We start from the raw sequence: 60948 nt of genomic DNA on the forward strand, positions 1-60948 counted from the left end.
GGAGAAAACAAAATGGAAAACATATTTTTCAGGCATCATTGACTTGCCTGCACATGCACTTTGAATACATCTCTAAAAACAAATGAAAGATACATGTTATTAAAGTATCCTTCAAGGATTGCGATAACTGTTTTTTAGTTCAGCATTCTTAAGTGAAGATAATGCTAGAAAGAATGAAACAATTGTTAAACTGCAATTGAACATGCAGATTGGGAAACAAATAGTATTGTGCAAGATGGTTCAGTCTGCAAATAAATTATCTATTTTAAAAAAAAAGACACACACCAAAGTTTGAAGAGAACTTGTTCTGGGGCTTTTGAGTGTCTAATGTGGAATGCAGATTTCCCATAGCTTAAACTCTAAAAGCATTCCTGAAACATCATAGTTCAGGTTTGAAGCCTCAAGTACATTAACCATTTTAATATTTCATCAGTTTATTTAAATTAAATAGGAAGTGTAAGATATTTTACCGGTTAGATTGGGCTGGCGATTCAAATAACTTGTAATGATGTAATGCAAACTTGTAAATCATTTTCACTGGGGGCCTCATAGTTCAGCACAACTTTTGTGTAATACACTAAATTGCTGGCATAACTCTAAAATTTGTAATGCTTAGAGATCATGACAATTAGAACGGAATCCATATGTATATGGAAGAAGTAGCTGAAAATATGGATTCAGGCTTAAAGTTTTTATAGATACGCTGTAGTCTTTAAAGAAAAAAATGCATCTAATAAGTGTTAAACCATGGAACATGTAAATGTTAAAAAAAGGTAAATGGAAGTATACCACAGAAATGCAATTTTAAAGTTATGTGGTACGCATTGCGATAGTGTAATTCCTCACAAAAAATGTTTTTATGGCGAAGTATAGTGAAGATACTGGTTCACTGTAGGTTTATGAATGGTGAATGTTATTATCGCCATTCTTAACTAGTCAGGGATTCAGTATTTCTTACAAGTCAGTCAACAAATTATTCATTTTCTGGGCAAAGGTTTTCAGCTAAGGCACTCAAGCATCTCTGAAATGATGCATAATCCTCAGGCTTTATTATTGCTTATATCTGTAGGTTTCCATTGCAGCACAGGTATCAAGAGAAATGAATTATATTGCTTCTGTGGGAGTTAAACAGGCAAAATTTAGGGAAAAAAAAGAAAAGACTGAAAATAAACATACATCTGTTGTGAATCTGGATTGACTCTAAGGTTAAATAATGATGCCTGCCTTCACCAAATTGCCATGGAAAAATATGAACTGATCATAATTACAGCACAATAAAACCTCGTCTTCTTGCTTTGGTAGGCTCTTGAGTACAATAAAATCTTTGGCTAAAATAAACTGAATTCATATTTGTAAGCTTTCTCTTGGACAGCAAGGAGAATATTCTTAAATGGCATAAAATGCCATCTTTTTGCTGATTTCAACAGAGTTATGACGATTTATACTACTCAAACGGTGGTCCCCAAGCATGACTATCTGTCTGATTTTACTGTAATATGCATACTGCAAATATGTGAACTGCATACTAGAAAGAACTGTTCAAGAATCCTACTAACATTCTGATAAATAGTCAGGAAGATGGTGCTTTCAACCTTCAACGTAAAAAACTGAACAAGACTACAAAAGTCCTGAAGAGGAGGAATTGTACACTGGTGCATTGGGATCAATTTTATATGAGCTCTTTTGCCATAAAACGTAAGCTTAAAAAAAACCCCAAAGCCAAAAAAAAAAACTCCACCAAACCAAAAAAACACCACCAAACCCGAAAAATACAAAGCAAATGCACATACTAGCCCATACATTAAAATATAAATGATGTTCCAAACTGTGTTGGCTCCAGATGTTTTTATGAGTTAAATGTTTTACTATTTTCATATATTTAAAACATTCTATTTTTTCACTTGATGTTATAAGCTTTGGGCAAACTTGCTGGCATTGATTTAAGTTATGCTTTTGTACCACATGTAGGTCAAACGCACATTCTGAAAAGATACACTATGAACAAGAATTCAGTCATTAATATTGAGAGGTAGTAACTGCTTACGCTTTCTTCAACAATTATTTTGCTGAGAAGCTTTGCACTGAAGCCTTCTTTGACTGAAAAGTCATACATTTTTACAAAGGATGGTATGGTATAGCCATAGTCATCTGATAACTCCACACAGAAACTTTTTGAATAATGGCAGTGAACGTTTGAAGCTGGTTTTCTGCTTCAACATAAGATGCCTTTATTTGTATTCTCCTTATACACTTTAAAATGAAAGCGTAACGCTCTATAGAGATTTGTATTTCTGGCTCTTGCATGCTTAAGACCTCTAATTAAAGAACTAATAAGATCACTTGATATAGGACTCGAGTACTTATTAGGTGACTCAGGAGCCCAAGAAAGCACAATCCCGAATATTCAGATTTGATTATGAAGCTCATGGCAAACACTTTGCCGTGCCATTACAACTTTGCTACTGCGTTCTTTTATTTTTTTTTTCTTCTTCTTCACATTTTGGAGCTTCTCCTACCTCTCCCCCCAAAAAGTGCTATTTGACTCCGTCTCTTACTTCTCTTGGAAACTCAATCTTTTCTCCCTCCCCCTCGCACCCTCTCACTTTCTTCATTGTGCTTCACTTATTTCACTTTTTTTTTTTTTTTTTTTTTTAATCCTGTGCGAGAAATCCTGTGCGGCCATCCCCTAGAATTAAAAAAACAAAAACAAAAACAAAAACAACAACATTTTGCAACGGCTTTGGTTTGGGACTGCCCCGGCCCCTTCGCAGCTGTGGCGGTGTCAGAGCTCCGGCGACGGCGGCCCTTGCCAGACGGCTCCTGCCATTCCTGCCCCCGCCCGGCCCCGGCCCTATCACCCCCGACGACGTCCCGGCCCCGCGGCAGCGGCGGGCGGGGTGACAGCGGCAGGTTGGAGATGCGCAGAGGGGAGAGGTGCCGTGCGGGGCGCAGCGGCCGCCGGGGGAGCCGCCCCGCCGCTCCCAGCGCTCCCACCTGGGGCCGCCCGCGCCCGGCCCCGCCGCCCGCCCCCGCAACCCACGTCGGGGAGACGGGACAGGGCCGGCGGGGACGCGACGCACCGCGCCGGTCACTCTGTGGCTTCGTGGCACTCGCTGTTTCTCGGGGACACCACCAGCCCTGTTGCTCGTAGCCCGGCGAGTTAGCAAAGCCAAGAGGGGTTCAGCCATTGAGTTTTCTTTGTACTCCTCTCTTTTAATATTAGAGCACATATTGAAACGATAAACACAATGAAAAGCACAAAATATTTCATCAGTGTTGTAACTATATATTTCCTTTATTCTGAAGAAATATCAAGTTTTGAACAGTGCACAGAGGCAGCAACTTCTGCTTTGGACGACACTCTGTTTTTAAAGACCGCATCGTTACAGTTAAATCTAAAGACAATTTTTAAAAAGCATTAGATGTCAAAAAAGGGGGGGAAATCTTACCGTCGAAAGACTGCTGCAGGTTCCAGCTCAGTCTGAAACTGCAGGGAAAAGTGGAGCAGCTGCTGAACAAAAGTTTTAGATTTTTTTTTTTTTTTTAGAAAGTCTGCAAAACTAATTTCCCACAAAATAGGACTCAATTTCCGTTTAAGAAACTAGCTCTTGCAAATCTCATACAATTCCTGATTTTTTCCAATACCAGTTGAAATTCATTTTATCTTTCGCACATGGACCCAAGAATTTAGACTTAAATTGCAGGAGCACAATGGTTTTCCCTTTTTTTTTTTTCTAGATTTTGATTTGGGGGAGGAAGGTAGAGCGAGGAGGAAGGGCTAAGAAACAAAACGTTCCCGCAGTGGGCACCTCTTTGGTTGGTGGTCAATAAATGGGTTATGCTAATTTAAACCAGTTAACAGTCACCTTCGTGGCTACTGTTAATTCCACACATGTTAAAAAAAAAAAACAAACCAAAACAAAAACCCAAAAAAAAAACCCCAAAAAGCCAAAAAAGACAAGTCCAGACTCTCTAGGTTGTCTATCCAGAGCCACTAAAGACGTCAACGAAGAAAATGAAGATACGGGGAATAAAAATTATGCGAATTCTTGTTTGAAAGGGGCAGGAGGCAGGAAGGGAAACTTGACTTTCTCCCACCAGATTTGATTGCCCGGCCAGCGCCGCTGCTTTCGTTACAGAACCAACCCCTGATGCTGGGGCATGGCGTGAGGTGCGTGTGGGCAGCCGGGGCAGCGCGGCGGCTCATCCGGGAGCCGGGGCGCTGGGTGCGGGCGAAGCGGCTGAACGCTCCGCACCCGCGGCCGCCCTGCGCTCCTGGGCACGGGGGATGGCGGCGGCCGGCCCTGGCCAGCGCAGCCCCTCACGCCGCCACGGACGCCTGCGCGCTGGGCCGCGCTGCGCCCTCCCACCTGGGCGCTCAGGTGAGGCGCTGCCAAGTGCCCGCCACCCTCCGGGGGAAAAGGGCCCTGGTAGCCCCCGCACCCCCTCTTGACACCCCAGACTCAATCCCAGGGTTTCGTTTCACGTCTTTATTGCTCTCCCTTGCCCGCGCTCCGGGGGGCGGTGGCACCCGGAGCGGCCCCGCAAGCCCCGACGGCGCGGTGATGGCCCTGCGGGGCCGCGCCACTGCGGGGGCATCGCCGCCTCTCGCCCTCTGCCCCCCGTCGATTTCCCCGACGGGGCGCGGGCGGCCTTGCCGGCCCCGGGGCAGCCCCACCGGACGCCGCGGTGGGGGGGCGTGCTCCCCGCGGCCCGCCCGGGGACTGTGAGAGGCGGGCTGCGCCCCCGCGGAGCCGACCCCCCCGCCGCTACCGCGGGCGCCCGGGGCGCGCAGCGCTGCCGCCCGCTGACGGAGCGGCTCAGAGCGGGGACGGCGCTGGCGTTTTGGAGGGAGTTCGCATGTGGTCAGTGCTGTGTTGCTAAGCCAGCCCCCAGCTCACATTACACACTACTGTATTTATAACCTCTCGGAGCTGTTTCCCCCTTCAAGCAGTTCTCTGGGACCACCTTCTATTGGCTTCAACCTCTCCCACTTCTTGACATCTGAGCAGCTCTGAGAAAGGCTCATCTAGGTCCGAGTGTTTATGCAGCGGAGACTGGCCACTAGGGCTAAAGACCTGGATTATCTGAGCTCAGCTGCCTGCTGCAAAGTCTGTCGTTGCCTTTTTGGAAAAAAAAATCCCAACCCCGACCTGTTTACAGTGAAAGTTGACAAAGGGTGGTGAAGTTGGATCCTTCCTAAACTCTCCTGCCTGGAACCTGAGACTTGCATGCCATGGATCACACACTCTTTGGCTGCCTGCGCAGCCCCCATGCCACTGCGCAGAGCTTGCACCCTTTCTCCCAGTCTTCTCTTGCCCTGCATGGAAGATCTGACCACATGTCCTACCCTGATCTGTCTTCTTCTTCTTCCTCTTGCATAATAGCGGGATACCCCAATGAGGAGGGCATGTTTGCCAGCCAGCATCATAGGGGGCACCACCACCATCACCATCACCACCACCACCACCACCAGCAACAGCAGCACCAAGCTTTGCAGACGAACTGGCACATTCCTCAGATGTCGTCTCCTCCCGCCGCGGCCAGGCACAGCCTCTGTCTTCAGCCCGACTCAGGAGGACCCCCGGAGCTGGGCAGCAGCCCCCCCGTCCTGTGTTCAAACTCTTCCAGCTTGGGCACTAACACCCCCACGGGGGCAGCATGCGCGCCAGGGGAATATGGCAGGCAGGCTCTGTCCCCGGTGGAAACAGAGAAGAGGTCCGGCAAAAGGAAAAGCGACAGCTCAGGTAACGGCTCACGCTTGCTCTTGCGGGGCGGGACCCCCGGGCGGAGGGTGTTGGGGGGAGCTGCGCTGCCGGGTCCCGGGTTCCCCGCCGCGGCCGGGCTTGGCTGGGCTGCCCCGGCCCGGCCCCGGCTGCAGATCCGGCCGCCACGCTGCTCTCTCCGCCCGCTGACAGCGGGCTGCCGGGTCGCTCCTTCCCTCAAAACGCACTCTGGGAATCTCCATCATCAAAGCAAGCTTTATTAGAGCTACGGGGGGGGAAATAAAAAGGAAAAATCCAGTACGTGATAGAGCATGAAATCAAGGTGCTGGTGGTGGGGGGGAGAGTTTCCTACCGTCAAGGAGGGAAAAGTTTGTAGTTTTGGTCGAGGATTTTAGCATCTGGTTTGCGCCCCCTCCCCCCTTGCCCGATACGCCACCTCTGCTTCAAAATTCAGAATATAGCGCGCTCCTTTCCCTCCCGCCCCTTCGCCGCGGAGCTGACTGCGGTTCCGAGGCGATTGCACAACGCTTGGAAACGCTGCCTTGGAAGTGGGGATTCGAGAGAGGAGCTGATGCCCTGCTGCCCTGTAGGATAGGGGTGCGCCTGTATCCAGTCCTCAGCGTGGAAGGGGCAAAATTTGGTGTCTGTAAAGCAAACGGGTGAATGGGAGTTTTAGAAAGCTGCTTCACTTCAGTTTGCTGGTGGCAGGGTGGAGGGAAGGAAGCAGCTGTCTGACTTTTAAAATCACTGCAGTTCTTACTTAAAGAAGACCAAAAGCGCATGCAGACCCACAGTCATTCCGGGATGGTGATTTGGCACCGAGTGTGCAAAAACACTTGACATAATTTCTGCTTTTTAAACCGGCAAAGCCTGTCAGAGTCCAACTCTGACAAAAGCCACTCGGCAAAGGCAGCGCAACTGATGGCACTTCCATAAGAACGCACATAAACCAGGGGGTCATCAAAAATATACTGAGACAGGCAGGAGGCACTTGGAAAAGAGAAGTCTCAACAGTTTCAAAACTCAAGAGCAGGCGTAGTGAATTGTTTGTTATCGAGGAAAAGAAAGTGAAAGGCTTTTCCAGATACGAAGTTCACAACTGAAACTGTGATGTCTTTCACTCGAAAAGTTGTGAGCTTGGTGATTAAAACATAACTCTCAAGGATACCATCATTTTCTTAATTGTCCGTTACATTAAGAAGTGTTTAGAGTAATTCAGGAGATGGGTTTAACTGAATTTCATCTTCCATACCTAGTATACAGGCTGAAAATTCTTCCATGATTAAAAGTCGTGTTTACTTGAAACACTGGTAGCAAAATCTAATGTTTCATCTTCATTATATTTTATGAGATAAAAGGAATTCTCTGTTTTCATGAGGTGTATAAGCAGCACTAAAATTTGAGTCCCCATTACTACTGGGAAAATAACAGGATTCCGGTTGGTGTAAGGATTTGTTGCATTTATCAGTCTATTTAGAGCTGAAGGAAAAAAGGAAATCAGTCCCTTTCACTGTCAGGGAAGTATCTGTATCGCTTTCTGTTTATTTCATTTTGCAAAGCATACCAACAAAAAAACAGTGGAGAATATCCCAAATCTTACCCTGCAGTGACTGGAGCCTTCCACTGGATTTAGTGGAAGAGGGTTTGAGCCTTTAGCCGTGGTTACGTTTATCTTGCACTGTACTCCGGACCTCGCTTTCTAAGACTTTCTGAAGAACAAGGCAGGTAACTATTTCCTTCTCCCTTCTCCCAAGAAAAAATAATATGATGTCTGTTCACACAATTGTGAATCTCTCAAACTGAATACAGGCATCTTTTAACAACAACTGGGTAGCTGCTGTACATTTGTTTTTTCTTCTGGTTTTGGTTGTTCTTCAGTTTTGAACTGCACATTTAACCCCACCCCTTTATTAATCCTTAATGCTGGTGCTAGGTATTTAATGCCCTTCTAATGTATGGCAGCAAGAACTATTTTTAAGTTGCTGCATTTCTATGTTTGTCATCCATAATTGTCCCTCATTTGATTAAAAATAATCCCCTTTATTTCTCATTAATGTTTCTTTTTTTTTAAAATGAATTACTGCACTTGAAAGAATTTCATCGATGCCTTTCCCACTTTTTGAAGACATATTCATCACACTTAGAACCACTTCAATAGGCATTTGTGTAAAATCCTAATAGTAAATAACTAAGAAGCAAAGGGAGACTGTTTAAGTTTCAGTGCCAGCATTCTGAGACAATTATTAATGCTCTTGCTTATTTACAGATATATTTTCTCTTCTTAAGCATATCACTTAAAGCCACAGAATGTTCAGCGTTTTCTTGAGCACTGAATCTGTTCCGCACTTCAGAGCTGAATTAACCTTAGGCTACCCCTTTCTTGCACTACTTTGCTTTCGTTTCTGAATGTGTAAGATCAGCAACATTAATTCGTGAAGCTGAATTTATAGATAAAGTAAAACATGAACATTCCTTGTGTCGTTTATCTCCCAAACTAGCAACTGTTACATAGCCATATAGATACTCTGAAAATGTAGCAGCAGAGATAGCCCCATTTTCCTTATTTGTTGTGATGACGGGAGTGTAATTTTTAAAAATTATAAACAAAAATTCAAAGGGCAAGCAAAATCTTGGGCAATGGACTGTGAGTTTGTCCTTGTGCTTGCTTGTGGAATTCACATATTGCAGGGGAAGGGGAGGATAGAAATATTTTGCGCTATGCTCTGTTATACTTTTGTTGGAGATCGAGAAAGCAAGGTGAAATGTGTTTTGTGGTAGTTTTACATATGCTGTTTTCTTTTACCCTAACCCAGGTTTTAAGCAGTTTGTGAAGTTTCCTTTAAAGATACTGAATAAGCTGCTACAGAATAGGGTGAAACTGTCAACTGTTCTTGTTGCAAAGGACTAGGAAATGCTGCTTACTTAGTCATTGGCCCCTGCATGCTACAGCTGCCAGTGTCTCCAGGTTTTGTAGTCGCTCTCTCGTTATCTTCAGAACATTCCTTTCAACCTGCATAGGCCCAGAATTGAGTCAGTGAACTAGCCAGTGAGTTGAGGAGTGATGCACACAAATCTTTAGATGTGACCGTTTTGCGGTGAATCATGGCATCTGCATCCTTGCCTTTATAACTGAGCTCTGCGTATGTCAAGGATGTGGGAGGAAAAAGACGATACTAAATTTGAGGATAGGTTACAAAGAAATGCGCTTACTTTAAAGTGCACTAATGGTCAGAATTATCTATGTGCTAATGAGGTGCGGATGAAAACCATGCTGAGTCTATAAAAAACATATTCCTGGAGCATTTTGTTGCTTTGTGGTATGAGTTATTCTATATGGAATATTTTGGATTTCTCTAATGCCTCCCCTTCTCATTACTTGCCTGTGATTTTTGAGGCCATTTTATTTCTGGTCTTTATAGAGTAGGTTTTGATTCTCAGACGATGCAGAACACGTCAAATGCAAAATTACTACTGCAATTGTTTAGGTTGGCTTACTTAAGCCCAAGTTTTCTTAAAACTTTAGTCAGGAGAAACGCATGTTAATGCTTATATGGAAAGCATAATCTAGGCTTACTGAGACACACAAAAAGAAAGTGAGTTTGGTATCCTTTAGGAAACCTAAAATGCTATGTCAAAAAAAAAAATCAGTACTATGTTGAAAAGGTTGGGGGGACGCTGAGTACTGTTGCGGGAGTTCTTCTAAGCACAAAAACTATTCAAACATTTAATTGTGATAGATAAATATATGTTATAAGTAAATTTTATTCCAGTTTAAGTCTAATGTAATTAAACACATATTAAACACATGCCCCCAAGCATGAGAACTTTTTTTTTTTTTTTTGAAGTTTGACATGGAAAAATGTTTTTGTATGGTGTAGATTTCCTAGGAAAGGCTCGCAGGTAATAACAACTATTCTTATTTTTGGCCATATTTACAATAGTGTCATATAGAAACACTGCTGCTAAACCTACAAAAACATTTCAGGAATCCAGTGTTTCAATAGGTGTCCTGCTGGTTTTTGTTCATTGACAAATCACATGAAAAGAAAACAATACTCTTTTTTTCTAGTGTTTTAACATCTTTTGTAACCTACCTATTCTCAACATGCATGCAGTAAAAATTTATGTCTCCAGGGTATTTATTTTAAGCACATCTAAATATCATAAATCACATGTACTTGTTTGAAATGGTTTCTAAAAAGCAGGTCATTTTGATAAATGATTGTAAATACTGCGAAATCATGGGTTTTGAGGACTTCTGATTGGTTTCTGAAACACATCAGTAAGAAAAATGAGCTGCACACTTGTAGTCAAAAAGAACTGTGTAACGGATTCATCAATATGTCTGTGCTTTTCAGCGTGGTTGTAAACGGAAGCAAGAAAAAAATACATAATAATGCATAGTTTTTCTGGAAAGAGTTAATTTGTTTGGTATGCAGTATTAAAGCATCACTTACCATTAAAAAGACCCCACTGCCAACAAAAAAACAAAACAGAACAAAGCACTCTGTAGATTTCAGAAAAGAAACATGTTCCAAATCCTGTGAATAATAATAATAGTTTTAGGAGAAAACTTCTAATGCTGATTGTTTAGCAAACGTTGGGCTACATAGTGGGCCACTTGCTGGATTGTGTAATAGATGAAAATTTGCTATGCATTCACTTTTGCTTTCAGGAACTTTTCTAGGACTGTAAGTTTTTTAAACACAATTTTACTGATAAATTCTTGGAATTCTTTGCCCATAGCCAAAGAGCAATTTTGTGTGGACAAAAATAACTATGACTTCTAATTATCTATTTCTGTCTGTTGATATATATATAATTCAGTAGGTTTTAAACTTCTTTCCCCTCAACCTGCACTTTTAGAAATGTCGGGGTCTCAATCCAGATTTTCGCTGGAGCAGAAATGGTTTTGTGAGAAGGTCTATTGACTCTAGTGGAAGTAGTGAAGTGCTCAAGGTTTTGTAAGCCGTTAGAGCTGAATTTTGTTATTCTGTTTTAAATCTTTGGCAAAGAAATGTAATTGCATGTTATTCTTTTATTATTTGGTATTAAGCATTATCAAGGATCCCCATCTTGAAAGAAAAGTCACTGAGGGGTCTGCATGAGGAAGGAGTATGGCACTAGAACCAAATGCAGAAGGAGATATGGATACATGGGGATTAAAGATGCAAACATTCTGGCAATATCTGGAGAAAGTTTCACTAAAACTTGAAAAAAAAAAACATGGTTGTAGTTACCTTTCAGGATTTTTAAATCGCTGCTGTGTGGTAGGGAAAGAAAAATGCTATAAAATTCCTGCAGATACTTATTGATAAAACTTTAGGGTTCCCTGATTGTTTGAGCATTGCCGGTTCAGCATCACATGTATAAATTTAATTTTAGTTTCATTGGTTTTAACATCCTATGATAAAATTTCTCCTTAACATATCTAGCATAACTTCTCTGGTATTTTGTATAAGTAATCAGATTTTGGATTTTTTTTTTTTTTTTGGTCAGACTTGTTGCCCTTTTTAGACATGCTCTTTATTTAATAAGTGCTTTTTAGTTAAGCCTGTTAATCTGCATGTAGTTTTCTGTTCAGAAATACTCATTCTTTAGTGAAGTGATGACGCAACGTGCTCTATCTTTGAGGTCCTCAAGAGTAGGATTGAGTTCTGTGTCTTGAAATTCAAGGAAAGGTGACAACATTATCTTTGCTGCTGTCTGCTGATAATCTGATATTGCTCACTGCATTATTACTTTCAGCAAACACAAGTTACACGGCAGTATGAATGGTCACTGTAGCATGTTTCTTTCAATATCAAAATGTATTCTACCAAGCAGTTTTGCTAGTCTCCAGAAAGGAAGCAAAATAAATTGGTTTCATGAGCTAGAAAGAGCAAAGTTTAAACCCATCAGAAAAATGTAGTTATGGTGGGGTTGAGTTCAATCCTTATTTTTGCTGTTATCCCGTGTCCTTGTTCTAATACACTTAAGAATGCAACTTGAAAGGAAAGTCATATTTTTAAAATATAAATACTCGCATATGCCGCTAATAACGTTACTAACAAAGTGTGGTGTTAAAGAAGTTTGATGAAGAGTGCTTGAGGCTACTTTGTTACATCAGTGCACAGCTGGGCACTGAAACCAGCCTGCTCATCTGTGTCGAGCCTGTGCCCAATCCCATTGTGTCTGTTTCCCCAACCTATACAATGGCAATACCAGTGCTTTCCTTCAATTTGTGAAGTCCTACAAGCTTTTATTTAATGAAAAGCTTTGCATGTGTGTGTGCATGCATGCTTTTTTTAGTAGGCTTTAAAGACTTTCAGATCTGCATCACCATTTCTCGAGTGTTGCTGGTGGTGGGGTAGGAGTGAGATGATGCACAGCTACCCTGCAGAAAAAGCCTTCCTCCCGTTTCTCGGTGGGGCAATACCATCACCTTCACCAGCATCGGCTTGTGTGGCTGTATAGGTGTGAAGAGCAAGAAGTCGTTTGACTTCTGGGGTGAGTGTCTGGAGTCACTGATGGCTGTTGTATTTCTATTGTGTGTTATTAGAGTTTGAATTCAGAAATAGCCTGATGTGTTGACTGCACATGGTCTAGTCTTGTATGTGTTTTAATCACTAAAAAAAAATATTAAAATAAATGGCTTATAAACATACATGCTAATGACGTTTCACCTGAAAGGTATTGACAACAGAACTCACAGTGATTTTTTGTAGTACCAGATCTTAAAGTGTGCGCTCTTACTATGAATGTGGCTTAGCCTGAGACGGGGAAACAGACCATTTAGCCGTGCTAGTGCTTATGCGTTTTGCGATACACTGTCACACATGCTTCTAGGGGCAAACAGAGCAAAGGAATGCTTGTTTAAAAAGTCACTGCTGCCATTGTTCTCAGATTTCTATCATTTGTTGTCCTTATTATTTATTAATATATATTACAAAATATATGTCCTTTGATGAATTTACCTAAACCATATCCATCTAAAATAACCTTTTAATAGACAATAATTCAAATCACATTGGTGTTATTTAATCTCTGCTGATTTTATATATATATCTGTAATATCACTACTGCAGAGTTGCATCACTATATCCTAGCATTCGCTGAGTGATGCAAAGTGGAAAAAAAAATCATTAATATAATGGGATATAGTAGTAGACAGTTCACTGTCATAAATGAAAAGTGGCTTCTGACGTCTTTTACTAAATATTATAAATAGACAACTTAGACTGTCAAAATTCTACTTATTTACATCAATGATATAAAAGGTGTAATAATCATTGTAGATTGGGGAGGATGTCCTTCATTTTGAGATCTTGGACCTACAGAAGATAGTAACATACCTCCTATTTGGAATGTGAGTTTATTTTCTGTATGGAATTGTGAATTTTACAAATAATTTTGGGGCTAGGTTACTTGACTGGAAGTTATGCATGTTACTAAATAGGCATGTGATTACACCTCAAAAGAAAAATCAGAAATCACATTTGGAAATTAACTACTGAATATTTTGTTGTTTAATGATGAATGTAATCATTCAATACAATGCAGTCTGAAATCACTGGAGCTTCTTGCTCAATATAAAAGAAAAAAGCAGCCTGAACTGTGCATTGAAAATTATCTGGGCTGAATAAACTTTGCGGTAGTGGGAAAAGGGGCCCTTAAAATACTTAAACAGAAGAAAACATACATGAAAACTTAACAGTCATTTGAAAGAAAAATTATTTTGTGCTTGGACCTGTGTTTCCTTTTATCTTTTTTTTTTTTCAATAAATGAAACAAAATAATTGACCAAACAGCAGAAGAAACAAGTCTCAAAGGAATGAGTCAAATCTTTCATTTATGATGGAAGAGCATAGTTTTACTAAACCAATAAAATCTAGTGGATTATGAAACCCTAACTGGAAGCCAAGTAATCTTTTTTTCTTTTTTTTTTATGAAGCGGCTTCTTGGACTAGAGAAAATTGGTTGATTGAACATTATTTTATAGCAAATAGGATATGAAAAACTAAAACTGAAACAGATTACCACAGGCTTTTAAAAGTCCTTCTTCCTTCTGCATTCTCTCAGATCTCTAATAGCTATTTTTTATTTTTAGCAAGTGTTCCTGAACAAAAACTGCCTTACATGAACTCTGTTAGCTGCACTTCAGTAGCCTCTGCCACCATTCTGAGTTTTAATTCTTAGACTGTGATCCTACGATGATGCCAGTATGCATTTACTTTTGTATGTTGGGAGATGAATAAAATCTCGGATATGCTAAGTCGAAACTATTGAGTGGGGCCAGGACTTCACAGCAGAAGTAGTCGTATTACTTTGATATAAACACACCTGAAGTTAAGTGTATGTTTACACATTTTGGTGAATTGGGGGCATTAGTCATTTGTATTTACCAAGAAGAAAAAACTGTTTCCCAATTTGGTCGTTCTAAAAATAGATACTAAAAAATCTGTTGGACATATGTGGACTGACAGTATAGCTCCGAAGAGAACTGAATGAACCGTGGGCTTTTCTACCTGCCAAGCAAAAAATGGCATATTGTAGAAGTGTGCAATGTACCCTAACTGTACACGGGGGCTTCTTTGGATGGGAGTGTTTTCACAGGGCGAGTGAGGCTCCTCAGGCACACGGGTTTCAGCAGCTTTTCAAGCCTTTCATTTTCTTCCAGCTGGTGCAGAATACCAGAACGCTGTAGGTCCCATCCTTGTAGGATATGTGGACAAGCAAAACCTACTTGATAAAATGTGCATATTACTGTAAGAAAGAACAGTAGGAACAGTGACTAGATGTCTCCTAAATTAATGAAAATATCATTTGGTCTAGTGAAGGAAAGAGAACTGACATCAGATGCTTTGATAAACTGTACAATGGCATATTTTGCGAGGCTTTGGTACACTGAGCTGGTAAAAACAGTGAGAATGGAAGCCCAGGCAGCTACGGCAATGCCGACCACTTGAAGATGCCTTGTAAAGCTTTGCGTTTAGAATGCCAGACAGTATTTTCTGCCAGAAGAAAACAGTGGTCTAATGGGGGCTGAGGCATGTTTACTCCTTTCAAATCGATAGTTTCTGAACTAGACTTTAAAACCTAGTAAAAGTCAGCTAGTCCTACTCGCCTTTTACAGGGCACGGGGAGATCGGGGAACATTGCAAGTCCTTTGTGCTTTGGAATTACTGATTTGATTGACTCAGAAGTGACGTAGCAGTATTAAGCTAATCTTCTTTTTTTTTGTTTGTTTTTTTTTTTTTTCTTTTTTTCTTTCTATATTCATATTTTGGAAGTACCACAATGACCTCAAGCCACAGCTGTGTGTTAAATTTTTGCGTTCCTGAGGACATTAGAACAATACATATTAATGGTCTCACTCCCGTCTCCCTCTCACTCCCTTCCTTTCTTTTTTTTTACACAAGTTACACAAATCCATTTCTGAAGGAGTGTATGCCTGTATATCCTTTCAATTTCCATTTATCCTTGAAGAATGAGCATGTTCTTTATTGTAAAACAAAAAATAACAGCCTTTACCTTGATCAGATTTGAATCAGATACTAATGTACAAAAATATAAGAACTGCAGTGTTCCGCTAAGTAGAAGAGCGCTGTTAGATAATGTTAGTGTGTTAAGCACTGCAAGATGAAACAGTTATGGATCAGTGGAGCAGAGACAGGTAAAAACAGGAGGTTTCATTAGCAGTTGTCCATAAGTTGTCTTGAATCCACAGCATTATCTTTTCTTGTACTATTACCACTCTAATTTACATGATTATCTAATAGATTATATTATTGGGCCAATCGAAAGAGTGACTGTTCTGTCTGAATTATTTGTTTTTACAAAACAATATGTTATTATTAAAAGTAGTAAATAGAACAAATTATACAAATTTTAAAAAATGACGTGACTGTGCACAGGAGAAAAAGCTGGAGACAAGGGTACAAATATTTTGGATTGGTTTGTATTATGAAGAAATATGCCAAACTTTCCTGTAACTTTGGTTTAGCTTTGCATTTAAATTTATTTTCTCCACTCATTCTGACTCCTTTGCCTTTTATACTTCGATACATTGGTCCAACTTTATAAGGCAAACTTCTGTATTGCTTTAGTATGAAGATATGCACAGAAATCTAACAGTATTCAAACCCTGTAAAGCTATCTTTATTTCACTGGTTCCAAACTGAATTTTAGGCATGCAGGGAAGGTGCCAATCGAGTTTGCAGTCTGCTGGCATAAGAAATATTAGAGATTTAATGCTTTTGTACTTGTAAACATATCATGAGGGCTTTGCCTGATATGACATCCGAACAAGCACTTTTTTTGGATAGAGATTGTGTGTTTCAGGTACAGTGGCTAAATGCATCCAGCCATTTTGAAGTATGTTTGGTGAAATATAATTGACAGAATGACCGAATCCTTCAAAGGTATTGGGAAGGTCATTTCCCTCCCTCTTGCAAAAGTCACTCCGTGTTTTTCCAGCCTGTGTACTGGTGCTCTAATCCTGTTGAAGCTTGTGTTATTGTGTATAATTCTCTTAGAATTAACAGTATAATGTTGAAAAAGTTAAGCATAGGCTTGTCGGTTGCTATTCTGTCATTGATTCCTCCAGCTTGGTGGTGTGTGGCTAAGAAATGTTTGTAGTTCCACAACATATGGGTAGATACCATAAAAATATTATTTATGGAGGCTCTGGCTTGCTTTGTGTTTTTCAAGCATGTTTCCAAAGCTAATTGATACTCTTAACTCACACACACACAAACTAAAAGCTGCATCCATGTTAACCTTGGAACATATGGATGACTTGACTATGTAGATAAGCAGAAAGCTTGATGCTGCCCATATAGTGGAGTCTGGCTACATATTTTTGCTGGCCTATTAGTTAAAATGACCTTGTTAACATATTAGAAAAGGCAGAGGTGAAATCCACAGAGCTAGAAATGCAAGAAGTACTGCCCTAATCTGAGGTGTTCATGTGAACCTACATGCAGCCTCACTAGTTCAGAAGCTATTTGGGATGGGGTATGTGTTCTCTAAATACTTCCAGAGAGTATTTCTGCAAGTTTGGGGACTAAATCAAGTCTGGGGAATGTGTGTAGCATGTTGCACAACAAGCATAAAAAGAAGGTCTCACTACTCAGCCTTTGCACCTTTCCTGCCATATCATCTAATGTCTTGTATACTTCTGCTCTCCATAAAGCCTAAGAGCTAGCTTTACGCAGTTAAGGTTGGTTTCTTTATAAGAACAGGCAGCATTTCCTTTCCTTCCAAGGCAAGAGTGCACAGACTAGGAAAAAAAATGCTCACAAAAGAGACCTGGGGTAAGCACAAAGTATCTTTTTACGAAGGCAAAGTAACTTTGTCCGTGGTTTCCCCAGTACAAAGCCATGGGCTGCTGCTTGTCCTGAAGAGGGTGAGAACCATGCTTTAGAAGATCTTACTTTGCCGTAAGAGTTTGCAAGTTGGCGTTATCAACCTTCTCTCTCTCCAGCATGTTTTCAGGCTGTTTTGCAAATTACTTTTAAACTACTTAGCAGAAATCAAACCCTGTTTTCCTGGCCTGGCTCTCTCTTGGCTGCTATTTTAACCCTGTCAAAATCAAAGCTGATTAAATGACCCTACCTGTCAACCATACCTGTTTGAAATTACCTTCCTGAAATCCTTCTGGTTCCAGCTTAACCTCTCAGAGTTAAACTTACATCCCTGCAAGGCGTTGCCCAACTGCTGCTCAGCCAATCTTTGGATCTTTCGTATCCTGTTTCTTATCTACCTCAATATTTTCTCTGTGCTATCATAAGTGTGTCCTTCCTTTTTCCATTCACATTCTTCTCTGTCTTCAGTGTGGCTCATGTACATGCAAGAAACATCCAGAAGCAATATTCTGTCATTATCCCATCAGTCCCAAGCCAGAAATTGTTTTACTCTGAACTTACTTTTGGTAACAGTAGATCAATCATGGCTCTGCTATGCATTTATGGTGTGCAAGAAAAGTGTGCAAGGATGAGAGTAAACAGGGAAAAAAAGAGAGAAAAAAAGATGTTTAGTGCCCTCTCTCTTATCTTCTTGAGGTTTTAACTTCCTAAGGGTGTGCACCACAGAGCAGGTTCCGTAAACAGCTACGCAGATATCAAGCATGACCAAGACATGACAATGCTGAGGGTTAATATTTAATACCACTGACATACCCAGTGTTGAGAAGAGCCTTGTGTAAAATGGGAGTATTTGAAACTAAGCCAAATAGGTGAAAAAAAAATGAATCTAACTTTCTTAAAATGCATTCTCTTAATTCCAAGACTTTAGGTAATAATTACTTGTGCCAGAAGGAATGTGCTTCAATGAAAGTAGTCTTATTTTGAAGGGGCCTGTAAAATCCTTTAAATAGCATTGGCAATTTGTCCTCTCACTCTAGTTTTCCATAAGAAGAATTTTGAAACCACTAAAATATTTTTCTGTGATTCCATTTCATTGATACAATAGACAAGAACATACATTTATTGTGTGTGTGTGTGTATGTGCATTCATGTGTGTATCAAATGTAAAATAACAGCAGATAGGGACGTGGATAGTCCGCTTGATTTGACTGGACCAGTACTTGGTTATACTGTGCTACTTTCTTCCTAAATGTATTTCAAAAACAGTTTGGGAATGATGAGGAAGCTTCAGGCAAGGAGAGAAAAGAAAAGGTGTAGGAGTCTTGCTTGTACCTTTTGAATGCTTGAATTTGGCAGTTTTGCAGTTATTTTCAATATCTAGAGTTTTTCAGTGTAATATCAGCAAATAGAGGGCATGGTAAAATTACAGAAGATATTAAATCTGAACTCTGGAGACATAAATTCACATGATGATCAGATCACAAGATTGGCTGCTTTCCAGCTAGTCTCCAGTGGGCTTTTTTCCATATCACAAAAATCACCATACAGTTTGGCACAACCTTCAGGCTCAGTGAAGAGAGTCTTGTTCCAGGACTGAAATAGCCAAAAGCTCTAGATACCAGAGCTGAGGTACATTTGCAGTGTAGGACAGAGACAATTTTACAGCTTTTGTCTGAAGTCTTTTTTTCCCCTTGCTAGGAATAAATCTCTTCAGGTTTTGCTAAGAGTTCTATCAACTTTATAGAAGAAGGAGGGAGGAATGAGATGCTAACCTTAGTATTTGTGAGTTTACAACTAACAAAAGCCTAGAAGTGCATTGTGTCAGTAACCCATATTTCTGTAGCACATATCATAATCTGATAGATAGTATCTGAGAAGATTTTAAAAAATGGGCAAACAGATATTTTTCTGGGCAAAATTAAAAAACAAAAAACAAAAAAACAAAAAACAAACAAACAAAAACCAAAACCAAAACAAGGAAGTTGCAGACTTCTGAAAGTGATGGAGTCCTGTTCCCTTCCCCCACCTCGCATCAGCAAGCTGGTGTTTCTAGCAACTTCAAAAACAGAAGACTTCTCTGTAATCCTAAATGTACATAAGGAACAGATTAAAGTCCTGATTTGCGAAAAAATTTGAGCATATGCTTAAGAACCATTGACTTCAATAGGAGTTAAACATGTCCTCACACACACTTCTTGAACTGGAGACTAATAAGGATATTAAAAGGGATCAAGGGGCTGCCCCCCTTCAGGAAATGCTGCAAAACTGTCATAGCTGAAAGCTTTTTCTTGTCATAATCATACTGACTTCCATCACTACCCTCCTCACCTCACTTCCAACCGTCACAAAGAGGAGAAAACAACCCTTCTCTCCCTCTCTTCTCCGTGCTACTCTATGCCAGGCTGAACTTTCTCTAGCTCCAAAAAGGAGAGGAGCTACAGAAGCTGTAGTGTCCATTAGGGATGCTGTTATTTCCAGTGTGATAAATGTGGATGATGGTCAGATGGTACAGTGGATGGTGGCTGAACAACCCCCCTGAAAGAATTAATTACAAGATAATTAATTACATTGCTGTCTAGCTATGCTGACCTAGGAATAATTGAAAGGACATAAAACACAGTACGAGTTAAAGAAAGAAAAAAAAAGAAAGAAACAGAAAAACAAGGAAACCTTCCTAGAAAGTCAAAAGTAATTTACCTAGAGGAATCCTATTTACAGGGAAATAGCTACCCCCCACCAAACAGCAATCCATATTAATATTCTTTTATTAGAGGAGTGACAGATGAGGTGAAGTAGTGATGACTAAAAGGTTTGAGTGTGGGTTGATTTCTTTCAATTCAATATGACAAAATGGGTTATGTATATGGTTTCTGAGTGTGGTACTCATTTATTAAATGCTCATTTGCACTTTAAAAAATAGCTTGCATTCATTACCAGTCTCAGGAAACAGACTCCATGGTGTAATAAATCTCACTTGCAGGAATTTTGGCCTGATACTCATCTTAAAATACCCCAAACTTTCTTTTTCTGAACCTTGTCTCATGCTCTACTACAGTCCTAAGTAATTTATCCCTTCTCTTCATCAGCCAGCTTTAGAAGACAACTCTCATGCATTCTTATACACAGGATTAGTTAGTTTAGGGATGAGTCTTTGTTCTTATCATCAAGTTGTTCATTCCAAGTTTTTTTGCTTTATTTTCTTAATGAAAGCTCTTTTTTCAACTGGAAGTCAGAAGTAACTTTGGCATAGTGGCTGTTTAGCACTGTATCACTTACAGGGAATAATTTATGTAAGAATCATAAAGCAGCAGAAACATTAAAACTGAATATAGTTTGGAAATGGAAAACTGATGAGAAGAATGCTCATTGGGTATAGGAAAAGCTGAAAATGAACTGTATGTTTCTTTCCATCTCCCACATTTTATTAAATTAGCTCATGTAAATTAGTAAAGATATTTCCTGCCAATTCTTTTTACGTGCTTCTTGAAGCAGTTTTCTTTCATTCAAGTCAGAAAAAACCACAGATTTCCATTCATGGTTTTGTGTCTTCACTAGTCACTGTTTCCTTTGCTGCTGTGTGCGTTGTAAACAAAAATGAGATATCTCGTCTTTCTTTACTTTTGTCCAGTGGAGTCTGCTTACTCATGAACCTGCTTGAAAAGTCTTGAATATTTCAGTATTCCATGTGATAAGCCTGCAAATTTTCTGTGTTCTTAAGCAGAGACTTTCTTAAGATGTTGTAATTTGTACATTTCTGCAAAATGGTTTTTCCCATAGTGGGAAGAGGAATGGCAATGGAACTTTACTCTCCCAGGGTTAGTATCAGGTAACACTGTGCATTTCCTATGTCATCTATTTTAGTTGCAGAAGTATGGCACTTCCATGTAGCTACCTTTGCCCGTCTGTCTCTATAGATGCCCTCTAACATTTAAATAAAAAGTCTTATGAATACTTAGCACAACTTTCAACCATCTTAGGATGTATCAGGGTCCAGACACAATGATGTATCCGGGCTCAAGCAGAGCCTTGCAGCTCCCATTGTCAGGCTCCACACCACTGTAGGATGGACATAATTGTCCTGAGCAACAGGAATTGGCTTAGCATAGTGTGGCACAAGAGAGGTCGACTTATATTTGACTTCCAAATCATGATGTGATCTCTTTTTTGTTTTCTAATAGAATTTACTTGGTAATTTTCTGGCTGTTTCTCCTACTGTGTTTTGTTTTATGCAGATTTTCAGTCTTTTCTGTGCTCATATCTGTGAGTTAATCTGTGATTGACTTTTTGTTAGTCAAGTAAGATGCATTCATATTTTTTAAATGTATTACACAAAAAAATCTTGTTCCATAAGACATTATTTTGAAAGATATATTTTTGCAATGACTTTATGTCTCCTGCTAATAAAAAAGAAAATATTGCAAATAGGCCCTAACTGGGCATTTTGCTAAGTTAGTGTTTCAGTCATCTTATTATATTAAGGAATTTAAAAGCTAGAAAAACTGGCATTAAACTGAAAGGGCAATGGAAAGTTGGTAGCCTAAACATTTGTTTTGATTCATATGGAAGGAAAAAATTTGGACCAGATGCTTGAAAGAGCTCAGAACCCAGCAACCCCCATTGTTCTTCATTTAGGTGCCTAAATGGTAACAGTCGGGTGTGCAGCTTTCTTGAAAGCTGATCCTTTTGTGTTGAGGCAGCTTTTAGGTTTTAGTCTATCTCTTCCTGTCTGTAGAACTTTAACTGTAAACATTTTATTCCAGAATTGTCCCTCATCTATATCCTTCAAGCATTTGCTTATAGTTAAGAGATCTATTGTTAATATTGCAAGGCTGCAACCCCTTCCGCGTGTCCTGAGTTTTAAAACTATGTGTCCCTCATGTTGCTTTCATACTGGGGACCTACTTCTCTGCATCTAATGCTTTGGCAATACTTTTTCAAGGAGTTCAACCAGCACGTGGGCTCTCTGGAAATGTGGTATAGTCATACGCTTTTGTTTTCTTTGGGCTGGCAATCCTGTAAAATACTATATATTTTAAAGAAACTAGAGCTGTGTACTTTCTTCTGTAAAGTAAGCTCTCAGTCCTAGAAAATTTCTTGGGTCAGGCTAGTGTATAGGGTGCTTGCAAATCATTGTGCTTATACTTTAAGGTTCATAATGCACAGATCATTGTAGTATATGTAATTGCAAGACTGAGTTAAATCAAGATCACATAAGGCATCTAGTGTGTCTTCTTATAGATAAAACAAAAACAAAACCAAAACAAACAACAAAAACACCCAGTAAAAATTGACTTAATTTTACACAAGTTCTGTAGAAAACACATACATGCTCTCACACACAAATGCAGACACCTTTCAGCTTCTTTTGGACTTCATTATGGGTTATGAGTTTTTAAAATTTAGATACAATTAATAAAAGGAAGAGACTATTAGTAGGCTCACAAGACTATTTTTAATAAATAAGCCACCATACTACTTTGCACCCCTAAAACAGGGATGAATGGCTTTGAAATAAGACATTGGAAAGAAATAAAGGAGAAAAAAGTTGAGTTTCCAACTCTGCCATAGACTTCTTTCATTAATTTGTGTGCTAGAACATTGTGCAGAAGCATCCAACCAATCTCCAGAGCTGGAAGTTGGCACAGGCAGGTCATCATTGTGATTTTGCCAGGCAAACTGCCCCTGCTGAGAAGCAAGTATGTTATTTTGGGCAAATCACCCTGAATATATTCCCTACAGGAGTCCTTGTGTAGACCCGCTGGTTTCATTTCCTTGTGAGTAATTTCAATAATCTTTACACAGTGCTGTAGCTATTCCATACTGCAGATCTTCAATCTGTAAAATGGGCACAACTAGCTTACAATTCCTTATGTATAAACAGAGGTAAGCCATTCAGGATGTCAAGCAAGACTGGGGAGTAGGAGGAGCCAAAATGCAATGATAGTGCTGGGTGAATTCCCTATCAAGGTATTTTTGAGCAGGTATGTGGCTCCAAAGAATAAATAACACTTTTTATTTTATCATCTTAAATACAGGCATTTTTATCATTTTGGTGAGTTTTTGAGCCAATTATTGGCAGATGTGCTTTAGCCAACCAGATGTACAGAGGTGATGTACAGATATATTTCTCTGCCTCAACAAATATTCCAGCTTCTTTCCAAATGGTGTGTTTGTTTGGCTGATGCATGACCTCAGCCAGACATTTGTCTGAAATTGAATCCAGATCAAATGGAATGCCCTGCTGACTGGCTGGATCTCTGTGCTTGCCTTGATCAATGTTCCTCACCCTTATGGAAAACAGGTAGTTGCCAGGTTATCTGGGATTTTTAACATAGGTTCCTATACATTATCCATAAATCTATTTTACCTTCTTTGACAGAGGCAAATATCACATCCGATTAGCATTTGAAGATGATAGCAACATGAATTTGGTAGCATCTTGCTCTAGAACGTTTTCATTTATTTATATCTCACACTGAGACTATGCAGTTCTCTGAGCAAGCTTTCATGGATTGCAGACCAAACAACTACTGAAAACCCTGTGCCTCTTCATCTCGTTGGACTGAGGTTGATCAGCCACATTGTACAGTTTATATTGGGTCCCACTAAAGTTTAATATAAATTTTGATGTTTTATTGCTCTGATGTAAAGTTCTCCACTAGGAGCTGTTGTGAATTGCCATATTGTGAATTGTCTCTCTAGAACTAAGAACTTCTTTTCTATCCTGAGATTTGGAAGAGATTGAACATCCACTTTTTTCTTGCCTGTCACTGACTGACTCATTGCCAGGAGATATTCAACAGTCTGGCTCCTTTTGCTGTATTTTCAAGTCTAAATGTAGACCATCAATATATCTGGATATTTTTCCATACAGTGGTTATTACATTTCTGTACAGAGCTCTCGGAAATTGTGTGAAGTGTGCTATATAAATGTACAGATTAGTGCAGAGTGGATTAAATAAGACTGGATTTCTGGAATGCACATCACCTCTTACTATGAGTTCTCATAGTGTGACTAGAGCCAGCCTGTACTGCATGAAAATTTTTTTGTGATGTCCATTTAACCAATAAATCTGTCATCACTGACTGGTCTCCATTTCCTCTGAAATAAACAAATCACTATTAGGTTCTTTGAAGCAGCAGACTGCCAGGAAACACAAAAGTCACTTTTGCTTCATACACGGAGATAAAGTAGTTAGTAAGTGGAAATGAGCTGCAACTGAAGGAACCTCAGTGTTCTCACACCTGCTAGAAAGTACAGTAGATTTCCACACAGCAGGAATTCAAACAAACCTCACATCACTGTGTTCAGTGAAAGTGAGTTTGCCTAGCCAAGAAATGAAATGCAGGCCCTTGGAAACTACTTAAAGAGAGCCAGTTTCACAGGGACAGAGGAAATTTGAAAGAGTCCAGGAAGTTCTTCCAGGTCGGTGATGTCCGTTGTGTCAGCTGTTGTTTGTCTGGTGCCATATTTCTGACCTACACACTTCTCTGGCTCCCTTTTTGAACTAGATGGGTCTCTGCTTGCTGTACTTGGTGTTTCATTCCACAGGGTACCTCGCTGTGCCTTGACTGCCTTCAGCATTGAGTGTATTCATGTGTAAGTTTGTATCTGCTTTTTCCTTTGAGCTGGGATTTATTTCATCGCAGTCTCTGTTTCCCAACAATCTGCAGCTTAAGTCTTATCATTTACCTTTTTTCAATGTGAAAAATTAGTCTTGAAAAGCTAGTAAAGTCCCTAATTCATTCTGGTTGTTCACTGCTGAACTACTTCCACTGCTGAAAAAGGTTGTGGAAGTTAAGCCTCTGACAGATGAGTGTAGTTGTGAAGGGAGGAAAATCTTGGTTTCAGGTTCTGTAACTCATTTTTAGGTTAAGTTAACTAGTACAGTTTACTTCTTCATAAAAGCGAAGGAAAATGTTCCTGTTAAAAATTTGCAGTTATTTTCAGGAAGCTAGCTTTAAGCTTCCTTCCTAATAAAAAGTGACTTTTGACTTGTACAAATGTCTGTGAATATAAAAACTACAAGGAGCTGCTAATGGAAGCTGAACTCATAATGGGAACAATCAATAATAGAAGAAAGATTACTTTTTTTGGGAAAATCTAATGAATCTTTGTTAGGGGTAGATGCCTGGCCCAGCAAAAACCAGTGAGCGTTTTTAAATGGGACAGTTTACAACATAGTTTATAAATAGTGTTTAAAACCTTTCATATTCCTTCATCCTTTCAATTTGTTATACTTGTTTCTAAATCATTGGATGCTTGCTAAGAGTTTTAGCGTCAGTATTTCCATTGACATTTTTTCTTTGTTGGAGAACAGTGTTATTACAGTTTCAGTAAAAGTTCTATCTTGGATTTGGATCCACAGCCAGTAATTTTTTTTGCCTTTAGTCCTATAAATAAAATATTTAATTTGTTCTTATCCAAATCCTTTTAAGTGACTTATTTTCAGACTCGTGCTGACATTCCACTCCATTTTTTTATTGCTAGCAAATATAATACTTCACATTTTGAACTCACAATAAGGTAGAAAGTATTCTTTTAATTACTACAAGCATAAACACAGGCTTAAGTTGTATCCTGTCCAAACGCTTATTCTAATCCCTGTATTCAGATTGCCTTTTGATGCTTTCTGTATATACTGTGTTTTATAAGTTAATAGGACTTTTAAAAATATCACAGAATCACAGAATGTCAGGGATTGGAAGGGACCTCAAAAGATCATCTGGTCCAATCCCCCTGCTAGAGCAGGAACACCTAGATGAGGTTACACAGGAAGGTGTCCAGGCGGGTTTTGAATGTCTCCAGAGTAGGAGACTCCACAACCTCCCTGAGCTGCCTGTAATATGTACATGTTTTTACCAGTAGTGACCTAAGGGGACGTTCCTGTATCTGTCCCTTTCCTGCCATGCACTGGGTGTTTGCATACTGCCAGCTGAAGTGTCCCTGTGTTCCTTGGTGGGAAGCTACTGAAGGGTTGAAGGGAACTGAAGAGAAAGACAATGCTGTGCAGAGCCCGGGAGATGTGCTTCTCCACACCCTGTCCTCAGGCTGTCAGCTTGCCCCATCATATGTCCTTACATGAGGATGGGATGGGGATGCCCTTCTTCCTTTCTTTCTTATTTTCAGATTTACAATTGATTGCATTAGTGACAGGGAGATGTAAAAACAGACCCATGGTAAGATGATATAAAGTTAAACCAAAAGGAGTATGGCACTTGCTGTGGTGCCAGATGTCAGATCTAATTTGGAAAACTTCTGGAAATAACTTGGGGCTCCAGCAGACAATATATATTTCCTGGCTTGCATCTAATCCCACTTAAGTGGTGTTTTTGTCAATAACAGAACAAAAGTGAGGAAAAGAAAGGCACGTATCTGTCTGCCATACGTGTGACAGTTCAATTCCTACAAAATACATTGCTTGTTTATAAAACTGGGATTAGTTTCCAAATAACATTTGCCAAAATATGCTGAAATGAATCCACACATACTTTAAAAAAGTGCTTAGAGATAATTTTTCAATTGTAATTTTGGTAGCTTCAAGTCCTGAAAAGGCACATTTGTTGAAACTACACAACTGTTTAGATCCTGATGTATCACAGATCTAATCTGTGATCATTAGGAATAAGTGATGAAATGGTGGGAAGAATTGGAGAGAACAGGATAGGTTATAAAAGCTGAATTTGCTGAAAATGCTATATTCCAAATATAGGTGGTAGGAATGTAGGAAATATGAAATGGAACGAACTCTGTTCATGCCTTTTTTTTTTTTTTTCTTTTTTAACCTGCAGTTATCATTTGTGGTTTTGCTTTGGTTTGGTTTGGTTGCTTCTCAGAGACTTATGGCCCATCATTAACAGAGGCTGATGATTGTTCTCACAAAGAAACATCTGCACACCTGTATCTTTGTATCAGTCAGGTAGTATGTAGCCTTCTGCATAGATGGGAATTCTGGTTTTGTCATTTTTAAGATGATCTATTAAAAAAATAGAGGAGACAAAACCCCATAAGATTAAATATGTGAAAGTATACCTTAAAGGATGTGTGAATAAAAATTGCATAAGGGTTTTTGGATTATGCCCTTAGATGGTTTATTTATGTAACTGCTAAAGCACCTTGTTACAGGAAGAAGGAAAACTTTAGGGCTACTAAACACTTAGCTTTGCATTACATGAACTTCAAGGAATTTTAGTTATATGACAACTGTAAAGAATGTTTTTACATTTTGCAGAGCAAATAAGCTATCACTTTCCCTGTTGATTCATTTAATATCTCTGAAGTTGTAAAGAATACAGTGAAGAAGTGTATTTTTTCCAGATCAAAAATAGGAGGAGGAGGCAGTGCCGAAATGGGATCTTCAAGCCATTTTTAAATAATCCTGGAACTCAAAACTTTGAAACTTCTGTCTTTTGTTTGATAGCTAGATTTTGTAACAGCTAAATATTTGGGAGTTTCCTGTTTACAATGCCTTCCAACAAAATATTGACCCCCCCAAAAGCACCATGCAGACAGTATAAATCCAACCAGAAAGATACTTATTTTTTAATAATTAATCCATTCACATAAACCTAAGTTTGGAATTATTGGGCAAGCTCCAGATAAGCATCAAAAAATTGCAGGGTCTGTTCAGAGCAAAGGCTACAGCCATTTTTTTGAGGCTGCTTCACTATTTTTATTTAGGCTCCTTAAATACTTTTAATGTAGGATAAATTGAAATAATAAACAACAATATCTGATATAATTTTTATGCTACTTTATGAGAACCCAAAGATGGCATGTTCATGAATTTGTATATTAACATGGCATAAAATAATTAACTTCTTCCTGTGTGTACTACACAGCTTTTTCTTGTATTGTGTGCATGTGCATAACTTGTTAAATCAGAGTTAAGAGTGCTTTGTTTCTGCTTTTTAAAGCTGTGAATTCTAGAGCCACACTTTTCTTATGGGAATGGAGATTCAGTCTTGGTGGGAAAAAAGACCTGGCTCTGTGTTTGTGAGCCTCTCACACTCCTAAGTTTTATAATTGTTTCACTGGAACACAGTTGTCTTTAAAAAGTTTCAGGTTGTAGGGAAAAAGCTGCTAGATTTCTAAAGCTATTTTTGTGGGTGGCTTTAAACAGCTAGAGAGAGACCTTAAGGTGGACTCTTTACTTCAAGGGGGAGCCAGCGCACAGAGCAGGAAAGAAATGTGGTGTGTCATGTGAATCTTCATGCTAAGTAGACTATTTTCGTGTTTATGTGTCAGCTCAAACTATTTTTTTTTTTCCCAGAATGCATGAATTAGTACCTGCACATGCATTACATCAGTTAGCAAATTCTGCTCATTGGTGCCTGATTTGCTTTGGGTAGGATGAGGCCTAATCTTCATCATCTGGAGTGGGAGTACGAATCAGTCCAAGCAAATACACAGAGGCCAGGCAGTGACAAGGGCATCTGCCTGCACGTCTTAACATCAGGTGGAGCGGGGGTGGAGGGGAAGGCATTCAGAGAGAAGGAAGCATTCCAGACAAGTACTTTGGTCCTGTCTAAAGTCAGATATGCTTGGTCCAGGTGATGATTTGTACCGGATATAACATTGCCCTCTCCTACATTATTCTTAATATTGATTTAGGGTAAATGAGAAGCTGGACATCGGTTTTGGCATCTCAACATTATTGCCTTATTGGTTCTTAACTGCTTGTGTAGTAATATTGAATGCTTTGACAAAGGAATGGTATAGGCATTCCAGGATGTTGTATTCATAGTGATTCACAGGGTTCTGGGTCTGAGAAGGAAGTCTGTGTGTAATGACCAGTTAAAATGGGATAGATTATCACTAACAGGAGAAGGTGTAGATAAATTACTAATCCAGAACAGCCTTGTGGGTCATTGAAAGTCATTTTCCTTAGAAAAATGGGTACAAAAGGAAGTGCATTTTCTTGAGCACTTTCTACCACTTTTTTCTTTTCACACTCAGCTTGCTGAGAGTTGTGAAACAACTTATTGTTCATATCCTGTATGAGCTCTCCATGGGATTGTGATTTGTAAACAGGTTTTCAGAACTGGATTTGAGCTAATGACTTTCATACACTACGTGTGTACTTTCACCGAGTTTTAAAAATTATCTTGATTCCCCTTAACATCTCCTGTATGCAGAGGGAGTTTCAAAACGGCTGGTTTTAAAATATCCTTAGGAAGATGAGTGTCTAAATACTGGTAAGTGATTTTACCCCTGGGCAACTTGACATATGAGTTGCCTAAAAATAAACATCTGATTTTCATACCTCTCTTACTGATAAATTGTTATCTTGCATTTGCAATGACATGTCTATAATTTCAGAAATTGCTTCCACCCTGAAACCATTTTTGGTTGATTGTGGCTTGTATTCATGCATCCTAAATATATTTCTGGAGTTTTAGGTCAGACTTCTATGTATAAGGATTTCTTAATCTGAATTATTCGTTTGTTAAAGGGATAGATCATACCCACATCGCGTATTACCAGTTTGTCATGTAGAAGATTTGTTGATTTATATCCACAAACACTAGTCTTTTCAGATGTAAAGTATTTGAATTATTACGTAACTCAGTGGACCTGAGTATTTATTGACATCACTCTCATGAAAGGTTCACTCAGTTTCTCATGAAAGTTTACAAAGGTTTGCTGAGAACTAGATATACATTTTCATGTTGCTTTTGTCCTTTCATCCTTGGTTTAGATGCCAACAAGTTTTTTTTGCTTAGCCTTTTGCTGAACACAAGTTTGAGGACATTGCATATTTTGACCTTTTCCTAAAATTCTTTCAATTCTTTCATTTCCCACAACCTTTGAGATAAACTTTTTTTGTGTGTGTGTCATAAGCCTACTGTAAGGAGTTTCAGAATTGCACCACTTGAGAAGACCAGTTTGACACAGAGAAACAGACTGTGTTGCTGTTGCTTCTGCAGTTGTACCTCTGCAAGACATTACCTGAACGTCAGCCTATGCCCTGTCTGTACACCTTTGACTAAATCATACACAGTCTGACTCCTCCTTGCGCTTCTTTTCACCTGGGTCTCCTGTTTAAAATGTGGATTTCATGTGATACTATTTATATGCAAAACAGTATGTAAATATACAAATGTAGGCAGTTATTGACTCACCTTACTTGAATAAGGATCAAAGTCTGTTGTTTTCAGTTAAATGAATTGGGAGACTAAGCTGAATGACATTGCAATTGTAATGTTTTCCCCCAGTCTTTCCTTGAAACCCAGTCAGGTATAATACCCAGGATGATGATAGCTGGGATGCAGTGATCAACATTTTCTCTTTTTTCTTAAGGCCATGAAGAAGTGAGGTGCAGCACACAATAAATGCGTCATCGTCTCTTGGGAACATAGACTTTCATTTGTTAGTATGCGGTACCCAGCACAGTGAGAACACCCTTTAAGCAACACTGCTACACTAAAACTGAAGAATAATATATTTGGAAGTTTCTCTGTCTCATCCTTTTTTGTGCATACATGTCTTCATTCGAAGGAAGAGCTTCTGGGCTCTTTCCACAGTTTTTGAACCAAACAAATGCCCTCCTAGCTAGGGAACTAGCCTTTCTAGCATGGCAGATATTCTTCAGTCTCTGATTGAATTGTAGTCTTTTCCAAGTAGTATTATAAAAATGTGTTTGTTTATTTATTTTCCCTTACGGCTTAGTTGAGTCATGCTTTAATGTCCTGATAGTGTCTCTTCTCTGAGAATTAATGATGAATAATTTCAAGTAAGAGCAAACTGTCTGAAATAGGCTCCTATTATTTCTCAGTGCAAGTTAAATCAAATAAAAACCAAGTCAGAATTAGCTTTTAACTGATTAAAAGGCATTTTTAATGTCTTAAGGTACACAAAAGCAAATGTGGATCTATTCAGTAGGTTTGGGGGCAGGTCCTATTGACAAATAGGGCACTATCCACACAAATAATCCTATTTGACTTGAATGTTAGTATATGGGTGAATTAATGCTCATTAATACATTGAGGGAGCGTGGTTAACCTGAACTTCTTCTCTGGTCACCATTGTTGCAATCCAAGAAGGAATGACCGGTGATATTTTGATATTCTCAGCCTTGTCTTACCAACATCTTCTCATTTTGTCCACAAAACTGAAGGTTAACTTGCATGACAGCTACTGCAAGACAACTTTTATTATGTGAAGCTGTTGAAGGGCTTAAATCATGGAAGTGAATGAAGAGAGAAAGGAGTCAGTATTGAGATTTTTAATAGGGAATAGATCAGCTTGAAAGAGATGAAATTTGTGGAACCAGGAATGGAAGCCATCACTGAAAAAAAAGTGGTTTATGTACACATTTTAACTGATGTGGCTTAAAAGCTAAGGGAAATAAAATGCGAACATTCCATTGTAATTGCATGACTATGAGGTTTTTTGCTTCAGCTTTAGGTCTGGATAAGCCACCAAATGACAGAACCCAAATAAACAAGCGGTCTATATCCCAAAATAGAAAAAGTATATGATGTAACCAATGAGGTCTTTTATGGTGATGGTAGACCAAAATCTTCCTTGAAAATAAGGTAAAAAAATATATAGCAAAAGAAGAAACAGACTTTAAAGGGAAACTGCATCTCTAGGAGCATTGTACTGGAATTTTCTAGTGGCTTAGGTAAAACACATGGTACCAAAATTATTAATTTTTTTTTTTGGTTTGTTTACATTTTGAGGCATGAGAAGACACAGATTTCCTGCTTTCAAAAAGAAAGTGAAAATATATGGGAGTAGGAAGGCACCAAATTGTGTTTAGAAAAAGCTTAGTGTTCAGCTAAATGCACAGATGCATAAACTAAACACTTTTTATGCCTAAACCACTGTTTATATAGTAATGAGGATTTTCCACCAGTTTCTTCAGTTGAACAGTAGCTGTCTTTTCACTGTTTAATGGAAACATGGCAGCCTTGCATAAAAACATCAGATATATCAGCATGTTATGCTCTTTTATCATTTATATGAGTTCAGCATAGTTGTAAGCCTAACAAACCAACATTTTAACCTCCTTTCCTTTTGAATTTTGTCTCGGATTTGTGAAATGAACTGGGTCCAATTTTGCTTAAGAAGCAAGCTGAAGTTTTGGATGATAGAGAAAGTCAATATCCAGTTTTTGTTTTTGTTTTGAAAGATGGAGAAAACTTGTTTATGACTAGGAACATCTGCCAAATGCTCTAACACCAGCAAAAATTAACTGTTTACTCAAGCCCATGTTTAAATCTGCAAAAGAAGCTATTGCTCCATGTTTTCAGTTCTCCAGAGGCCTATAAATCCCCTGGAAAACATTGCAACAATGTAAAACAGCCCAGTGCAGTTATTGAAGAAGTACCATTTTTACAGGGCTGTGCTGTACTGGAGCATGCTCAATCCAGTATTCACAATAAATCTAAGCCCTAGTGACATATGCTCTACTGACTGGAGTCACTGGGGGCTGCAGAAAGGAAGGGAGGTGCAAGTCATGCTTGTTGGACATTTTAAATAACCAGGCAGCAAGCAGATGAATCCCAAAAGTGCTGTGTTGCTAAAGAGCTCTCAGCAGAAGAGCGGGTAAGAGAGGGAGTGAGGTTGTTCAATACTTACCTTGACATCTGCCTCATGACATTTTGTTTCACCACAGAAAATTGAGATCGGATGCTCCGGTTTTTGTTCTATATCAATAGAAACCAACAGGCAGTATATCACAGGGATGGCTGTGCTAAGCGAATGGTCCCTCATTCGTAGGCGTCCCTTTTGCTTCAAGATCCTGAGGAGGGATGCAACTGGCCCATATTCAGGGTAGTTATCAATGGGTAAAAAAAGAATGGAATAGCTCCTTTCTTGGTGTTAAGCTTTTTCAGAGCTGTGCAATTTAAAATAAGATACCCTAGATAAAAATGGTGTAATGACCAATCAGCTTATTTAATTGTGTGGAAACACAGTGACCGAGTAGTTTAAAATTAAATGGAATAAAGTTTTATGTTGAAAAGAGTAACGCCCCAGAGCTTGTGTCTACCTGCTATAACTCATTTTGTTGGAAAGCTACAGACTTTTATTCCACTTCTTAATATATCCCTTGAATTTGTGCCGTTTTGGAGCTGCTGCATGTTCTTTTTCAGAGCTGCCAGACTAGAGTTCAGGAGGCATTTTTTGAGGTTCAGAGGGTATTTTTCTATCTCCCTCTCCTCACCTCATTAGCACTGGCAAAGACAGTATTCATTGTTGTTACATGAAGTCCAGCCCTGGAATTTCTGATTACTAGTGTATCTATATACTGGGATTTCATTGTTGCTTCATGTGTCTGCTACTTAGATTATGCTCTTAGATCCTTCAGTAGGTGTGCTAATAATTTTGTTGCTCTTTTTTCCTTTATTTCTGTGATCTAATGATCTCAAATATTGTATCTACTCTTACTGCAGAGCATCTAACCCTAGATTATGTGTATGGGAAGAAGCACAAAGAAATAGAACAATGATTTTCATTTCTTGGAAGGCTGGAGTTCAGCATTTTCAGAGTCAAAAGGGGAGATGATGTCTCATCTCCAGCCAGCCAACCATTACTGAAGGTGACAACAGATCACAACAAACAATGTGGTGGCTGATGTGGATTGTTTTACAGAAAAATTAAATAACCTTTGTATTTGTTTTCAGTGTTACAACTTTTAGGATGGAGAAAAGTTATACCTGTTCAACTTGTATCTTCAGTTGTAGTGAGTGTTTCTTAATTTTGTTATCCCAGGAGAGGTAGGTATTTAAAATGAGTTTTGTTTAAAAGAGTAAAACAAATACTTGTAAAACATATATAGGATTTACTATGCTTTGACATACACTTTCAGACTATTTCACTAGCACGTTACTTTACCAGGAAGGCCTTTCTTTTCCAGCTTACATGCAGCAAGTTGTATGAGGTGAATTATGGAAGAGTCAGGCCATATTATTTAACATTTGTGTGCCAAATGGCCTCTCTTATTTGGGAAAACAAAACTTTCTACTTTCGTATTAGAGTAGTGATCACAGAAAGACTTTCCATTACTGAAAAGGAGTTGGAAATGAAGCTGGGTACAAAATGTCCTTTTGATTTGACTGTGGACTTGTGATTTAATTACTTGGTTTGGAGGATTCTTTGTTTCCCCTACTCCCCCTTCCCCTTTTTTTCCTTTCTTTCCCCCCCCCCCCCCCCCCCCCCCCCAGTTCTGAAAGTGCTCATTTGAGACCTCAGGTCTTTATATACATACTGACAAGTTTTCAAAATCAGGCCCTTATTACTGAACTTTCTAAATTAAAAATTAAGACCATGTAAGGAATACCAACTACTTTGGAAGCAGCAGTCCATTTTAGACATTAAAGAAGGCTTAGACCTCTTAGTTACTTTAACTATAGTCTATCACAGACATATAAAAGGGGACTGTACGAGTATGGGATAAATGTTTGCCACCTGAAAAACTATTGCTGAACCATAGTTGAAGTGACCTCTCCTCTTAGATATAAAGTGAATAATTTCTTGGAGTCTAATTTTAAAATAATAGGAAGTACTCCAAACAATTATGTTGATGCTTTTTGCTCACATCAAAGTTGAAGGTGGTTTTTTTTTTTTATTACACCCTGCCAAAGCTTTCCATATGAGTCACAAACTATAACTGTACAAGTATGATTGCTACCAATCAAGAAAAATTCATCAAAAGATCTCCTAAACTGTAAAATTGATAGTAAAATAGATTTATCAGAAAACTTATACCGGCACAGTTGATTAGATTTTATTTCTTTTACAGATTTATTTCCTTTACACAATATACTATTCAGAGAACCATTTTGTGTTTTCTGTTTAATTATGTGAGCATTTTTCCATCCCTTAACAATGGTGCTATAATTTGAAAAAGGAAATTGTGTTAGCTTTAAATATGACAAATCCTTTGGGTGTTTTTAATGGATTCTGCCCTTTATGATAATCGTTTGAGAAAACAAGAAGAAAGGAAAACGTGGCATGCTGCTAAATAGGAGAACTTGTAAGTCAAAACCAGCTGATAGTTAGGACTTCTAAAGTAGTCATTAGGAGGTTTTCTATCTAGTATTAACAGATAGTAATAGTTTTAAGTGAAAAGTGAAACTTTCATGGTTGGTCTGAAAGCCAATTATATAAACAGTTTAAACATCTGAAAAAGTTAATTTTATAATCCTTTTTATTTTGGTTTCCCCTGAAAGACAGGTAATTCCATTTAATTGCAGGTGGGAAAGTAATTTCCACTGTTTTCCCATTTTTATAGTTAGCGTAATACTTCAGCACAATGTTGTAAAGTAAACTGTGAATGAAATAGTAGAATACACCCGGAACAGCAACCCTGTTTGGTAGGAGAGTGTGCATGTGTTTTTCTGTCCTTAAAAAAGTCTGGATATCTACTAAGGTATGTTATGAGCACAGCTGGGCTCTTTGCTTCATTTTAATGCTTTCTGAGGGATAATAAGATTTACAAAACACGTTACTAAAACATATGCAGTCATATACATTTGCAAAGAAATCTATGGTAGTTCTCAAAGACCCAGACAGGGATTATGTTTGTGCCTTGTGCTGAAAGCTGTGATGCCAGACTAGCTGAGCCACATCTAACACGGGCAGCCACCAAGGAAGGGAATGACCACGTGAAATTGCTTGTGAGGGAGAAAGGGCACATTAACATAGGATAAAGCAGAAATATTGGATGTTAGATTTGCTCCAGACGCTGTTTTTTTCTGTCACATGTTCAACATATATAAAATTTTCACTACATCATTAATAAGTTCAAATAAATCTGTTCCATCATGAATGGAAAAAAAAAAGTCAGCCAGTGTAATACACATGGAAGAATTACACTGAAAAACAGCATTGTGAAATGGCTTCCTGTTTCCTGTAGCAGCAAAATAGTTCTTAGAAAGAGTTAAACTAGAATTGTTGGTACCCATTTATATTTTCCTTTGTGTAACTCTATCCTGAAGACATGCTTTGGAAAGATGGGTGAGTAAGGCAATACCGAGCCCTAAAGAAACTCCAAGTGTATTAAACTTCTGTAAGTGTTTCAACTTTTATTGCTGAGTATGGAAAACTAAAAGCCTGGATTCTTTGACTTATGTGCAAACTATTTTTTTTGTTCGGACAGGAGCTCATGCAATTGCAATAAATTTTTTTTTTTAAAAAGCAAACTTAGAAGTCAGCAAGATTTTGACTGTAAGTTCTGCATGTATATTTTGAGAAAATATATATGTAGGAGCCTAAGAAAATACTTTTCTTTAACCAACTCAAGACTTCTCCTGATCATACACAAAGTAAGCTGGGACTTACAATGGGATCAAAATCAGCTCTGACATCCTGGTGACTGAGAAGCGATTCCACTGAAATTCTTGAGCTTGCCCACTGTAATCTGGGGGAGAACTTGGCCTGACCTAAGAAAGTAGCCCAAACGGCACACTATTTTCTAAGACATTTGCTCTAGTAAAGATACATATTTTGGGACAGTGATGTGGTCTGTTACAAGATCCACAAGAATTACTATAGATTCTGGTTTTTTACTTTTTTTCTTTAAATGTAATGCCTTGTGTGTGAGGAGTGGGGACAATGGCACTGTCTATATATAGCACATCAACTAAGGAAGAAAGAGCATAAGGCTATGCACTTGATGAAGTCTGGAAATTACACCTTAATTTCCGCAGTCTTTGGATAAGGTGACTATAGTGACTATGTGTAAAAAAATTGAAGTCTATTTGCATATAGATAAAACACAGTGATTGGCTATTAGAAGGATATTTGGAAATTCACAATGGAGATTTATTGTACTGATATCTGAAAAGCAAATAATTGAGGTGTTTACATGGAGTAACCAAGTTTGTAACACCTCATTAAAAGCATTTTACTCACAGATTTGACGAATAATATCCACAAGGTCCGAGCTTTCTAAGCAACAGAATTATTAGCAAGAGCTGACTGCCATTTGGGAAGCAGACATCACTAGTCCTGTGGTAGAATGTACTGCTGCTTTAAATGCAGGGGGCTTTGAATGTAAATTTGAAAACACGTGAAACTAATGCGATTTATGTAAAGAAGCTAATATAGAAACAAGTTTTGTAAAATGCATTGCTTGACATATATTCCCATCCACACTGTACTTTGGATCCTTAATATTAACAGTGGCAGACTGGTTTACAGAGAAAAAAAAAAATGTAGCTATTTTCATGATATTTAAATCCTAGATAGCACAAGCAGGATACATACCAGTATAATTTCTCTATTTATTTCTTAGAAGCAAGGCACTGCAACATATTTTTCCATTCCCTAGCCTCATCTCTGTTTTTGCTGACAATATCTTAGGCTAAATATTTAGTATTTTATGTCAGAAAATGTGGAGCAACCTCAATATATCTGAACTATGACAAAGAGGCAGATTTACATGTACTTGTGAGAAAATGTCTCCTCAAAAAGCTCACTGGCCAAGGGATTAAATCATCAAGAATGCATTCTTTATCATTAAATTCTTTTAGTGTTTTGGAGTTTTTTTGGTTGGTTCGTTGGTGTTTTGTTGTTGTTGTTTGTTTCTGTGAGTGGTTTTGTTGTTGTTGTTCTTCTTTTTCTTTTTTGCCAGAAAGCAACTAATACGGCATTTTATTAAACCCGAGTCCCAGAACATTACCTATGTTGGCCGTTCTAGAAAAAATCTATTTTCCCAAGTATTTTTATAGAATAAAGTAGGACAAAAAGAGTATTTTAACACATTTTTGGAGTTTAGATACAGCTGCTGTCCAGGGAAGGGCTTTTATCAGAGTGATGAGGATGACTGAGGGATAAACAGTGTCTGGGGTGGGTTTGGTTGCTCTTCACTTCTATTCTGCTTCCTTTAGGTAGGAAGGAGCCTCCATGAGAGATGTCTAGGAGGTGAGACCTAAGGGAAGGAAGATTATATAGACTCCTATCACAACTACTGCTTTCTTCACTTGTATGTCTTTGTTCTAAGAGGCTTCTGCATGGAAAATTCCTTGGTTCAATTTTGTAGGTTAACTCTTGCTCAGGAGGAGTCACTGCTAATCTGTGGGGTGATGGTGCTGGCAGCTCTCACCTTCATTTAATGAAGCTCTTCCACGTGAAAGACAATTATGAAAATGGTTCAGTAGATAGGCAAACAATCACCATGTGTATGTTATTCAGTGCTGCATATAAGAGACATATCTTCAGAACTCCAAACAGGAATTGGAAGTCACACTGAAAAAAGTCCTATTAAAATGTAGCCTGTAAAGTTTCTTTACGGAAATCTCATGTCTCCTTTCCCAACATAAGCTGTAATTATATAAACATTTGGGACTGAAAGTTGTATCTTCCACTTGAAGATCTAATAACTAGTGCAATTATTCACATGAGAGAATTCATATGTTGCCTTCCATAACTGCATGGTTTGAAGAAGTGATGTGTACATGCTATCTAGTTAGATTGATCAGATGACCTGTCAGAAGCACATCTTTTCCAGCACAGATGTCTTCAAGAACCTGCATCATTAACTATCACAGTCTTATGAATAAGAGTTTCCAATACTGCAGTATAATTTCTAGACTTGTACTTTCAAGAGGCAGTAATAACACAAAAAGTTGGCAGCAACAACTAGTAGGTAATGGTTTAGGATGGTATATAGTGTGTTTCAGAGTACCCACAGGTTTTATTATGCCAGTTCATGGTATTTTGGGAGTGGATATGAGGCTGTTTTAATATGTAAATTGTCACAGACTGGGTTAGAAAGCATTAAGTCAATAAGCAAGCAATAAGTTGCTTTCATTAGAATGAAAAGAAGGATTCATAATTTTGACATCGTACTTCTGCTACTGTGCAGCTTTGCCCATTTGCACATGCAGAGCTGTGAATTACAGAAATGAATCTGTTTGTTTCAATTTTCAAAAAGGCTTCTCTAAATACATTTAGTGAATTGCAGCACCAGAAATACATTTAATGACATTCTCAAAAGAGGCACTCAGATTGAATATGATCAGTGATTTGCACCTGTACTTTTAAATGAGCAAAATCTTATAAGAATATTATTTAAATTACTCTAAAGAGAAGAAAAAGTATTAAATATGGATTAATTAAGTCTGCAGCATTTGGTTGCATGTGGTGCAAATAAGAATAGGTGCATCAAATGTAAGCTTAACTATATGGTTTTATATAGCCCAGGAGTTAACTAATTTTTTGGTACAAAGATTATACTCAAAAGTAGGGAGTAAGGATCTAAATTAGGATCCTCCAAAGCAATGGGCCGTGTTTTGGACACACATGACTTCTGAGCAACTTTGAAATGAAAATAGAAAAAAACGTCATGGAAAAACTGTATAGTATTCTCTATTAAATATCAAAAATGTTTGAAAGTCTGGGTAAATCTTGTTCTCACACATAGTTGCTGGCAAAACAATAGGAACCATATGGAGACCTTTATGCCAGATCCTTGCTTGTGCCTCATTGAACTGTTTCATTTTGTCAGAAAATATGATTAACTATAAAGCATCAGAAACAATTAGATTAGGCAATTCAACTGTATACAAGTATGTACTTCTGACCATTAAAATATATTTGTCCTCTCCACAATATCCCTGTAATAGTATAAAGTTGCTTATTGTCTTCATATGTATATTTCAGATTAATGATTTTGCTCTGAAAGTGAAGTACCTTTCCCTAACTTCACATTGTCAGTATCTTGAAGGAAAAAAAAAAAACAAACAACAAAGAAGAAAAGTTTTTTGCATTGAATCACATATTGTTGTGTCCTGTTGATGTTTAGAAGATCTAAAGCTTTTGTTTACATGTTAGTGATGTAAACAAATATATAGGAATTAAGTTTGAAAGAAATGCTTTTTCACACAACTTGGCTCAGAAGTTACAAGCTTTTTTACATTGATTACTTTGCATAGATTGCTTCATTTTAAAGTAAAAAACCATGTAGTAGTTGTTCTCTGCAAACACTTGAGCATCATTTAGATGAAGGTATACAATGTAGAACATTTAATTTAGTAATTTAGCCAACTTTACTATAAATTTATAGTGAATTAAATTTAGAAATAGGTTGTTCATAGTAGAGGCTTTCTGAGAAGAAGTGTTGGAAAATGTGAGTGAAATTTGAAAACCTGGACATTGAATAATAGCTATAGGAGTGAAATTCTGAGGGCCTTTCTGTCACAAATGATTAGTGGTTATTGTCACTATTCACTGTCAATACGGATATCAGGATCTCAAAACCATCTGCAACTGTTAATAAAGTGCTGTCAATCTGAGTTATTTTTGAAAATTATTGTCTGGGATCTTCCACTGCAGATATTCACTGAAAGCTCATTTCTTTCTGAGAAATGCTGTTGAACTAATCCAAGAAAAAATAGCAGGAGCTTCTTGCACATTTTGCCTGTGATTCTGCCCCTACCCTGTTAGTAGCAGATCTTTTATCATGGTTATTCCAACCAGTCTCTTTTTCCTGTTCTGTGACCAGTCCTTTTTTTCCCTAGGCATGCATCAAAACCAAAACCACCAAAATAACCACTTTTCATATGCTGCACATAGGAGTTAGGACCTGTGTTTATTTGGTATGCTTCATCTCTCAGTGATGTAGAGAAAAGGAAATAGGAACTCTGGTGGGACAACACAAATGTTGGGATGAAGAGCAATCCTTTCTGTAAAGTGGCAGTAACTTTTGAGGGTGGAGAGTAGTGCAATTAGTAATGATTTTTTGTAAGAAAACTTGAGCTATTATTAAACTCAGGAAAAATCTAAGCCTCCAAAGATCTGTAGAACAGTCGTTTATAGCTTTGAAGGTCTTTCCAAATGGTATCTTCTACATCAGTTACCAGCAATCATTTATGTCTAGCAGGAGATATTAAAGATGCTGCCTGGAATTTTTGAAAACTGACAAAAACAGTTCTGAGAAAGAGGTATGACCTGCATCCCTCAAAACAGTGTTTAACTGCCTACATTACTTGACATCCAAAGAACAAAGGTCTGCCAAAGAGAGACTGATAAGGTACTAATACCTGCATGTAGGCTACATCTTCTAAGAGTGTGCCAGAATTTGTCTGAGAGAAGGCAGAAGACAGAAAATATAGATTGCTGTATTTTTCATCAAGTGGTTTGTACCATCTGTATATATTTTACATGTGCCTTTTGAGAGGCAAGGAGTGTAACTTAGATCCCCCTAGGCTTTGTTCTGTGCCTCTACACCTACCATTTGGCATAAGATGTAGGCAGTAGAGGAATACTAAGGTTGTTGGGATTTTTTTTCTTGTCTTAGTTGCAACAGCTGCAAAACAGATGTAGGCTGACATGAGTTCTGCCAAAAATCTCTTCCAAGTCTCCCACCCATTTTCCACCAGAGGGAAGCTGGTCAGGTGATATAATCAGAGACCTGAAGGTCAGAAAGAGATGGGAGCTTCTGCTGTAGAGAGACTGTTAAAGAGAAACAATCAGAAAACCTCTTTGCAAATTAGAACAACGAAAATTTCTAAAATTACTATTACTATATGGTCAATAGGAAATAAAAGGCAATCTGTACATGAACTGCAGCATCACCACAGCAGAAAAAGTCAGATAAAAGGAAGAGTTCATAACTGGTGTTCACCTAACTGTCATCCAAGTCTCTTTTTAGATATCTTTTCAATACATCAAATGCATTATGAAAAATACTGTTGTCTCACTGTGCAGATCTTTGCTGAACAGATTTCCTAGGATTACAGTTGTTCTATTGCCTGAACCTCAGTACTGAGAAGGAGTCAGCTTTTTGTCTACCTGTCTCAGGTTTCTGCGTACCTCTTCAACTTTTGCTTTCAGCAATATTTGAATATATCATGCGTTTTTGTTTTTTTTTTCAGAGTACCTTCACTATTACAAATGCATTCAATGACATTCACAAATAAATAAAAACCTGAAACTTTTCCCCCGTGTCAGTCTGCTGAAGAAATCATAGTGCTGACAAAACCATGGCTGCCAGGCACTTAATCCAGCTTTGACTTAAAGGTAGAATCCAGCAATGGCAGAAATATCTAAATAACCAATTGTCCAAGCATGCTAATGTTCACACAGGATCTGCGTGGGTTGACATTGCTGGCAGTGCTGAATCCTCTGTGATGTCAAAGATGAAGGACAAATGCTACTCACACAGTTACACTTCTCTTTCCTTACAGCAGTATCCCAGGAACCTGGAATTTAAATGCTAACTGCTTTTGTAAATCAGGAACTCAGAACCATGAGCATTAAGTTGAATGACAACTTGGCTCATTATGGTTTTACTGGCTGTACAGTAATTCTGTTTTCCTCATGGAACCATCTGCTTGAAGAAAAATTGTTTGTGTTAGGAATTCCAGTCACTTACAGAGATCAGTATCCTCCTCAGAGACGATTGGATGGGTACTCCTGAAGTTTTTCCTTTTGACCATTCACAATAGCAATAGCTACCAAACTTTTACACCTTTGACTGCAGTTTCTGTTGCATTTCCAGGCTTATGTCTTCATTTCTAGTATTTAATTTTCAATGTGGTGTTAGTATCATGTGTAGGTGTATTACTTTTATTTAAGGTCACAATATTTAGTTTGGAAACCAGTGAGTCATTGGTCTTTCTTACAGCCAGTACTGACATGGGAAGACTTCCTGGCTCATGGCCTCACATGGGCACAGGTTTACCAAGGAAGTTAAGAGGACTTTGGCAATAACTTGCATGAAATACACTTCTGTGTTGTTGTCGAGGTTTTAATTGCAGGGTGACAATAGAACCGTGGCAGATGTATTGTTAACCTCCTCTCCCCCCACTTCCCCCTTGAGCCCTTCCCACTCCTACCTTCCCACTAAGGACAGGCAATAGGGAGGGAAAGGACAGAGAGAAGAGAGTTGGAAAAATTAAAAATGTTTTACTACCAATAAAAATAGAGAAAATAATACAAAATATACAAAACCAATCTTGATGAATCCTCATGATCTTCCACTTTTATATGAAGTATGATGTGAATGGGATGGAATACTTCAGTTGGTCAGTTTTTTGGTCACCTGTTTCTTGTTGCCCCTCTCGTGAGGTGTACATCCATCCTTATCAATGTCCTTGCATACCATTGCTATGTCAACCAAAACATGTATCTGGCTTTTCAGGAAAATGCAGCTAATATGAAAGCTTTAGCTGACAGGCAAATTCACTAAAAGAGAAAATTGTTTTTAACAAAACCAGGACAGTTGTACTGCAGATATGCAGTATGCACACCTACCTGCTTTAAAAGACTTGTTAAACACACCTCTGAATGCTAAAAAAAATAAGTTAGATATCTCTTTTCAGTGATTCATTGGAATGCTGATATTGGGATTTACAGATTAAGGACTGGGTCATCTACATAGTATTTGGACCTTATGGTGAGGCAGCAGACAAGGAAATTTCAAGGAAGAAAAGCAACCTGCATGCTCCTGTGACAGAAAAATTCAGAGAGAAGTTATAGTGAGTCTAGTTTGCTAACTAGTATGAGGGAAGAAATGTGAACTTCTAGGTTTAATGTGGTTTTGATCTGTCAAGAGTTCTATGTTGTGTTTGGATAATGGACTTTGGCCTCACGATGTAGTGAATGCGTGTGCCATCTAATGAGGTCCTGTCCTAGAAAATCCCTACTGCAGTTGTGCCGAACAGCTTCCAAACCCATTCAACAATGTTGTTTGATATCCTCAGTCATACACTCCAGCAGTACAACTACATCTGAAACAAAGTTGTCATGTCAGCAAAGAGGTTGGTGATTTCAATCAATTAATTTTAAAACATTCAAAGTTAATGACCATAGAACTGAGTCAAACATCAGCAGTTCTCATAAAAAAAAAAAAACAAAAAAACCCAACAAATCCATTCCAAGCAGTAGAGTAACTGACAAAATTGAAAATGTAGATAGTTGACTATAGTTTTGAAACGAGACCCATTGGCCAGTTGGACAGTCTCAGGCATGTCGATGATTCATCTGACACAGAGTGCCAGGGAGTGATTTCTTGAGGGGCTATTCATTTGGATGTTGATGCAGGTTTCTATTTAAATCAGCAGCTGAAGTGTGAATTTATCTGTGACATTTTTAAGATGGTTCATGAGGCCAGAATTTGACTAATGATACTCCCACTGATCTCCTGCTAATTTTAGATTTATAGGTGTTGTATTGTACCCAAACTTATAAATGTCTGGTCCCTTTTTTTTTTTTTTTTTCTTTTGATTCAACTCTTTCTCAGTTTTCTGGTTTTTGATCTCTTTATTTAAACAGATTTCACTGACAGCAGTAGAATTACTGTCGCTGAGTTTAGTAGTTTGGCTCAGGACCAGATGTACCTGTTTCTGTGAGTAAAAGGAATCAGAAGGGTGGTAATGAAATTTTCGGCAAAACTCCTCCAATTTTGGCCAAAGTAATCCTTAGGTAATGAGCTATAGTGGTAGCAAATTTCGTATACTCATACCAATCACGGATAACCTCCCTCTTGCACTGTGACATGAATAGGAGGAGATCCCATTATAACGTGGGATTTCTTTTTGATGCATATTGTATTTTCTATGCTTTTTCTATCACCTTTCCCTGAAAGTGTAACTAGACTAAACCTTAAAGTGTATTCTTTAAAACAGAGCTTTGGCTTAAAGTGAAGTGATAGGAGAGAGGGATTCTTGAAGTATTACTCATTAAGACACCAGTCAAATGATACACATCCTGTACTGGCTGGATGCACTGAGAGTTGCCAGAAGCGGGAAGGACTTGATACTTTGCAGAAATTCTACAGAGAACTGTTAGGAAATGAAACACTGCAAGGTTTTAAGCTAAAGTTTGACATGCGAGAATGGAAGCAGCAGCTCATGTCTGTCAGAATTACTGCTTCTTTCCAGATTTACAGTGAAGAATCCATAGGTATGAAAGCAAGGATCTGTTTCTGAGAGAAGAAAGTTTGAAGAATACAACTTAAGCACATTGTTAGCACATTGTTATCTTTGGGCTTGTTTGCTACTTAGCTGTACACTTGTCATTACTTCAATTTTTTATTTTTAATTTTTTTTTTTTTTCAGATTCCCAAGAAGGAAACTACAAGTCAGAGGTCAACAGTAAACCCAGGAAGGAAAGGACAGCTTTCACCAAGGAGCAAATCAGAGAGCTAGAAGCAGAATTTGCTCATCATAACTATTTGACCAGGCTGAGGCGATATGAGATAGCAGTAAACCTTGACCTCACTGAAAGACAGGTACTGATGCAAAACAATGGACTTTAAATGCTTGCCCAATATTTACCGATGGTTAGGAGCTTCTCATGGTTGAGCTCTTGTTTATTTTACTAATATATAAGTCAATATATCAGATCGAATGTTTATAGCAAAATGATACACATTTTTTATCTCTCTCCTATGCAGGTAATTAATATTTTTATATGTACCAGCTACAGATTAGTTTCATCTAGGAGGCAGAGATGGAAAATAAAAACATGAGTAAATATATCTGTTAAACTGATGCACATATTTTCTAATCTGTTCCCAATGATGTGGCCGAAGAAGTGGTAGGTCCCAAATGCTACATGCATAAGCAGTTGATTTACCTGTATACAACAAATATGAGCGTCTTGTTTTAGTGTATTAAATATATACAGCTGCCATTTGTACAGGGTTTCTGAACATCCTGTTTCCAGATGGCAGCAAGAATGGGAACACCAGCAAAACTAGAATACAGGTGTTTTCAACCACTTTATCTTATTCTGTACTGTGAAAGCAGAGGAGATGATGGAATTTCTTATCAGTGTTGTTGGGTTTCCTTCTCACCAAACCCTGGTCCAGGAAACACTCCTGCATGTGCTCAAGTTTCCTCATGTACGTTGTCATATTGATTTCTAATGGAAATATTCATGTTAAACACTTCATGTACTGAAGTGTTTCAGGATCTCATCCCAACAAATGGTTAGTCCAGTCACATTTCAAATAATAATTACATCAACATACTCCTTTAAAAATGTATTTTAGTAAAGACATTTAGAACACTGGACTCAAGTACATCAAATTTGATGAAAGATTGCTAAGATTTTATTATTAAAATTGAAAGCTTTTTGCCCACTGACAGACAGTCATTCTTTCTTCAGATTGAGCGATTGCTTTAGATACAGCCAATAAGATGATGATATATTCAAGGGAAGGTATCAAAATAGCACCATGATTTGTGAACTTTAGATATGAGAAGTTTTGCAATTTTCCTGAGTTTCATTAACGCTTGCCATAAGTAGACAGCTCAGTGAAAATCTGGCCTTTCCTATACATATGAATACACATTTGCTCACACAAGCAAATGAAACTCTTTTTTTCCTTGAATGCTTCTAGAGAATGGCTGTTCCTTTCAGTTTGTCAAGAAGCAGCCAGTAATTTCTGTTGTTTGACTTGAATGTGTTGCCGGGTTCCAATGGGATCATTTTCACTTACTTAAATATGCCTGCTATATTTATAAAGCATACCACTTTGTAACAAACAATTGATAAAATTTTTTGGTTTTCATTTCCACTGAGGTAAGCTGAGAGAAATAGATTAACTTCTACACCTGATTTTGGCAGCTAAGGAGAGGAAGACTGAATTTTTGTCTCAGTGACAAAGGTAGAGTTGGTGTGGAAGTAAGCAACAATAAAAAAAATTAAGAAATATCTGCATGTCAGTTTGATGGAAATCAATCAGCTGAATTCAGGCAATGGTGAATTTGGCCTGCAATTTAACTGTTCTCTCTGATAAATTCTTTATTCTTTTCTTCAAAGGTCAGGTTGAGTAGTACCACTAAATGAAGAGATGGTTCACTGTCCTACATGAAATAGTTAAATGAAAAGCACTTAACATACAGAAAAGGAACAGATAAATATTGAATATTGTTTCTGGAGGAGAAAAGGTAGCCTGTGCTACACAAGTACAGAGATTTCATTTAAGTCATTGGAGCACTTGCTGTTTCCTGTCTGTCACGTAATGCCAGTTCTAAGTGTTCTGCTGTTAATGGTGATAATTTCTATAGAATTATGATTAGTCTCTAATTATGTAATATAATTCTTCTCTGCTTCCCCAGATTATCACAGAGTGACAACTGAGCTGCTAGAGATAACTCCCTTCCTTCCTTCCTACCTTCCTGCTTAAAGCCACCCTTGCTTAGAAAAGGAAAACATTAAGATTTTTAGCTCGATAGAGTTCAGTTCTGTATCTTGCCACAATAAAATGGTCTAACAGAAAAAAAATGTTAGCATAAAACCCGTATTGTTAGTAGGAAAAAAAGAGAAAACTGAGAGGGAACTCTGGACGTCTTTTTCAGTTTCTGAATTATACTAAACCAAGTAATGAAGTCACTTCCAATTTTGTCAATTAGAAATGTCTCTTCGTAAAATCAAATATATTGCTTTGATAGAAAAATAGCAAAAATAGACATGGAACTGGGTGTAGGTTTCCATGGTATATGGCACCCTTCAGCGTGCAGTGAATCAAAAGGCTTGACTCCTCTTGCATACTTGTTTTACATCAGCATTCCTTCAGTGACTTAAAAAAAGAACTCTGGGACGAACCTGGTATGATACTAATATTTGGTGGTTTTTTCCAGTTAAGAGACTGAACTGATATTCAGGACCTGTCTTTCCATGATTAGCAGAATGAGTGATTATTCTTGAGTGGGATAACAGCACCTATTTGTTTACTTACTGCTGTCATTATTTTCTTTTCCTAGCGGTTGCACAGAAGAGATAATATTTGATACCTATCTTAAACAGATGCAACAAAACCAGTCCTTTCTCTAAAATTATTATGACTCAATTAAAATATATTGATAGAATTCCAAAAACAAACCACGTTCTTCAGTAAAGTAGTATTTTTAGAAAATTTCTATTTCTGGAAGTTTTCACTTACTGTTTTTTCTCCCACAGGCTGCATTGCAGAAAATGGTACATATAGGCTGTAGTTCCTTTATTTGAAATAAGTGAACATACAAGTAAGAACTTTGATCTCATCACAGACTGTAGACCTATTTTTGTTAGAAGCTCTCTTGATCTCTCATAAAACACTGAATTTGCACACAGAGAACTGAAAGTTGCTTCAGATAATGCAGTGACAAAAACCACCAATGAGTATTGGGTGAACTGATGTATCTGCTCAGAAAATAGGCTTGAGAGCAGACCCAACCCCTAATGGAATGAATTGTTTAGCATTTTTTTTTACTAGGTTTTAAAAAAATGATAAGTATCATATTATTTAAAAGGCAGAAGAACAAAAAGTAAACTGGGGAAAGTACTGGTGGGTCATCCTAAAGTTAAAACTTTCAGCTATTTCCCAAGATGTGAAATAAATCACAGAGCCTATTATCTTAAGAAAGCTCTATGTTCTTCTTGACTATAGTGATAATTTCAACCATACGCCACAGCTTAAAAGAGACACTGACCAACTAACACTTCATAATTACCTTTCTGGCATTTAAACAAGCTGTAGAAAAAAATGTATATCTGACCATATTTAAAAAGCTATATAAGGGTATTAAAGTTTTCTACAGTCATCAAAGTAAGGCTCCATTTGACTTTTGAAACAACTTACAAGATCAGTTCAAACATAAATGACTCATGGAAGGCCATTTCACAAAAATAATAATGAAAAAAAACCCCTCACAACATATGGATCAGGACAAGGAAGTAATCCTATCACTCCCTAAAAAGGAAACCTGAGTTACAAGACAGGAGGATGAAATGAAATGAAATAAGTGCCTCAATTGCCTAGATATTAAGAGTGCACTTTGAGAGCATTATAAGCACATCTGGTGGTAGGATGGCTCTATTATGGTATTGTAAGAATTCCAGCACTATAGGTACATGTAATTCCTGCTCCATCTCTTATAGAGTGCACTCACAATCCCTGCTCAGCCAGCAGTTAATAATTTTCAGCTGCCAGGCCTCTTTTATTTTTGAAGAGCCAGTTAGACTAAAAACTGTCTTAGCTCCCTAGATATTTGTAACCTTGACAAGCGCATTCTTGGCTTTTTTGTACATCCAGATAAACTTGGAGAAAGTTCCATGCAAACTTTTTAATATCTCACTGTGGGATGAGGAGAGGAAGCAGCTGCAGTGGGGTATCAGAGGCGTGGCAAAATGGACATTTTTATGGAGTTGGTCCTGCCAAATATAGAAAGAGTAGGAGCGCTTTCCACCTCGCAAGAACTTTTTGCATGGAGCTAATCAAAAGAGTAATGTTGCAGTTCTGCAGGCTAGCTAAGGTTACCGGAATAAACAATCCAAATATGCAATGCTTCTGTTTGCCAACATAAACGGAAAATCCCACCTAGTCAGATTAAATTCTGCTGATGGCAATGAGAAGGTTTATTTCTTCTTGACTTTATTTTCCAATAGCCACCCAGAAGCCACCAATCAGTTAGAAAAGGTCCGAAGACATTGATTTTGCATAGATAAAAGACAAAATTTTGTCAAAATGAAGAGTGCTTTTGCATCTGTGCTTGGCTTCCATGTATGTGGTACCAATAGGGGATGAGTGACAAAGGAAGAAGCTTTGTAATGCCTTTTTCTACCACAAAGAGAAGCAGGCGGCATTATGATACAAATGCATTTGGGCAATGTTGGTGTAGTACCTAGGGCAATGGGGCCATAGCCGACACTGTAGCACTACATTGTTATGACTATACAAATAATAAATGAAGTGTTCCATTAGAAAAGTTCCCTCCAGACCAGGTTCTCTCTGTCCTGCATCACAAGTGACTTCATTCAAATCCTTTTCAGCATCACAGCGCTCAGGGGAGCTGACCACTGTATTTTTCAGACTTGACTGGTAAGGTAAGAGTAGTTTCCTATAGTAATTGAGTGAAAAAACAGAGAGTTCAATGTTCCTTAACAGGGCATTTGTTCTGAATGACCTCTGGAGGAGTCAATGTCTCTCAATGCATCACACAGCATGACTAGTTTACTATCTTAGGAAGCCGGATTTCTAAGGTCAGGTGGTAAAATTATTCCCCTGTATACTTTCAAACAAAATCAAATAATGGATTGATAGGACAAGCTTGACCGTATCTGTCTCATTTATTGTGCTGCCATGTCTTCTCTGAAAGGCAGCTGTTCATTCCAAGCTTCCATGTGTTATGCACTCTCTGTACACACTGTAGTAATGAGCCTGTGTGGCTTGAAATCCTTTGGATTGTTTGTTATATTTAAAGCAACACTCTTAATAAAGTAAAACACACTAATACTTTTACATTTTTCTTAAGCAATATAAATACCAGCAGTAAGAGTTGTTGTGCTAACTCAGTTTGTTCTTTCTTAGGAAAGAATGCTTCTGGCATACTTAATTATAACGCATACATAATTTTGATTTGTACTATAATTATTATTATTTTTTAAAAAACAGTACATGGCAAAACTTCAAACACTGTATTTACTTTTGTAGTATTGATTGAATTCAAACAAGTAATTCCATGTGCAAAGATCCAAGTGCCTCAAGCTGTTAGTTGTGAATGGACCCTACACCTGCAGAGAATCCCTGTGGGGTTCTGGGTGGGGAGAAACCTCTGTCTGTGCCAAGCAGCATATGCTATATGGACAGAATTATTAACAGCTCATGTGGCTGCTTTTGCAAAGTGAGTAAGGCTCTGCTGTCCCCTACCCTTGCCCTTCTTTAGACACAATTCAAGAAAGATGCAGCTTCTTCTGTTGCTGTTTAAGGAGATATAAGGCTTTTAGATTTTTCATTCATGATCACTTTAAACAACAGAGAGAAGAAACCAGGAAGGACCAAATGGTATTAGAGAGGTACATATTAACATTATGAATAAAGGAGATTTTTTAATTTTTCTGCAGGGCATTGAAAAATGTAGAGTACCTTTCTAGTTTCGCCTTTTCAAGGCAGGCCCTGCTGAAAACAGCTGCAGCATCTTGAGGGTTACTAGCTTTAAAACTAGGTTTTGATTTTGAGGCTAGTTTACCATCAAAAGACTCAGGACTGGCTTGTTTTGGAAGGCAAAAAAAGTCCCTCCTGATTTGAAGTCATGAACTGTGGAAATAGTTTAAGTGAATATAGATGAGGGTGATTCTTACCTGTGCAGGGAGGTGGCTTCCATAGCCATAGAGCCCCGGAGGATTGTCATGGGCCAGTTGTCAGAGGTTGCTTTCTGCTGAATCTTGCTTATTGACAGTTGCCTTTCTTTGTGCTATATTAGTAGCAGAAAAAAGCATCAACTACTCAGACAAAAGCCAGTCTTGACTGCTCACCATTTTTTAACTTTCACACTCAGTTGGCCTGTGCAAAATGGGTGCAGAATGAAGCATGTTAGAATTTTTTTCTCATGACATAAAATGCTCTACATGTGAGTAATTCATGCAGGTAAACACTTATACAAAGAGGCAAAGTTTAGCTGAAGGAGATCTTCCCCACAAATTAGTTTTCCAGCGTGTGTTTCTTTTGTAGATTTCTATATAGATGCAAAGAAATTGGGTGAAGGTAGACTCTGAAAAGAATAAAGAGAATAAGGTAGGGAGAGTTCTAACAGCAGGCCCGCATTCGCATTTGTTTGACTCTGGACAGAAAAGAGAGACTGATTTTTTTTAAAAAATGCTCCCTTAGATTGTGTACAACAAGCCAGTAGGAGGAAGGAATGTGAAATAGTGTGTCCCATTCTGCTTAAGGTATGTTAACCCTGAAACCTAGTTAAAAGACTATTTGAATAGGAAGTGTTAGCTGTTTGATCATGAAATTAATTCTGAAAATTCCTGGTGGAGAAGATGGCACTTTGTACAGAGTAGAAGGAGGTCAACTGAGTTCTCTCAAAGACTTCTGAAACAAAAAAAATACTCCTATCACTGGTCTCCTCTGAAATATAATGTCTATTCCATCCCTGTCTAAACGTGGGAGGTAGAAAAGAGAATGTATCACCTAAGCAGTACCCAAACCTCTACTGACTTCCATGTAACAAAAACCTAGAACTCCCTCCTACACCTTCCTGGGTGCCAAAAGCTCCAGCTGTCCTTTGTGCACCTGCCAAGACCTCCCCTTTTTCTCAACAGCTGCAAAAAGTGCTTGTGCACATTCAGTGCAAGGTTCTGTAACATAACATGGAGCAGATTACTTTAAATCACTGAAAAGGTGGCCAGTAATTTTAATCAGAAGATTCTGGTACCACTCATTAATTTTCAAATAAAGGTTAATTTTCTCCAGTTGAGGTATTTTGGTTCTATTTCATAACAACTAAGAAGACATATAATACTTGGATTTATTTAAATTGGTTTTAAGCTCAAAATATATTTAAGATTTTTAAGAGGAGTTTTTTGGAATAGGAATTGGAATTTCTTTAAATCAGATGAGGAAGAAAATTAAGTTTAATTGAGTAAAACTACCTTAACTTACACTCCCATGTATCTAGCATGACTGAAATCCAGCTGAACTATTCAAAATCTCATGTTATATTTAGTTGCTGAAGTGAATTGATAACTCTGACTATAATTTCTGTAAATATTTTAAACTAATAGATTTCATTCTTCCAACTCCTACATTTATTCATAGGCTAGAACAAGGAAAGAAACTGTCATGACTTTACATTCCTATTTGTTTTTATAACTTTATTGAATAAACTTTCACAAAAATACTATCTCTATATGTGAAAAAGGTAAGTTTCAGCTCTATAGCATCAGTGATTTCTGTAAAGTTCAGGAGTTTGACTTTCTTTAAAACCTGGCAGCATAAGTGCACTATCTAAAAATAACAGGGACAGTTTCAGAGCCAAAGAAAGTTGAGAAGTAAACTTTTCAAATTTTTTGGTTTTGAAAAGTCAGGCTTATTTTTTTTTCTTATCCATATGGTTGTCCGCATTAGAGGGAAGTAAATTGACAGATTAAAAACAAAAAACCAACCAAACACACACAAAAACAAAAGTAAAACCAACCGAATCCAACAAAACCATAATAAAAGAAAATGAACAATGGCTGGCTGACCAGGGGCAGAACCTTTAAAGGGCTTGGTGATGTGGTCTTCCTGATCTTCCTGACACATCATTTAGATATAATAAAACATGGAATTTTGGGATACTGACTTCGAAGACTCATACTTAGAAATCTGCGTCCCTTATAGCAAAATAGTAGTTTCAACTGGCACAGTGCCCTTGTTTCTAGTTTTTAAGGCCTCAAATTTTAATCTCATTTGGGATTCATGCCACTAAAACCTGGAGTAGAAAACATAATTTTAGGAAAAAATATTTCATTTCAAAAAAGAGCTTTTTTAAAGATAAATGTCTTTTTTTCTTTTTTTCTTTTTTCTTTTTTTTTTCCTAAAAGAAGGAAGATGATGCAACTAGGATAGTTCTAATTCAGTCATGCTTTCATTTTTCAGACAAGATTTTTTGTTAAGAAATACTTCATTAATTATAGAAGGTATATCTGTAAGTACAGAATGCTAAAATCCCATGTCAAAAGGAAGTATTTGCATTCTACAGAGCATGGTAGAATTCACCTATTCTTAAAGTTAATGTGGCTGAAGGGCTCACTGAAGGAGTATTAAATCAGAAGTTTAGGTGATGAGCTCATTTGGAACCAAACTGATGAATTGATGTCCACATCGTGAAGTTGTATTAAAGATATACATGCAAGACAGCACATAATATGGCCCTTAAGCCTACCAAGGACATATATATCATAAGTATATAATGATTACTTCAGTAATAGAGACACTAACAATGTCAACCCCCTTGTTTGGAATCTCCTCCTGTGATTCCTACAGAATAGACCTTAAAATAAATTGGTCACAGCAAAAATATTTCTCACATACATCAGGAGATGTGCAATGTGAAACCATTTACTCCTATCTTAACAGTCTCATCATCAGATGTGGAGATGCAGATGCTAAACAACTTGATGACTAAAGGAAAAGGAACTGTGCTTTCGTGCCAGTAAGCACATGTGCTCAATAGATGGGCTTGTAAGTGCTGATTTAGAAACAGCTGTTAATGCTACTATCATCTTTAGTATAGTTCATTTCCCTCCACTTCCTTTGTTTTCTGTACATACATATGTGTGTTCTATACAATTAAGTTGTGCTAGTCAGAGGGTGGAGAAGAGGGAGTGCATTTTAATAAATAATAGGCAATCAGGATCTGATTCTAGGAGGAGGTGAGCACTCGCAGCTCCTGCTGGAACTAACTTAGGCTTGAAAAAAACAGCACGAAAAGGTTCATAAAACCTATAGTATCAAGTTTGTCATACTAGATCTCTAAACTACTTTAAAAAGATATAGATTTTGCAAAAGTTGTAAATTACACAAGCTAGTTCTTTCACTGGAAAAAAGTTTTAGAGTTTTTCAAGTTCACTTCAGTAAGGGCTTTTTCTCTATCTTTATTTTTATTTTATTTTTTTCTTTATTTTTCTTTCAAACATTCTCTCATTTCTCTCTCTTTCTTTCATTCTCTCTCCTCTTTGTCTTCTGTCTTTTTTGTTTCTTGGGATATTTTATTCTGATGCATGTTTTGTGCAATACCTGTAAGTTTCAAATGAGTTGTGCATTTGAAAAGCATGTTTTTCTATGAATCCAGATAAACTGACACTCTGAAGTACTTCACACAGTTTGCTTCACTTCCTTCTCGTTACTAAAATATAGATGGATCACATATCAGTAACACCTATATCCTCCATAATTTACTCTTCGGCTCCAAAGGAAGTTAAAAATTCCAGTATCTGAAATTGATCTCTAGAGGAAATAACAAGTGAAGGACTTGTCTCATATTATTAGCACATGAGCATTAAAGTCTTCATCTAGAGTCCATTGCACTCGATGGAAAAGCTCACACTGACATTAGTGTACTTTGAATCAGGTCAAAGTGAATTTCAGTACTTTATAATGGAGGTAATAAAGAAATACATATAAAAAAATACCTAATGTATTTCCTCACATGAGTCCCAGTGTACATTAATGGAGAAAATTACATCAAAATAAACTTGCAGTATTTTCAGCGATAAACTTCATTATAATTGATATTTAGCTTTCGAAAATAATCTTTGATGTGTCAAATAGGGAATATCATATAAAAAATTTCTTTAAGTAAATCAGATGCAGATTATTTTAAGTCTTTAACAAAAAGGCCTAAAGCTTTTTTTTAACCTTTTTTTTTTTTTTGTTCTTTCACTATTTTCTATTTATTGGAAGCATGACAGGCTACATGCCAGTCAGTAGTGTGTATTCTCCTATGGAAGCACCAGGGTTACTCTCTTACCCCTACAGTCACGAGAGTGCATGCAAAGGTGGCTGGAGTCCTTTCAGCCCCACTTTCCTGAAATGCCATGTTTCCCAGACAGTGGGTCATGTGCAGAAATAATGTTGCATGCTGGATGCTCTCAGGAATTTGTAAATGTATCTTGCAGCTCTTAAAAGGGGAATCATTGTCCTTTATTTGTATCAAATAATATAGAGACACTGACCTAACCTCATCCCTGGTGGAGGCATTTCAGGGCACAGTTAGGGCAACTAGTCTGAGGCCAGGTGAGCTGAATGAAGAGGTCCTTCTCAGCTTGTCCTCAGCTACTCATCACCTGAAGGCTGGTGCCGATTGGTTCTCCTGGGTTTAATGCTCAAGGAGAGAGGCTGTTCTGGACTGCGGTTTTGACGAAGTGACTTGCATTATAAAAAGCAGAAGTAAGAACGTATTGTAAGAAAAAATGGAAAAGAAAAAAGAATAATTTATTAAATCAGAGTAGAAAACAGTCAAAAAATGGCAGGCCAGCAGAATTTCGCTCTGTCTGCAAGAGGGGAACAGCAAGGAGCATCTACATCAGAAGCCAGGCAGTATTCATCTTGCTCATGTCTGTCCTAGCCAGAACCATTTCTGACAATGACTGTAGGAATATTAGCTTTAGTTTCTCCAGTATCCAAAAATTAAAAGGATGCATCTGGAAGGTGCTTTGCCTGGGTCTCTCTTGTTCCAGTAAGTTAAAGTAGGTAGAATCCAGGCTGTGGATTGAAATTTTTGCTTCAAATGCATCATTGTCACTGGTTTTTGAAACCACTTTTCGTATACTTTATTATTTTGTTTCAGGCTTTTAATCCCGTGACTTATTCTGATAATGTTCAAGGACATAAAAATATCTGGAGAATTGCTTAGATCTTTTAAATATTATTCCAATCCTGTCATTTCTTCTTGCTGAAAAAAAATTATCTTGACCATTATTTCAGAAGAAAAGTAATAACATTATGAGGTACTGGGCTGAATCCGAAGTGTATTATTTTTAATGTTTAGATTATGACTTCGGTTGCATCTAATGCACTCTCTGGCACCAGTGGAATAGTTTCTTTTGCAAGAGAAACTTCTTTGTCTTAGAAAAGAAAAATAAACAAAATGACATCTTAACTTCCCCCAGAAAGCTGCCAGTGCTGTGCTTACGCTTGTACCCTTTTGAAGACATTGTTTCAATGGACACCTCTGATACGTGACCCGAGTCTGATGATCCCAAACATCACAGCAGCCAGTAATAAATACCTTCCCCTGTACACTCATTTCACTTTACAAGCCAGATTCCTTGGCTCTGATGAGTTGACCAAAGGAAAGGATGTGCTGTGCTTTGAGGCTCTTAACTAACCTAGAAGGGTTTTTCTCTGTTCCCCAGTGATTGGCTTTAACAGCTCACATTGGCTTTAACGGGAATACAGAGTATAAAAAATAAATATACCTCTCTTCCTTCCCACATATGTGCATACAGATAGCGACGTTAACTATCAGTTCAATTGCAGTAAAACTTTAATGTAAAATTCAAAGTGATAGTAAAGGTTAAACACTGCAATGTTTCCTGGATGTATAAGACAGATTCAGCAAAACAGCATTTTTGTGGCTCTATTACTCATGTTGTACAATATGTCCTGCTGTGCCTGTTCCTTGCTGTTTCTTTTAAAACTCTGAAACACATTCTGCTAAACACAGCAGAGGATACACCAACATTGCAAGGTTTCTTGCTTTCTTTCCAAGTGAAAAGTTGCAGACATTGTTTATTTTTCTGTGGAACCTTCATATGAAGAGCTGCACAGACAGACACGCACAAGATCTTTTAGCAACATCAATTCTAAAGGGATCAAACCCAACAATCTTCTATTCATACTGTTTTCAGTGACAATATTTTCAGTTGATTTTAAATCAGCCTTTAATCTGGTCTAATATATTTGACAGATGCTATGCACATCTATTTTTTTTCTTTTGACTGTTGAAAAAAAACCTTCTTGTGGTTTGCAGTGCTGGTACTTTAGAACTGTGCAAATAATTTAGGTTTACTCCCCGCCCCCCCCGCCCCCTATATTTCTATACAGAGAAGGGGAGGAGGGGAAATGAGTTTCAGCTGGAGTGAAATCTTGGGGTTTAATGTGACTTAAATACAGATACATTTCTATTCATTCATGCTATGAATTTCTTTTCCACTTTCATCTGAAATTATTTGCCAATTTTCATTCAAATTTATGAATGCCTTGGCTCCTGGCTTTGGGGGCATTTATTTGTGTGAAAAACTTGAACAGAGTCTATGGCTAAATATAGTAGAATTGAGGATCAATCAACTAGAAAAATTTTAATACTTTTGTGAAACAGACAGGAAAGTCATAAGTTTTGATGGTAAGCAATGCTCTTTCAGATACTTAAGCAAGGAAAGAAAAAAAAAGGATCTTTAGGATCTTTTAAGGAGCTCCACCCAAAACTCACCACCAATTCATGGAAACAAACACACAGAAAGCAATGCAAACTTTTCAGTGCAAGGTCCTTTCCAAAGTAACAGCCCTCCTTTGAAGGGTCATTAAAAGCAATATAAGCATGAGGGGCAGCAGTATAGGTCCCTGCCACCACACAGGGCTCTGTGTTACACAAAATATTACTCTGCCTGTGAAATGGCATTAATACTTTTTCCAAGGGTATTTTAGCTTTTTACTGTTTTCTAAAGGACTCTGAGATCTTCCTGTGGAGCTATCTGCCTTCACGTGCTTACCCCTTTCCCTCCTTTGCAGTCGTTATCCTCACATTCCCAATGTTCGTGAGCTATCCAAAACTGGATTTCCTGCTCTTCAGGGAAGGCACGTTAAGCTTTTTACCACACAGACAGAAAGGCACGGTAAAAACCAAAAAACAAACCAACCCAAAACACCATGTGCTGTGCATAGCTAAAAAGACCATTATTACCTTCAATAACCCCTTTTTTATTTCTTGTTTTGTCTTTCTTCCATGAAGGTAAAAGTTTGGTTCCAGAACAGACGAATGAAGTGGAAGCGGGTAAAAGGGGGGCAGCAAGGGGCAGCGGCCCGGGAGAAGGAACTGGTGAATGTGAAAAAGGGCACGCTGCTCCCCTCCGAGCTCTCTGGCATCGGCGCAGCTGGTCTCCAGCACACGGGGGACTCACTAGCGAACGACGACAGTCACGACAGCGATCACAGCTCTGAGCACGCACACTTATGATACACAGAGAGTGTCCCAGCTCCGTTCTCAGGAAAGATGCTTTGCTGGCAAGCCTTACACGGGCAACGTTTACGTATGCAAGTGACTCTGGCAGTGATTTTTAAAGTTGTTATGGAAAATTCAGGCTTATTGTGTCTGCTTTTCTTGATTTTTTAGATGGTTTACAGTAAGTGCCATGTCTTAAAGGTGCCTCAAGAGTGGAGAAGTGGAAGATGAACTTACTTGGAACATTCCAGATTTGTTTGTCATGTTTATGACAGCGGGCAGGTATTTTTGCTTTAGCTTGCACTGAAAATTACATTGCTCTCAACAGAGGTTATATCCTGAAAACTACAGTGCCACAAAATCACTATCTAGTGGATAAGAAATGTATTTTAACTCTGTATATATTTACCTTACAGCATTTTCCTGTCTTCACTAATTTTAGCAATGCATTCATATTAGCTGATGGCAATAGTCACTCATGACAATAAATGGCTTTTTGTTTCTTTATTTTTGTTTTGTTTTTCCAAAGACATACAATACAGGCAGATACTTTTGTTCAAGTAGAGAACAATAAATAGTGTCTGCTAGGACATCTTGTATGACAGACAAAACAAACCTTATGTTGCATTTACTATCAACTGCTGCTAATAGGGTATTATTAAACCTACCTAGCTCCTCAATTCTTCTTATCTTATAACTGCAAAAAAAAGATTTTTAGGATCATAAGGATAGTCCAGTAACCTGCCAAAAAAGTCACGTTTCACTCATGCTTGGTGGAAACTTCTCAAAGACTTATTCATTTCTACTTTGTCATAATTGAGTACATTGATAAATACTGACACTCTGCAGAAATGTTGTTGCTTCATCTTCGGTTTAAAAAAAAACCAGCAGATAAGCTGAGAGTTATTATCAACTGCTTATGTTGGTAGAAATCAAAATATGAAGGTAACTCAGTATTGTGTCCCATGTGTAAAATCAAGACACATTTTCTGTTGTAAGCTTTTTTGTACATACAGCCAAATACCAAACCCCCAAATTTAATGCAAACCATTGATTGTACTTTGTAAAGAAATATGTTTAATAAATAATCCTTTTAAAATAATTCTGGTCTCTTTACAGTGATTTCATAGGAAACTAAAAGTTTTCTTTGTAAAAGTCCTAAGCAGCTCTGCCTTTTCCAGATCTTTCAGAACTTAGTCTGTGGGCAACACAAAACTATGTTTTCAAATGTAGGCTTTTAATCTTGGATAAACGTTCTACCTTGATCCATTTGGGAAACTCTTTCCTTTAGCAGGAAAAAGGCCTCTAGCATCTAATGATGTCTTCAGCCAAAAACAACAAGAGCCTGTTCAACCATTTTTTCCAGATTTAGAGCAAATATAAAGGGTTATTTTGTTGGACCTTGTTGAAATGGATAAAAAGGAATAAATATCAGGAAGGGATGCATACTCACGTTGTGCCTTTGTTCAATAAGCTGTTCAGAAGAAAAAAAAAAAGAAAATATCTCCAAAAACTTTGGAGATTAATTGGAGTGGGTAGTGTGATAGAAGGAGCTGAGTAAAAGGAAGAGTGAGCAAGAAATGTGCATATCCTAGTAAATGCTTGTGAACATCCCCTATAGCTCTGCTACGTGGAGCAGTAGGGCATCATAAAAGTTAAATGCCATCAAGAATTCTGTGTCTGTCTTCCAAATCCTTTCTACTGTAGGCTGGATCTTTCTTGCACGTTAATTGTTGTCACAGTTTAAAATATCCAAGCAATGGATAACTAATTTCTTGAAAGACTTCAGAGCATTTCATTGATTCCAGCAGTTAAGGGGTTTTGCGTTTGTTTCTTAGGTTCTTTTTCAAATGCCTTTGTCATACAAAATTGCTCAGAATGGGAGTGCGATAGAGAAGTAAGCCAACTACTTTTGAATACTCAATATTTTTTATTTCATGGCTGGATGGGAAAGTGTTTTGAGGTGGTGGTGCTGACTACCGAAACAGGAAAGAAAACTCCATTGATTCAGACTAAAACTTGTTATTCTTGGCTTTTTTTTTACCCTCTTAAATGAAATATAGCTACATTTCAAAATGAAAAATTAGAATGAAATAAAAAAAAAAAGGCATCTCAACTTCAAATGACAGTGAGTCAAATATAATGTGACTTTTTTTTTTTTTTGCTAGTAAAGAGGAGAGAGAAGATTCTTGCCTTTCAGACACTCTATTTGCCAGAAATGCCTTTTCAGGTTTACAGAATTGTTTGTTGCTGGCTTTCAGATAATGTTTAAGACTAAACCTGAAAAGGGATCAGCTGACATTTTACAGAACAAATGGATGTGCCTTATTTACGTTACCTGAAATGTACCAACAATCTGTTCCTAGCCCAAGGCATTTTGATAGGTGGATCATTCTGTCAGCAGCACCATGACATTTTTTGAGTTACAGTAATGTTGGTATCATATCTGTCCAGAGTCTACATCTCTTTGATATTCTCTTGTTAGTGTATCACTGAGG

General features: G+C 38.0%; 1 protein-coding gene across 1 annotated transcript; it reads left to right on the forward strand.

The window, feature by feature from the left end:
• Positions 1-5236: 5236 nt before the first annotated feature.
• Positions 5237-58465, forward strand: MEOX2 (mesenchyme homeobox 2; the record flags this gene model as incomplete). The annotated part of the gene is made up of 3 exons (XM_080339288.1): positions 5237-5747; positions 45092-45264; positions 58241-58465. 3 exons carry the CDS (start codon positions 5237-5239, stop codon positions 58463-58465), a joined length of 909 nt encoding a protein of 302 aa, XP_080195414.1.
• Positions 58466-60948: the final 2483 nt, after the last annotated feature.

Source organism: Nesoenas mayeri, assembly GCF_963082525.1.
Source record: "Nesoenas mayeri genome assembly, chromosome: 2".
Taxonomy (NCBI): Eukaryota; Metazoa; Chordata; class Aves; order Columbiformes; family Columbidae; genus Nesoenas; species Nesoenas mayeri.